This window comes from Toxorhynchites rutilus, chromosome 2, assembly GCF_029784135.1.
Source record: "Toxorhynchites rutilus septentrionalis strain SRP chromosome 2, ASM2978413v1, whole genome shotgun sequence".
Lineage (NCBI taxonomy): Eukaryota > Metazoa > Arthropoda > Insecta > Diptera > Culicidae > Toxorhynchites > Toxorhynchites rutilus.
In genome coordinates this window covers 95,619,030-95,691,118 of record NC_073745.1, presented here as the reverse complement: position 1 = coordinate 95,691,118, position 72,089 = coordinate 95,619,030, and the positions used below count along the sequence as shown (strand labels likewise).

Genomic DNA, 72,089 nt, shown 5'->3' with positions numbered 1-72,089 from the left:
GCATTTTAAAATTTGCACGTTTTTTACAAAAATCTAACTCAAAAACAATAATGCATATAAAATTCTCGTGAAAGGATGAAATGTAGGAAATTGTTGGAAAACAAAAACTATATTATCCATACATCGGAAGAAGGGCACTGCAACAGGAAAATAGATTTCCTAACAACAACTATTTCATGATTTCTTCGAAAAATTACTATGAATGTTCAAATTGTAACATTTTAGTGTGTAGATTATTGCGATTGACATATTTTGCAAACTTTTTCTATTTAGAAGCACATCAAGAAAATGTCAAACGCAGGAATTTACACACAAAAATTTTGACGAGTGAAACAATTTTTTTTTATTCAGGAGTCTTCATACAAAAATGCCATATATTCCAGAAACTATGAAAGTTTACGTTTTTGATCAAAGTTAACATTTTTATAAGACTTAAAACTTTGTAGAATACACTAAATCGCTATCTTTACTATAATCAAAATTAGAATAATTTTTTTTTTCAAAGAAAACATGAAAAAGTTTCCCGCATTTTATCTTTTGACGAGAATTTCGTAGGCATTATGTTTTTTGAGTTAGAACTTTTTGTAAAAAACGTGCAAATATTTATCCTACCTACGAAATTTTGGTCAAATAATGAAATGTATGATTTTTTTGAATTTTTATGTAAAAAAACATTAATAAAATTACACTAAAATAAATAATATTTGAAAATTTGGAATAAATTTTTCTCAAAAACGATTTCTTTTAATTCTCATGAAAATTACCAGAAGTAACTGTACCCTTCATTCTTATGTATGGGAGCAGGGTTGCCATAAAAAAATCTGTGTTTTTGGTCTCAAAAAATCTTTTTATCTGTGTTTATTCTAGAAAAATCTGTATCGAAATCTGTATAAACCCTTAGCCGTCGTTTGTCTGCTTTTAGCCACCACAGCAAAGAAGCATACTAATATTATAATTTATGCAAACATGTATCAGTTCACACTTTTTTAAACGAATTTCAACGCCTTGTGATCTTATATACGAACCAAAACGGTACTACTATGAGTAATAGTACTCAGTACTCAGTACGAACAAAAGTAGTTATCCATGCTTGAGGAAAGGATTAATAGAAAACTGCATGTATTACGGCGCTCTCTAGATGTGAAGAGCATTGTTCTGTATGTTCAAACAGAAAGATAACAGGCGAAAGGCTCCAAACAAATTATTTTTGTGATACATGTGAAAGATATCACACGAAGAAGAATTATAGCAAATATTTTTCAAACATAAACATTAAAACATTGTTTAGTGAATACCTATCACAAGTTTACAAAACATACTAGAATCTTGTTCATCTTCCATAATCTTACCAAGTTATACATCACTGCTTTAGCAGTAAAAAAATTGCGACCAGCTCGCAACACATGTCGAAATTTAATACGACTGCAAAGGGTTAAATTTATAAGTTCAATTTTGAAGCAAGATCTCAGCATTAGTATCATTGATTGGCATAGTTATTCTGAATTTGACGATGTTGATGGTATCCACGTAATTCGTAATTCGAAATCACTGTGCTTTAGTAGGAAAAAAAAGATACAGCGTTATTTATTTATTGTAAAACAAGCCGATAACGCAGACTTTTGCATTTTTTCGCTTTAGATTGAACATAAGAAAGCAGTACTACACGCTACATATGAATGTCAAAAAGACTCTCAATCGGATTGATTCGAATGCTATATTAATAAAATTGGTGAATTGGGAAAAAGAATTATTGAGATCAAGCCATAACTAGTATTGGATCGTTAATTTGAAAAATCTGTAAATCTGTATGAAATCCAAAAAAAAAACTGTAATCTGTATCTACAGATTCTTAGTTTCAAAAAATCTGAAAAATCTGTATAAATACATATTATTCTGTAGATATGGTAATCCTGTATGGGAGACATGTTGGTAGTTGTATAAAACATTCATATAATTTTTCATTTTCAAAATAATTCTGTTGATTATTTTATTTGGCAATGAGTTTGCCACTTTTCAATGGAAGCTTTAACAATTTATCTGACCAAAACTATGTAGTTCTTATAGTTTTTGAGTTTGATTTTAAGTTATTTTTATCCTTTTTCGAAAAATAAATTATTTGGAAACTTGAGGACCTACAAAATTTTAGTCATAGAACGAAATATAGGGAGTCTCCGTAGCCACATTGGTTGCGCGTTCGCTTAGTAAGCGATCGATCGTGAGTTCAAAACTCAGGACCCTCATTGACCATCTTTGTGTTGTTACAGAATAGCTACGTCCACGCAACAATCATCAGCGATGGAGATCGATCCACGGTCGAAATAAGATCGATTCATCCATACAACTGCTCTGCTCTGCAAGACACATCGGGCTGCTGTTCTATAAATAACTCAACAATGATCAATCAACTGTCTCCGCTGTCCGGTGGTCCAACTGGATAATGGAAGAACAGAAAGAATAACTCTTACGCCTAAATGGCTACTGTGTGAATGTACCATATGTAATGGTATAGAAGGAATACTGGCGAATGGCAACTGTGTAATGTGCTAATTATAGATATGATAACCATGTGACATGTACACGATTAAAATTCGGCTCTGTTACAGCTAAAATGCTAATGAGCCTTAAATAAATAAATGGGATAAAAAAAGTCACAGGAGGGTTGTGTACGAGACACGACCGCATAGTTGACGTAGGATTCCGTTAGGCTGTCTGTTGATTTTGGATATGTTTGAAGAATTTCATCGTTAAACTGTTTGATAATGTTTTGGTGGCCGTTTGGTTTGGTTGTTAGATATTGTTTGTTCGCTCCACCAGTGTTTACCGCGTGATGATGATAGAAAGATGGTAAACAGTCGTTGGATGGTGCGTATCAGATAAAAGATACCGAAGTGGTGATGAAAACCACCCTCTGTGACCCTAGACGAGATGTTTCCTATGTTATGTATGGATGCAATAAAGAAAAAAAAAACTCAAAAATTTCGATCGATTTAGCGCTTTGACCATAGGGATTTTTGCATTCATTTTAATATTTCAAATTCTACATCAAAACTGTCTTCGTTTACCTTTTAGAGCTCATCAATTCCAACATTTTGGGATGCAGAACTTGTCAATATCTTAATCCTACTTAAAGTTATTGATGTCTTTTACCCAAAAACTCATGATTTTAATTTTAATTCACTCAAACACAAAAAATAACATAGTGTTGAAAATTACACATCATGTATATGCTCTTTCTAATGCCGTCAATAAACTTTGTGTTTGCCCCAGAAAAAATGACAAACAATTGAAGAGAGCGTATTTTTTGGGAAGAAATATCAATAACTTTGAGTGAAGTTGAGACCTGCCCTAGCTTCGGCTGGACATATACTAAAATTGGAGTGAAGTTGAGATATTGACAAGTTCTGCACCCCTAAATGTTTGTATTAGTAAGCTTTAAAAGTCTTCCGAAGACAGTTTGTATGTAGAACTTGAAATCTAAAAGTTAGAACAAAAAACAGTTTTTTTCATGGTGACCCTAAAAAAATCGAAAAGCGCTATATCGTTTATTTTAAGAGATAGAAAAAAACTTTGTTCTACAAAGATGTTTGAAATAATTGGGACTACGACATTGTCGAACTATGTTTACCTCTATCTATAAAGATAAGAATGTTAGGTTTTTTATTTCATCGACAATTTTGGTCGAAGACATTTTTTTTGTCTAGAGAATAACTTTCGAGCTCTAAATGTTAATTTCCACTTAAATACATCTCCTGGATCATTGTGCAATGTAATATAAGATAATTACCAATACCGTACACAATTATCAATTTTTCTCATCAGTAAAAGCATGTTACTTTAATATAGAGAAAACATATTTGAAATGAGGAAGGTAATTTTCTTTTACAACTTTTACTTTCTGAGTGTTTATTCAACCCAATGCGAATTTTAATTGGACTAACTGAACCTAATACTATATGTAGAGCATATGGGACCCGTTTTCGAGCGGGAACACGATCTGGTTTTTATTTATGAAAATAGAAATAAATTATTTCATAGATCAAGTCATTTTTAACACAACTGCTACCATATACAATTTAACACTTACACTTGTGCTAAATTTTTCACAATACACGATCGGTCATGGATATTAAATTTCACGAAACAAGCAACATTAAAGTTCCAAATTTAAATTTTATTTGCTAGAATTGATCGTGTCACTCACCTTACTCGCAATATAAAAATGCCCCCGACTTACATATATTTGCAATGCCGATTTCCCCTGGGCACCTTGGTTTTGATGTCTCTGTTAGGGAACACATCTCGGTAGAAACAAAAGTTTCCCCTACTTTCATGTATTCGCAATGTTGATTTCCCCCAGGCAGCTTGGTTTTGATGTCTCTGCTAGGGACCCGCCGCATGTGCCGTCAATTTCGACCAATTAGAAGTGGGTATTTCCGTTAGGATAAGGGTTGAGATTTTTCAATTGTTCGATAGTTAGTTTCATGACATATATTATTTTCTTCAATATGAAAAATTGTTATGGAGTGCCGAAAACGATTGACGCGAAAAATTCATCAATCCATCATGAAATGACTGAGCTCGATTTTCGATTTTCAATTTGTACCCCAATATGTTCCCGGAAGACGTAATCCTACGTCAAAAAAAAGAAATATAGGAAATTATTTAATCTTTCATAAAAAAATACAAAAAAAAATTAAGAATTACGCTGAAAAAAAAATGTTTTCAAAATTGAAATTCATTTTCCCAAATATTTTTTTTAAAATTCTGAACGAAAATGATATGAACAAGTCTTCTCATCGGAAAAAGGGCACTGTTACTGGAAAAAAAGATTTTTTCGACAAGCGGTCATTTTATCTATTTATCCTCAACCAACAGTAAGGAGGGAAATATCATGAGAAAGGATGGCTTTACTTTATAGTTGGATTTTGTCATCATTATTTACTAACTCTACCCAAACAGCATCCAACTAAAGTAAAATGAACTATGTTTCTGAGTTCTTTATTATGCTTCGATATAACGTACAATTCGATACAACGTACAACTTTGAAAGTGAAATGTACGTTATATCGAAGTGAATCAGTGAGTTCCTGTATTGTGGCCGCCATTGGTGCTAATGATTCGTGAGTCCCATTCGCAAATGAATGTTCAAAACATTTATCGAACATTAAACCAGCAGAGAGTCGGTGGCAATTAAAGGTTGAACTCTAAAAAAATCGGACACGATAATTTCACTAGGTTTGAATTATAGTTTAGCAGAATTGTATTTTATGTATAGCGTATATAGAGGGTATTTTAATAAACTTCTTGATACCAGTTCGGCTGAAAAGTTTGTAAGGTAACACAGAAAACTATTTTTTTTGCTAAATTCAATTTTATTATTCAACATACAGGTCGGACTCGATTATCCGCAGACTTGATTATCCGGGATTCGATTATCCGGAATTTTAGACTCGATTATCCGGAGTATTTTATTTTTGATTTTCGGAAGTTTTGAATAAATTGTATAATAATTCTATATAGAATAGCTAATATGGGTATCGAAAGAAAGATGATTAGTAGAATGCAGTCATTTATGAAAAATGCAAATCCAAGATGGCGACCACTACAAAGTGGCGGATTACATTTTTTCTCTGAACCCCATCAATATGGGTATCAAACGAAAGGGCTTGACTAGTAGAACACAGTTAATTATGAAAAATGCAAATCCAAGATGGCGGCCACTACAAAATGGCGGATTGCATATTTTCTCAGAACTCAATCAATATGGGTATAAAATGAAAGGGCTTGACTAGTAGAACACAGTTATTTATGAAAAATGCAAATCCAAAATGGACGTTACCGCAAGATGGCGCCATATATATTTTTTCACAACCCCATTCATATGGGTATCAAATGAAAGGCCTTGACTAGTAGAATACAGTTATTTATGAAAAATGCAAATCTAAGATGCCGCCCACTACAACATGGCGGATTACCTATTTTCTCAGAACCCCATCAATATGGGTATCAAATGAAAAGGCTTGCCTAGTAGAACACAGTTATTTATGAAAAATGCCAAAAAATGTATCAAAAGAAAGTTCTCGACTAGTAGAACATAGCAGATAATGAAAAATCCAATTTCACGATGGCCGCAGTCCCCAAACAACTAATTACTTTTTGAAAGGTTTCATTCAGGTTGACCAGTTTCTATGTATGTTTGAATGTTTGTTGGGTTGTCCCACATTAATAGAAAATTAACCGTCTCTGTTGAATGATTGATCTGAAATTTGGAACATAAATGTATAAATGTACATAAATGTATATTCTACTGTCATTATAAAACTGCGTATTCCATGATCTTGAAAAATTCAATTTGGCCGCCGCAATGGCTGCATGGCTTGATTTGGAGAATACACTACACTATGAACAACATAAATTCGAAAAGGTTGCCGCCACAAAATGGTCGAATATATATTTTTTGCAATCCCCTCAATATTGTTATCAAATGATTGATTTGAATAATAGAATACAGTACAGGTCGGACTCGATTATATACAGACTCGATTATATGTGATTCGATTATATACAATTATGGACTCTTATTTCACGGCTTATTTCACGAAGAAATGTGACCTTTCAACGTTAAGGTGAAGTTTAAGTGGCTATTACATGTACAGTGGGGTAAAAATCGTGATTTTTGAAGATTTTGCTTGAATTTTCACCAGGAATTGTTTATATCGATATTGCCAATTAAGAAAGATAGAAGTTGTGCGTCAAAGCACAAATTGTGGAGCGGTTGAAGAAATTCATTTTAATTGATAGAAACAATCTATTTTAATATAAATTTTTAGGATAAAATTAATAATAACACATTAAAAATTATTAACTTTTAAGTGTTTCACTTCCAAAATGTTATCAAAATTCACTAATTTAGTTGTTCCACTACTATATCCTGTACTAAATTGTCTCATCTTTCAAATGAAAGCATCAGAATCGTCTTCCGTAGCGTACTTTTAATGTAGAGCCATTTTGAAGCAACAGAGTCCGAAACAAAAAAAAAGTTCTGTAACTCTGTCATTGTTGAAATTAGAACGCGTAGGAGGATTTTTTTTCATCAAATATGATCGTCTATCACCTCCTGAGAGAATCTGGATAAATTAATTTTTTTCATGTGAGAAAGGTTTTCTGACTTTAAGAGGATGAATCAAAAATCAAATTCCTCTTTTAATTTAAAAAAAAAACGCTAAATACATGAAAAAAAAACAAATAAAGAATAAAAATTGTTTTGACTCGATTATCCGGAGGATTCGATCATCCGGAGTGAAAAAAAAACAATACTCCAGATAATCGAGTCCAACCTGTAATTGCTTTCGAGGGTGATACAGCGATTATAGCGATCTTGCAACTTTTCGATATCATTTTAATAGTACTCTTTCGGTTTTTCTCAAAATAGACCTCAGTTTCGGTAATTTCGGTAATGTTCCACAGTTGCAATAGCTAAAGCACAGTCCGGATAACGTTTGTCAAGCCATACTTTGGTTTGCACTGTATTTTTGTCTATCAAAAAGCAATGCTTTATCAATAAACGAAATTCGGATTTTTCCATTTCACAATAACAAAAGTTGCTTCACTCTCAATGCTGTAACTCACGAACTCCAGAATTCACGAAAACGTCCGTTTTCAGTGCGCTATTGCAGATAGTTTGTAAAAAGTGAAACTTTCTCGGGATATTCGACCTTCCTTTATTTGTCGATTTTCCGGGGTACCCTGCGCTTCCTTCAGACAATTTCTGGAACTCTACATTTCTCTTCGCGTTACGTTCCTATATGAGTTGTGCTTTGTAACTATTTAAACCTCAATTGGATGAAATATATTTTGGAAACTATAAGATTTTTGTTTTCATGAACTCACACATCATGCATTGAGAACGAAGAAAATTCTAAAATTGTGTAAGCATTTCCTGTGCACTCTTCTTAACCATAATTTCTTCTTTATTGCGATCAGAGCAAAAAGTTAAACTTTTATTTTGTGGTTAAGCTAGATCCAACCGAAGCAAGGATAATCTTCACTGATCGCAAAATAAATAACCAAGACCGATGTCATTCCAGCGGATACGATTTTAAACCAATGGGGGAATAATTTATCTTACGGTGGGCTAAATAACAGAAAAAAATTCGTAATCCTCTACGCCAGTTATTATAACTTTATAGACGATTTCATTCCAGCTCCCAGCCTCCTCCGAGGTATATTCATCTTGTTCCCAACGGCGAGCTAAGTCTGGCCGATTTGTCTTTTAAAATTCGGACCATGCGCTGGAGGAATTTTAGACCGGCTCAGGAAACGGATCAAATCTACCGAAATAAATTGATTGATTGAGTTGATAGCATCCGAGGAAAAATTGTCTTCCGCCATCGAGCCGCACCCAAGATGCTGGATCGCAACCCCATTCAATGCACACTGGAGCCGCCTGGATGGTTGTGACAGGAGCGGCACCTGAGTCTCGAAAATCATTGATGGGGGCGTTAAGTCTTCCTGTATCAAGTTTCAGCACAGCTTAGGGAGTGGGAGTGTGTGTGTGTGTGTTGAGAGAAAGGGCCAGAGAGAAGCTTCGTCGGATTTTCTTTTGTTATTTGCTCCGTTCGTCCCTTCACAATTGCAACAATCCGCTGTCACAAGATAAAGCACGTTGTGTCCGAGGAAAGGAAAAAGCCAATCAATTTTAATGGATTCAATATTGCCGTAAGCTACGGAAAAGCTCGATGCTTATTGATCCCGAAAAATGCGATGTTATTTTTTGTGTCAAATTCGCGTTCCGTTGGCGATTAGTCACATTTAACATCAACTATATAAGGTGAAAAAACATTATCTAATAGTAACGAGAAGAACAACATGCAATCATCTCGAATTATAAACACATTATTTGCCAAGGCTTGTTTATCTTGTCTCCGCGTTTCTAGTTTATCTACCGATAAGCCCACTAAACGTCAAAAGTGATGGCCAATTAAGATTTACATCAGAAAGCTTTTGCTTGCCAGCTCGATAATAAATGGGTTCGATTGTGTCTGGCCATTCTACTCGGATTTTGCCATCCAGCTGTGGAAGTCAATTTTAATTTGCGCCAGGCTTTTAATAAACATTTCATATGCCGATATCTGCTGGGCTGGATTTTCTAATACCTTCGTTCCCATTGACTATTCGCACACAAAGCGCACTTTTGAGCAGCCATCAATTAAGGTTTGTATTGTGAGTGGTTTTAATAGAGTAGTTCGACTTGTGGAAGCCGAGTTATTTTAATTGCTCTATCATACTCGTACTATACAGCAACGTGTCAATTAGTCACGCCATAAATGCGTGCGATTGCCTTTTCAGGCTGGGTGTTTTATGTGAAAATTCTGACACTTGAAACACGTTAGAAACATGATACAAGAGAAAAAGGAAAGCATTTGAGTGTTTGTGGCAAGGGTCATAAATGCATTGCACCAAGTTGGGAGAACTTCACCAGAGTTTATTTTCTAAAGCAAAAACATATACCGTTTTGTCTCATATTCCGAACAGTCTCAAATTCTGAAAGTTTCCTTTTAAAATGTAAGTTTATTAAGCTTTTATGTTATGAATAACTGAATAATGAAAACACAGACATTCCTTGAGGTATAGGTTTCATTTTCACATCATTTACAGGTATCGATACAGCCTATAATTTATAATATCAAACATTTACATAAAAGCGACAGTCAAAACCAATGATAAAATGTTTGCGTAAGCAAATTCCGTAAAAAATAAGCATCGTTCATTTTTCGGTTTTGTAGTTGTTTCAACTATTTTGTTTGTTGTTTTCATGTTAAGTGCTAGAAATGTTAAGAATCTACAATAAATGGATGAAATAAAATGATATTTTATGCAGAAATCTTCATTGAAATTGGTGTTCGAAATATGTATCAAGTTTTTACGCATAATTCAAGTTGCAAACACTTCATTTTTAAATGCGAGTTTACTGAACTTTAATGTTATAAATAATTTAATATTCGAAACCCTGACATTCTTTGGGTTATAGACTTCATTCGAACATCATTTACAGGTTTCGATACCGATATAGCACCGTTGGTCCCGAAACCATGTAAACTATAAGAAACAAATACAATCAATAATAATAAAAGCTAAATCCAAATGTTTTTTTTTCAAATGTATTCAAAGACTCCTGTCAATGAAGCCCCACATAGTCTGATAAGTGAATTGATCTATTTACATGTGCTTTGCTCTTCTCTCACAAACACTATCACCCCATTTTTACACGCGGGTTTACCTATACTACTACAATGGCTAGCTTCCACCTTCACCTTAACTGTTTAAGAGAACGCGGTGAGAAGGGATAAAGAATAGATTGGTATGACGTGTTTTCTTATGTGATGCTTCGGATGATGAATACACGAGCAAATTACCCTTTTGTCGGTTGTACAAGGTATAAAAAACAGGAAGTGGGTTATATCTATGGTATAACCGCAAGGGTGACGTAGGAATATCGTTGATTTAGAGATCATTTGTTTGAAGTTGAATCTGAATTCATTCTGAATGAATGAATATTTGGGGGACTTCGAAAACGAGAGCGTTACGTTGGAGACACAAGGTTTTATGCATCCAATATTGGATACGGAAATATCCTACTGATGGGGAAGAATAATCTTCAGAAGCTATCCTGTTAATTGCGATTGATTGAAAAATCACAAAACCAAATGTATTTGGTCACAGTGTTACATGGATAGAAAACATTAAAATAAACTCTTTCACATGAATGTATTTTAAAATTCCCAGAGGAACTGGCAGATTATTTTCCGTGTATGCGTGAATGTGTGTGTGTAGCGGCTGCTTCGATGGTCACCTTCTCTTCTCCTAAAGGATCGGCTTCTGAGTGCTCCCTCACAGTTTCAAACAAACTGCTTGCGTTTCAGGGCAGATCTCGATCCTTCGCCTTCCAGCACCCTCAGCAACGATGTTGTCTTGTCGATGTCCTCACGAAAAATGAATGCATCTCACCACCAGAATATCGCTTAAGTATGCTTTTTGTGCGTGATTGAATCGAGAGAAGGCGTGGTTTACGATGGTAATTTGGAAGGCAAACTAGAGGGGAATGAAATCTCTGAGCTCGGAACTTTCGGCGACTGAGGAATATTCGATTGCGGGCGCATACAATATTGGATACGGAAATATCCTACTGATGGGGAAGAATAATCTTCAGAAGCTATTCTGTTAATTGCGATTGATTGAAAAATCACAAAACCAAATGTATTTGGTCACAGTGTTACATGGATAGAAAACATTAAAACAAACTCTTTCACATGTAATTTTAAATTCCCAGAGGAACTGGCAGATTATTTTCCGGATCTTTCTCGATGCTGAATGGCATCCAAACGGAAAGAATTCCACGCGTGTATGTTTGTGTGTGTATGTGTAGCGGCTGCTTCGAGATCTTCCCGGGGAACCCTTTGTGGCATCACTCTCCTCCTGATGGATTCCCTTCTGGCCTAAGGTGCACAAACAGGCTGTTGGTGACACCGTTCATTCGCGCTTTCATGATAAACGAAGAGCTTCACCCCAACAGCGACAACATGCTCCAATCGCTGTTCAATTAGAACTGAGTGGCTTTCCGAGCGGCGCTCGCTTATATACCGATTGGTGATTTCAATAGCCTGTTTTGAAAGCAATTTTAAGACTATTGAAACAAGTTTTTGGATCAGAAAGTAACAAGTATAGAACGCGTAGACATTTTATCTTTCGAATGAAGTGTTTATCATACCATTTCGTTCAGTTGTTTAGGAGCTATTAAAGCTCAAAATCTCGGTCTCCGGCGTAACGCTTTCGTTTTCGAAACTTTGATTTTAACCCCGGTATAGAAATGAAAGACGTAGTCCTACGTCAAAATGCGTCTGAATGATTTATAGAAGGAATAGAAAAGGTTGAGGTGGTTGTGGACAGTAATTAAAACAACAAGTTAAATTGGAGTAATTCCACGTAAAATCATCCATCCGTTGCCTCGACATTCTGATATGAGATATGAGAAAATGTGAAATACGTTTTTGACAAACGGCAATCCAATGAATATTTGATATACAATATGTTGAAATTTTTAGAATAATTGACGAAATACGTTTATGGCGTATGATAGCTGGATTGAAAAGAGAAAATTTTTATGTTACTAGCTGACCCGGCAAACTTCGTCTTGCACAAAATTTATTTTTCCTTATCGCATTCACGTTTTCTTACTAAGCGCACGTTCCTGGGTAAAATCGCAAAACTGTTCACTGATTGATCTTCTAGTCTACCCTTTAAAATTACCTTTTACTATTCCTAGTACTTCTACTAAAACTCGTCATTATAATATTATATTATTTTCAGACACAATTCTCGTTCAAGATTTTTCAACCACTTGCAAATAGCATGTTTCTTCGTCACATGGAATAAATGTTTGATACAGAAAATATGATAGAATAAAGACTGCCTTAAATCGGATAATTCCTTTCTCGAGTTTTGCTCTCAGCAACACATTCGGCGATTCATTTTGACGTAGGACTACGTCTAACCTTTCAATATAGGGGCCAATTTCAATATTTCGGAGTGAAAAAGTGTTCAGTTTTTGAACGCTAATACCTCCTTAATTAATAAATGGATTTTGGTTCCAAATACACACATTGATACGACATATCCTCAGCAATTGTTTATATGCTACACATTACGGTTTTTACGGTTTTTCAGCTCATATAAAATTCACGGGTACGGGCGAAACGTATGGAGAAGATGAAGGAGAGAGACAAAAAAGAGATTATAAATAAATACAGGCGGTCGCTACAACGTTAACTTTATGGCTATATAAAGTGAGCGATGGTTGGGCTTGGCCACATTCTATCATCGGACGCCAAGCAGTTAAGACGCTATCTTGAAATTGATTTTCAGCATAAGAGATATCGCTGCATTTGCCGGGGATGTATGCGGTGCGATACCGCAAGAGTGAGAGACAGGAGTTTCAATGGGATGTGAAGCAGGAGAGACTATCGAAGTGTGTTAAAAGCGGTGGAAGCTTCTCGCCGGGTGAATGAGTGGCTAATCGCGCTCGATTTGATAGAATGCTGGAGTTTTTGAACGGTTTTATTTAGCTGTAACATATTTGTATGTTTGTTTGTAACATGGCGCTGTACCACATTAATTGAAATTTGACGCTACAAAATGGCGGATTACATATTTCTCAAAGCCCCATCAATATGGGTATCAAATGAAAGGGATTGACTAGTAGAACACAGTTATTTATGAAAAATGCAAATACAAAATGGGCACCACCACAAAATGGCGGATTACACATTTTCTCTAAACCCCATCAATATGGGTATCAAATGATGGACTTGACTAGTAGAACACAGTTATTCATGAGGAGTGCAAAGCCCTATTATATCACGATACCAGACGGTAAATTCCTATTACGATATGCTTGCCATCAATTGTGTGTTCGTTGCCGGCTGAATAACAACCCCTACAACATTTGCACCGCACGACATTTGCACGACAAATTTTGATTTTTTTCGTTTTTGAATCTAAACGTTTAGGTGTTTGCTGAGTGCTGAAGTTTTATTTTAGCCTTTGATTTTTTTTCTGTAATTTTGTACATGAAAAGTTGGTCATTCTGGGATCTGTGCTCCATGATATTCCAATAATGGACACCCCTTGGTGTAGTCCAACGACTCTTCGGTTATGTCCCCGACATTACCCACCCGTCTTTTTTATTTATATAGATAGAAGAAGATATAACAGTGCATTTTATCACATTAAAATCCATTTCCACTTTTGAACGAAGTTCAATTTCGTTACCTTAATTTCGAACCTATTCCATCGTTTACTTCGTCCAACATCTTCACTTACCCGATAACTGCTCCATGATCCATCTTCACCATATGATTCGTCCCATATTTTGTAGTCATTGGATCTTTGTAAACTTCATCTACAATCTGTTTCTTTGTGTTCTTCCAGAACTGAACTCTTTGTATGCTTTCGTGGTCTTCGAAAACGAGAGCGTTACGCCGGAGCAACAAGATTTTGAGCGTTAATACCTCTTAACCAACTGATCGAAATGGTGTCATGACCACTTAATTCAAATGATTCAATGTCTACGCGTTATATGGTTGTTACTTATTGATCCAAAAACTTGTTTTAATAGCTCAAATATTGTTTTGGAAGCAAGCTAGTGAAATCATAACAATAAAAAGCAAAGTTACAAATCTTTCATTCGGAGAGTCGCGTATGATTTTATACTTCTGGTACGATTTGCGATTAAATGCTACTCTAATTTACTCCAAACTTTGAAAAATTGGCTAGAAAAAACGGCTGAAGGTATCAATCTGAAACATTGTGTTTAGGAAATACACTAGGGTAAATTTTTTTCTGCAAACATTAGAACTTACTGTGATATTCGCAGAATTACAGTGGATTTTTGGCACTTTTTGGAAATCGATGCAAACAATTCAAATATTTTTTTTCATCAAGGAAACAAATTATCTTTATACAAAATTTTTTGGAGTCTTCAAAACTGCCTTTTGATTTGCGGTGCGATGATTGTTTATTGAATTATTCATCATCAAAGACGCAGGGGTAATTTTTCAAATTAAAATATCTCTGTGTGGGAAGGTCCTACTGGAACGTTCTTGGAATCAAATAAAAGCTGGTTGGTAAGGTTAATTGAATTTACTGTTGATTTGGTTAGCAAAAAATTGTGTTAGTCCAGAATAATTTTGAAAAAAAACAAAAAAAAAAGATTTTTCATTCCCTCCCGATTTCACACACCAAGATAAAAATATGTAAAATTTTCTAATACCTGAAAGTTGTAGCTTCAAAATGATGCGCATCCTATCGATATGCGTTGATTTTACAGTATGTCTAAAATCACTTATAATTTCCGACTTCTCACTCTGTTCCTCTAATGTTTTTGTCGAGTGTATTGTAAAGTGAGTGTAAAAATCAATTACAATCAATAATTACAATAATCACACAATGGCTTCAATTCGATATGTCGATCATCTGAATCGGTACAGTAGTTCAAAAGTTATGAACTTTCGAAAAAAAACTATTTTTGGAAAAAAGGAGAAAAAGTTGATTTTTGGACCACCCTAAAATGGAAATGAGCATGAAAAAATAAAAATACGGGTCCAATGTTTTGCGATAAGGAACAAAATTACCAATTTTTTGCTATACTAACAAAAATCAATCAATTCAGTGTTTTCGTGACAGCGATCAGTGCATGTTAATACTGACAGTTAATTTGACAAGTGGTAGGTTGCCATAAGAATGAATATTACTTAAAATTCGACGATGTAGGTTGTTACGATATTTCCGGGCAAGAACGATCCATTTCGTGTGTTTTTGTTGTTTTCATATATATTCACCATATCGAAGTTTGTGCAGGAGAAGCAAATATTGCAACGTAGGCTTCTCCCAATAATAGAGGTTTTGACCGACGCGAAGTCTGACAGCGAAACCGCTTCTGCTGGTGTATAGTGTGTTGAGATTTTTGTAATTTTGATTTATTCAGAATTTTTGTTCTCAAACCCGCGATGAAAAGATGAAATACATTCACCGATTCGTTTTTGACACTGTTTGTGTATTATTGAATTACAAGTACGCATTGCTGTTTGGTGGAATGTATATATAATAAGCTATGGCTACATTGTGTGTCAGTCGCCTCGATTGAAAAACATTCGAAAAAAATTAAGGGCAGTGCGCATTGACAAAAACGACATATGACCGGCTTGTGTATTGTTCACGCGAGGGTAAGAATGAATGATTAATGAACTATCTTCAGCTGCTTTTCAGGCACAGCGCAAAATAAAGGGGAATATGTCACCATATTTGGCCACGCATTAGGGGCTGTCCACATACCACGTGGACAGAAAAAGCACGATTTTAGACTTCCCCTCCCCCTCCGTGGACAAGCGTGGACATTTTCATACCCCTCCCCCTGTAGACCACTTGGGCATTTTTCCTTATTTTATTAGAATAATTGAGGAAATAAGTGAATTGCGCTTTTGTTTGTTTGTTTTATTTCAAATTTTACTAACTGTATCTTGACCGCTTTGGTTTGGCACATTGAGGTTTTATGACAGAGAAATGAGTAGCAAAACAAAGCATATGTTTCGTATGAGTTTAATTTTGAAACACTTGAAACACTTTGTTTTTCTATCATCTGCGAAGATATCTCGCGTAACTTTTTTAAATGTCCTATGCAACAAATGTAAACAAATCGAGTTAATGAATGCACACTATTTGTTTGCAATCCTTAACAGTATTACAAAAACAATCGTTCAAATATCTATCCTTTTCACCTTTTAATCACCGATACAAAAAATGTCATTTAGAGTTTTTGTTTTTTAGGATGTTCTTATCGCTTTTAGCGCAATTCGATGAATAATGCACTGCTTCTAGCTTGAAGTACAGGTATTTGGATTGTTGTTCGGTAGTTATTTTCAAACTCTTATCATGCAACGTATTTCGATTAATGTACTGACCGCGTTAGTAAAAAAAAAGGAAAAACGACCAATGTACCATTTTTCGCTCTGAGGCGTCAATTTAAAATTAAAACCACGGATCAACAGTTATGATTGGTTTTAAAGAGTTCTTACTGACTGCGAAAATAGTGACAAAGATCGATTCTTTTACGCGGAACAATGTTCAAATTTTCAGCTTCGTTTTTCTTGAATTATCGTAAATAGGACCTTTTCAAAAGTTACGCGAGATAAAAAGGCTATCAGGTTTGTCAACACGGAAACGCGCAATATACAGTTGGACAATCCGCGTCCGAATATAAACCACGAGATTCCGAAAATTGATCTTGAACAACGCCAATCGAATTATAATAAATGGGTTTAAAATCATTATCAGAAGCAATTTCAGTTCACGATTTTTTAAACACTTGCAACAAAATGTGTTGCTATCTTTTATGTAATACATATTAAATACTAGAAAATTAATCTACATTCACAGCATTATTTCAGGATTGTGCTTATTCCATCTGGAAATATTAAAGATTCCTGAGGTGTTGGCAGTAGCAATAACAATCCTTGAAGTGGATTGTATATTGTGTCATAATATGAACTCATTCAGTTCCGAGTTTTTCAAGCGTACACAAACGAACAGAACAATTTCGTATGCATAGATTATTTTTTATTAATAAAAAAGAATTTCAAGAAAAAAATGATAAAGTAGGAAGCATGCACTGATATCTATAGATCTGCACTTGACAATGGATTGAGGAATGAGGGGTCGAAATGTTTAAGCGATTTCGGAACAGTGCAATTTCGACATAAATGATGACACGAAAAAATATAAGATAAAAAATATAACATTCCAAGCTACAAATTTCTAGTTTTAGGATATCTTACGTACATATTTTTAGTTTTTTGTGTGTTTCTGGTTTGCTTTCAAAGTGTCTATAGATTTTTCAAATATATTACCAATAATAATCCAATCAACTTGATTATTTTGCTTCCATTTGATTAATAGAAAGTTTCAGTAGAACCTTTTACTACAAAGCTATTGTGTATCGAATGGATAAATATTCTTTAATTTTGAATAAGGAATATTTCATGATATAATGAACGCGCAGCAAATCGATGATCAAAACTGCTCACTGCAAACTTGAAAATTTTTTATGCACGGTCCAGTTGTTGCTTTGATGAATGCATTATTTTATAATAGAGTTACAGCGTTTTAAAAATCACTCCAAATTTTCGATGTCGCACTTTGCTCGTCTATTTTTATGTCGAGTGCAGTTCTTTGCCCACTCTAGAATACGATTGGTCACAGGAAATGTCGATTTATTCACACATTCGATTCGCTTTTAGTCATCAGCGCAATACGAAACCTTTTCCGCAATAATTCGATTTCAAAAATCACTCAAAGTTTTAATAGGGTACTGATTGCGTACTAAAAATATGATCAATATATTCTTTTTTATTTTTCAAATGCTTTTCCGCTCTTCCAAACTACGTTGCAATAGGTGCTCTTCGTTTACCTGTTCGGTGGTTTGTATCCCGGGTAATGAAATGCAACAAATGTATGCAACTCGGTCACACGACCGCCTATTGTTGCAATAAACAACATTGCGCAGATTGTGGAGAGAGTCATGATGGGACTTCTTGCGCAAAAGAGCGCAAGTGTCTTCATTGCGACGGGGCCCCCCATGATCTTTCTCAATGCCCGGTGTACATACAACGAGGGGAAAAACTCAAGCGTTCCTTAAAGGAACGTTCCAAGCGGACTTATGCAGAAATGCTTTAGAGCTCCGCCTCAACGACTCAGGACAATCCCTACTCCATTCTGCAGAACGACGAGCCTGTTGCAGACGCTCCCAATGCAGGAAGTTCCGGTACATCGCAGGGTGCCATTAGGAAAAGAAAAATTACTTCTTTTCCATCACTCCCCAGAAAGAAGACCGAAACTTCCCAAGTTGGAATGAAACCTCGTATCGAACGTGCTGAGAATAGACCGAAGCAAGTACCTCCTGGCGGTTCTTCTACGCACCAGGGGTCCTCAGCACTTCCCGGAGCAGAGCCCAACACGTCTGTTCCTTTTTCGCGGTCGAGGCAACAGCCACAATCTGGCTTGCTTGCGCTTTCTGACCTGTTGGACAATATTTTAAATGCTTTAAATACAAATTACCCTCTTAAAAGCATAGTATTATGTTTGCTTCCGATTGTGAGAACATTTTTGGAAGAAAAATGTGGTTTTTTAGCAGCGTTCATTTCCCTCGATGCCTGATTCAGTGCAAGAGGTCAAGGATTTGACCACTGTAATACAGTGGAATTGCAGAAGCATCATCCCTAAACTAGATCAATTTAAATTTTTATTTCATAGTTCTAACTGTGATGTATTTTACCTCTGTGAAACATGGCTTTCTTCAGCCGACGAACTGAATTTCCACGATTTCAACATTATTCGCCTCGATCGAAATGACTCGTTTGGTGGCGTACTATTGGGGATTAAAAAATGTCACTCCTTCTATAGAGTCACTCTCCCATCGATGACAGGCATTGAAGTTGTTGCTTGCCAGACACAAATGAATGGCAAAGACCTCTGCATTGCCTCGATATATATTCCTCCAAGAACTATGGTTGGCCGCCATCAGTTTTTTGATATCATCGAGGCACTGCCGGAGCCGCGGCTAATCTTAGGTGACCTCAACTCCCATGGAACAGCATGGGGTTCACTCTACGATGACAACCGTGCCACTTTGATTTATGATCTGTGTGACAACTTCAAATTGACAGTTTTGAATACTGGGGAAGCAACTAGAATAGCCAACTCTCCTGCACGGGAAAGCATGCTAGACATATCTCTATGCTCTTCTTCGTTATCCCTGGATTGCATGTGGAAGGTAATCCAAGATCCCCACGGTAGTGATCACCTACCAATAATTTTATCGATAGCTAATGAATCAAGCTCTCGTAGTCAGTCAATATTTCGTATGACCTCACGAAGAATATTGACTGAAAAACATTTGCGGAAATAATATCTGAAGCAATTGTTTCAATGCATGAACTTCCTCCACTCGAAGAGTATAATTTTATATCGAGTTTGAATTACGAAATCGCACTTCAAGCTCAAAAGAAACGTGTTCCTGCTACCACTTTCCGACGTCGTCCTCCATCACTTTGGTGGGACAAGGAGTGTTCAAAGGTCTACCTTGAAAAATCATCCACTTTCAAAAAATTCCGGAAAACTGGACTAGTGGAATGGTTTCGAAAGCACCAAGCTCTAGAAGCCAAACTAAAATGTCTGATTAAAGCAAAAAAGCGTGGATATTGGCGAAAGTTCGTCAATGGTTTGTCAAGGGAGACTGCTATGAGCACTCTTTGGAATACGGCTAGGAGAATGCGTGGCTGGAACCATACAAATGAAAGTGAGGAATACTCTGACCGTTGGATTTTCAAATTTGCAAGAAAGGTTTGTCCCTATTCTGTTCCTGCACAAAGCGTCGTACGCGATATTCCGCTCCAATGCGATTATGAGAATTTTTCGATGGTAGAATTCTCAATTGCCCTCCTCTCATGTAACAATTCAGCTCCGGGGTCGGACAAGATTAAATTCAACTTGTTGAAGAATCTTCCCGACTTGGCAAAACAGTGTTTGCTGAACTTGTTCAACAAGTTTCTGGAGCTGAATATTGTCCCGCATGACTGGAGACAAGTGAGAGTGATAGCCATACGGAAACCCAACAAGCCGGCTTGCGATCACAACTCGTATAGGCCGATTGCAATGTTATCCTGTATTCGTAAATTGTTAGAGAAAATGATTCTACTTCGTTTGGACAAGTGGGTCGAAACGAACAATTTGCTGTCAAATACGCAGTTTGGCTTCCGCAGTTTGGCTTCTGAAATCCAAATCGTATTTGCTCGCAAAGAACAAATGGCTTCCGTTTTTCTCGATATCAAAGGGGCATTTGATTCAGTTTCCATGGAAATTCTCTCAGAGAAGCTTCATAATCGTGGACTTTCACCAATTCTCAACAATTTCCTGTACAATTTACTGTCAGAAAAGCACATGATTTTCTCTCATGGCAGCTCGAAATCTTCTCGTTACAGTTTTATGGGCCTACCACAAGGCTCCTGCCTAAGCCCCCTCTTGCACAGTTTTTACGTCAACGATATGGATGATTGTCTAACTAGAGACTGCACGCTGAGACAACTTGCAGACGATGGAGTTATTTCCATCACGGGTACTAATCCCGTCGCTCTGCAAAAGTCGTTGCAAGATACCCTGAACAATCTGTTCACGTGGGCCCTCAAGCTGGGTATCGAATTCTCTACGGAGAAAACTGAAATGGTCGTTTTTTCTAGGAAGCACGAACCCGCCCAATTCCAGCTTCACCTATCCGGCAAAACGATCCAACACTCTATGTTTTTCAAATACCTGGGTGTATATTTTGATTCTAAGTGTACCTGGGGGAGACACATTGCGTATTTGAAACAGAAATGCCAGCAAAGAATCAATTTTCTCCTAACAATTACCGGAACATGGTGGGGTGCCCATCCAGGAGACCTCATTCAGTTGTACAAAACAACGATATTATCAGTGTTAGAATATGGCAGTTTTTGCTTCCGATCAGCTGCCAGGATTCATATTGACGTAGGACTACTTCTTTCATTTCTATACCGGGGTGTAAAATCAAAATTTCGAAAACGAAAGCGTTACGCCGGAGACCGAGATTTTGAGCGTTAATAGCTCCTAAACAATTGAACGAAATGGTATGATAAACACTTCATTCGAAAGATAAAATATCTACGCGTTCTATACTTGTTACTTTCTGATCCAAAAACTTGTTTCAATAGTCTTAAAATTGCTTTCAAAACAGGCTATTGAAATCACCAATCGGTATATAAGCGAGCGCCGCTCGGAAATCCACTCAGTTCTAATTGAACAGTGATTGGAGCATGTTGTCGCTGTTGTGGTGAAGCTCTTCGTTTATCATGAAAGCGCGAATGAACGGTGTCACCAAGAGCCGGTTTGTACACCGTAGGCCAGAAGGGAATCCATCAGGAGGAGAGTGATGCCACAAACGGTTCCCCGAGAAGATCTCGAAGCAGCCGCTACACACACACACACATACACACGCGGAATTCTTTCCGTTTGGATGCCATTCAGCATCGAGAAAGATCCGGAAAATAATCTGCCAGTTCCTCTAGGAATTTAAAAATACATTCATGTGAAAGAGTTTATTTGAATGTTTTCTATCCATGTAACACTGTAACCAAATATGTTTCAATCAAGTGCTATTAACAGATGGTTATCGAGTTAGCATTAACCACTGGTGGGCTTCCAGTATCGAGGAAAATGTGGAAATATCTAATCGTTACTGAAAATAATCTGCCAGTTCCTCTGGGAATTTAAAATTACATTCATATGAAAGAGTTTATTTGAATGTTTTCTATCCATGTAACACTATGACCAAATACATTTTGTTTTGTGATTTTTAAATCAATCGCAATTAACAGGATAGCTTCTGAAGATTATTCTTCCCCATCAGTAGGATATTTCCATATCCAATATTGTATGCGCCCGCAATCGATTATTGCTCAGTCGCCGAAAGTTCCGAGCTCAGAGAGTTCATTCCCCTCTAGTTTGCCTTCCAAATTGCCATCGTAAACCACGCCTTCTTTCGATTCAATCACGCACAAAAAGCATGCTTAAGCGATATTCTGGTGGTGAGACGCATTCATTTTTCGTGAGGACATCGACAAGACAACATCGTTGCTGAGGGTGCTGGACGGCGAAGGATCGAGATCTGCGCGGAAACGCAAGCAGTTTGTTTGAAACTGTGAGGGAGCACAGAGAAGCCGATCCTTCAGGAGAAGAGAAGGTGACCATCGAAGCAGCCGCTACACACACACATACACGCACGGAATTCTTTCCGTTTGGATGCCATTCAGCATCGAGAAAGATCCGGAAAATAATTTATTTATTTATTTATTTCACTTCGTCTTAGATTTAAAAAAAAACATCTCACAGACTGACAAATCTTAAATACTACCTAATATTCCTAATTCTACGTTTAAAAACACATTTAGATACATTAAAATCGAAGTGACATTGAACTTCATTAAACGCACGGAAGCAGCTGGACAAAGGACAGTTTTGCCCGTACGACGTAGTATGCGGCCGTATCGCCAATAGCTGTCTTTCGCGGAGCTGTCTGGTGGGAGCGTAAAACCGTATCTCGCTGATTAACTCCGCACAGTCGATGTTTCCGGACAGTAAATCGAAGACAAACAGACGTTGAATTTTCTTCCGCCTCGCCGAAAGCGTTTCTATGTCAATAAGCATGCAGCGACTTTCGTAATCAGGAAGATGAGCGGGATCATTCCATGGCATTTGTCTTAAGGCGTAGCGAATAAAACAGCGTTGCACTTTTTCGATCCTGATGATGTGCGTTGTATGATAAGGAGCCCACACGCATGCTGCGTATTCAAGGACACTTCGAACCATTGAGCTGTACAGAGCCTTCAGCGTGTACGGGTCACGGAAGGACTGCGTGTTCCGCCGGATTAACCCTAGAACAGCGTATCCTTTTGCGATGACGTTGTTGATGTGTTCGGTAAACTTTAGTTTGATGTCGAGAATTACCCCGAGATCTCGAATGGAGGTAACGCGATCGATAACAGCAGAACCGATTATGTAGTCATGGGACAGAAACGATTGGCGCCTTGTAAATGTGATTGTCTTGCACTTCAGTTCCTCTGGGAATTTAAAATTACATTCATGTGAAAGAGTTTATTTTGATGTTTTCTATTCATGTAACACTGTGACCAAATATTTTTCAATCAAGTGCTATTAACAGGTGGTTATCGAATTAGCATTAACCACTGGTGGGCTCCCAGTATCGAGGAAAATGTGCAAATATCTAATCGTTACTGAAAATAATCTGTCAGTTCCTCTGGGAATTTAAAAATACATTCATGTGAAAGAGTTTATTTTAATGTTTTCTATTCATGTAACACTGTGACCAAATATGTTTCAATCAAGTGCTATTAACAGATGGTTATCGAGTTAGTATAAACCACTGGTGGGCTTCCAGTATCGAGGAAAATGTGGAAATATCTAATCGTTACTGAAAATAATCTGCCAGTTCCTCTGGGAATTTAAAAATACATTCATGTGAAAGAGTTTATTTGAATGTTTTCTATCCATGTAATACTTATGACAGACATACAGCTGTACTTGCGTTGTACTTCGAAAATTGTATGTCTGTCACCATGTACAGCGCTAGAACCATGCAAGCAACTCGGTACAATCGCTGTACCTGTACCGCTGTACATGGCTACAGTTGTACTGTGCGCAGCGCCATAGACGGTTAGTGGTGGGTAGCATGAACAAGCAGAATCAAATCACTTGATAAACGTTCTTTTCATTGACTTTCTTTTAAGTTAATAACTCAGATTGGAAACTTTTTTGTTGTGTTGGATAGTTTAGACACTAAATAAAAACCTTTTTCATTGAAATATGTGGTGAAAATTGGAAAAATATCTGATTGTCAGTTTGACATACGGTACAACGTACAACCAAAGTATATCTGTCATGGTACGATGGTACCTGTACAACGCTGTACACGTACAACGCAATTACAGCTGTATGTCTGTCCCTGGTATAGCACTATGACCAAATACATTTAGTTTTGTGATTTTTCAATTAATCGCAATTAACAGGATAGCTTTTGAAGATTATTCTTCCCCATCAGTAGGATATTTTCGTATCCAATATTGGATGCATAAAACCTTGTACCTCCAACGTAACGCTCTCGTTTTCGAAGTCCCCTAAATATTCATTTATTCATTCATTCAGAATGGATTCAGATTCAACTTCAAACAAAGGATCACTGAATCAACGATAGTCCTACGTCACCATTGCGGTTATACCATAGATATAACCCACTTTCTGTTTTCTCAAGCTGGAGAGAATACAATATCGTTGCTTGCGTATAGCCATGGGGTGTTTGCATTCGACACATACGATGAGTCTCGAGCTATTGGCAGGAGTACCCCCGCTTACTCTTCGGTTCACAGAATTATCCTACAGATTTCTCATCCGTTGCAAGATCATGAATCCATTGGTGATTGATAAATTCGAAAATCTACTCCAACTGACTCCTCAGTCAAGTTTTATGTCTTGATACCATGAGTACCTTACCCACGACGTGCACCCTTCACCAGGCATCTCCAACCAAGTTTGCTTCCCTTACTTCTGCAATTCCTCTGTCATTTTTGATCTGTCCATGCGACAAAAACTCCATGGAATCCCAGATCACCTACGCTCCGATTCTATTCCGCCGATATTTTCGGCAGAATATGGGAAAGTTGGATCTGATAAAATGTTCTTTACTGACGGTTCATTCATAAACGGGTCCACTGGCTTCGGCATCTTCAATGAAAATTCCAGTGCCTCTTTCAAACTCAAAGATTCTTGTTCCGTGTATGTCGCTGAACTGGGTGCGATATATTACGCATTAGGGATCATTGAAACATTGCCCATCGACCACTATTTTATTTTTTCAGACAGTCTCAGCTCAATAGAGGCAATCCGCTCAATGAAAGTTGATAAACGCTCATCTTATTTCCTAACAAGAATAAGACAACTATTGAGTGTTTTGGTCGAAAAATTATTCAAGATTACCTTAGCATGGGTTCCCTCTCATTGCTCGATTCCGGGGAATGAGAAAGCGGACTCGCTAGTAAGTTGGCAGCGCATGTGGAGTGGTGATGAGTTCGGTCGTTGGTTACACACGATTATCCCTAAGGTCTCGACGAGGGCATGGTTCAAGGGATTGAATGTAGGTCGTGATTTCATTCGCGTGATATCTCGGCTTATGTCCAATCACTACAACCTAAACGCGCATCTCTATCGCATTGGGCTCGCAGCAAACAATCTTTGTGATTGTGGCGATGGCTACCACGACATCGAGCATGTTGTCTGGTCGTGTATCCGGTTCCATGCTGCTGGCTCTCAGCTCTCTAGAGCACTGAGAGCACAAACCAGACAATCGGATATCCCCGTCCGGGATATCTTAGGTAGCCGGGATCCTGATCTTCTGCTTCATCTATACCTGTTCCTCAGAAACGCCGATGTCAACGTTTAATGATGTTTCCTTTGTTGTGTCCCCGTTTCATATCCCTCCTATCCGATCGATAAAGTTTTACTTAGTCGCGGCAATACATACACACACTCTTTACAGATGCACGGGCCGAAGGTTGTGCAGTCCACTGATCATTCAACAAGAGCCAAAGGTTGTACCGCTCATGACAACTCTACACGAGCTGATGATTGCGCCGGCTAGTGACCATTCTATCCTGGATTCCTCGAGTCGAGAAAGACGCACCACGCTAGATATGGGGTACAGACTAGGGGGGCGTTGCTGATTAATGGTCAGCTGCATCCCAATAGGAAGTATCTCGTGTCGGGCACACGTACAGAGCATCAAAGACTGCAACATACCAATTATGAGATCACTTGTAATACTAACCTCGAGCCAACCGCGAGTAATCGGTTACATATTACTAACATAGTTGTAAGACAAAAATTGTCAAAATATTGGACTCCCGGCCCCGTCAGGCTAACGCCACATGTGCCTTAATAAAATATATATTTTGGGAAAAAAAAATAGGAAATAGTTTTATCATTCACAGTGAGATTCATGTGAGATATTTTTAGAATGTAAATTTCACTGAAGAAGTTCAATGATATGCGAAAAAATATATAAAAAAGGGGGTTTAATCCGTTTATTGATAAATATGGGTTTTGAAATTCATTCTTGGATATGTAACAGATTTCATTTAATTTTGAATGTATAGGCGATTGAATTTAAACAAAATTTATTCTTTCTGTCCACGTGCAATCAGTATACACCCCCTCCCCCCTCTCCGTGGACAAGCGTGGACATTTTCTTACCCTATACCACCCCCCTGAAGTTGTCCACGTGGTATGTGGACAGCCCCTTATAGGATCCGAACTCGTAAGCGTGCATTGGAGCCGGAACGAGTGTAGATAATATGATTCCACATATTGGTTGCTTCGCGAATTTCCATCACAATAGCCGATAGTGGATTGTTTAATTTTTAGAATATGTAGGAGTAAGTGTAACACTATCGGGTAACAGTTTTGCTGGAAATAGCTTCAAAACAGAAATAATTTATTTAAATCATCAAATATTAAAATCAATTGCCACAAATGTTTGTTCGTGCATCATTCGCGATCGTCCGATTTGTGTTGGACTTATTCAGTTAAAATTCTCGTTGGCACCTTTAGACTGGACTCTAGCCCTGTCTAAAGGTGCCATTCCATTCCAGCATCCAATACGACACGACTAAAAAAATCCTTCTGCCATCACCGCTCGATTGTGCCACTGTCGGATTGAACAAACAGTACCTAACAATCAAACTAAACGGCTTTTTTTTCAGGGCCACCGAATTATTTTCAAAGAGCTATTGTATTGTAATTTTTCGAACACATCCAAAATCAATATGCAACGAATAGTTTAACGTACTCCTACGTTAACCATGCGGTCGGGTCTCGGACAAAAGCCTCAATTATGAAAAACGAATTGATCATTCACCACTAGCCTTGAGGAAGGCCATTTGGAAAGCCTCGTTGTCGCTGCCGTTTGGTCGCTTGCTGTAGCACTGATATCATGATGATATGACGATATTATGATGTGATGTCGATATCGAATCGTCAATGACTTATTGGTGACTTTTTTCCGATCGATTATTCAAATTTCGTGAACTCAAGCGTTGTTTCCGAGATAAAAGTGGCCTCAAAATGCAGCGCATTTCAAGCCGGCTGGGAAGAGAGTTTCCAGTGGTGAGAGCTGTGTTCTTCTGTACAAATTTTTCCGCGACCGTTGCTGTAGCCGTTCTATGAAACATGCGGCATATCATAATTTGTGGATCATTTCTTCGGGAAATGGTGTTTGTGGGAGCGTTGGATTTGTGATTTTGCTAAGATATACAGGATATTCAATAAGAAATTTCCTCCGACCTGCACTGTGGTCACGGGTATTCTACAGTTTGCCTCTCAGAATATATTTAAAACCTGTTATTTGGCATAGAAATCACCACTAAGGAGTGTATCGGAAAGTGATCCCAAATTTTAAAAAATCGAGAAATAAATGCGAATAGATTATTTCAATTTTGGTCAAAAAATTTTTATTTTTGTTTCTAGTGTTGAGAGACAGTAGAGGTTATAATTTGCACAAATCGCTGATTTCTGTAGAATGATCGTACTTTCGATTTGACACCTCTCATCAAATTCTGCACAGTAGCTCTCGAGCACTTTCTGAAAGCTACTGACCAATTCTTCCTAATGATAATGATATGGTCCGCGATATTGTACCACCCTTCTTGAATATGCCCTCGACAATTGCCCAATAACGTTCGGTTGGTCGTAGTTGAAGATAACTCGGTTGATTGATGTCTATTTCGTAAATGTGATAGATTTGAAGTGATGAGCCGTTGCCAAATATCGCACCAGAATAGAGAAGGCAGGTCATGATTTCTATACAGTGGAAGCAATCTCTTCATCAAACATTCGTCCATATAAATTTAGAAGAAAATTGGTCCCTTTTGTGAGAAGAACGCAAGCCCCACATGCAAATGACTTGCCAGACTAGAATTTTTCCACTGCAACAGTCGTATCCGTAGTCGATACACTCTCCCCAACTGATTTAGTGTAAAACTAGGACCCAGGCAGCGTTCCAAATGTTACTATTTCTTAAAAAATGGGAAACGTAAGAAAAAACGTTTTAAACCGCATTTTGGTTTCAAACGGCCGCCATTTTGTTAAAAAAAATGTTTTTGACTTGTTCGAGGTTCATGCGATAGCGGCATCTTTACTGATTCAGAATCTGTTCGATTTTTTTTTTAGATAACCAGAAGGGCAGGAATCGTGTACGCCATGGCACAAATTTTTTTTTAACCCTCCTCACTTCATCAGCTCTTAACTATTATGAATATTTTTTCTTCGTTCAATTTTTGTTTTATTTTTGAAAGATAGATGAACAAATAATGATATGATGGATAGAAAAAATATTTTTTGTTTTATTTTTATGGACCTCAAAAAATCGTTAGAAATTCGTGTCTCTACACTAGAATACCCCTTAAATTTCCATTATTTTTATTCCCGCCGGAAATAATTTCGAGCCCTACGTGTTAACAATGAAATCGTGTCTTGGACATCATCCTTCTGATGTTTTACGATATTAGATTCAAACGCTCACAAAAGCCATTGTTAGCCTCAGTGATCGCAAAAAACTTCCTGGGTTGTTTTTTTATCATTCACTCCACTAGTGCTCCAGATATCTGCATTTAGTTCTTCAATGATGGTTTTAATCCTTGTTCTCACCGTCTCTCTGTTTAGTTTAATTTTCCATTGTTGTAATTGGAGGAGATCAAAGCAATGCTCTATAGTCATTCAGTGACAATGGAAATATACACTATTGAAGCTATTGTCTGTTAGTTCTGCTGAACTTTTCGCTCGAATTTTCATCCTTTCATCGGGTCAAAACTAACATCTCTCGGAAGAACGCCTCAGTAGAAAAAAATATCTACAATGCAAGTGAATTAGGATCTAGAATTGAATATTTTTTGTCAGCAGCTGTCATTTACATCTGCAAGTGGAGATATCAGATAATCATTTTGCTATTACAATCTCTGCGTGGGTGTGTGGAACATATTTCCCCATTCTAAATAACCCAAACCGAGGTTAATGGGAAAGGTGACTTCAAACAGAACAAAACAGTCTGCACGCACTTAATTCCAATCCTTGGAGTGTGAAACAATTCAAGAGAAGCCGTATTTCTCGTCTAGTCGTTCACAAAATGAGAAAATATCAAACGCCAGCTCGCCTTCATTATAAATGTTTTATTCAAAGTGCGATTAAAATGCTGAGCCTACTAACCCTTTTATCCTCATTTCTTTACCAGCCCGGCGGTATTTCAAGCTGAGGCTCAGTCTGGGGTGACCAGACCATTGCCCAAATAAAACACATCCAAGAGAGCAAGGGGTCGGAATTCTGCAGAAATAGTCATTTGCATATCATGCTCTCTGATGGTGTGACTCCGGAGCTTTGTCCAGTGACATTATTTTTCCAAGTCCCACTGTCGTTGTTATTTGCCAACTCGGGATATCTCTGATACCCTCTCGGTATTGTAGTATTGTAGCAGCTTTCCAGCGACATAGTCTCATGGTGAAATGCTAGCCGAAACACATCGCTCTATTACTCGCCACTCTTCCTTCTCTCTTCGCAAAGGCAAAGATGATACAGAAAGTGCTAAATTTAATTCACTTAATTATTCATCAAAGTCTCCCAGTGGACTCATTTGCATGTTGCTGTTTTATCATTAGAGAACGAGCGGCAGTCGTTCGTGTCTAGAGATTGAATTTTTGTTTTGTCGTCTTTTGGAAAAGTGTTTTGCGTTTAATAGATTAATTTCTGGTGGAACGTTTCGAAACACCGATTACAAGATGCCTTCTGGAGTTTTCTTATTGAAATTGAAGATTTCAATCGTCGTTCAAGTTTAAGTTCGGTACCTATTTATTCGATGTTTTTAATAGTGAATAATTTTTGTTAAATCTCCTCAATCAAATGACACACCTTAATTGTTATCCATTGATTTATAGAAAATGCTCAGTATAATAATTTTTTTACAAGATTTTTACAAGAACACAAAAATTAGTAGGGGAAAAGGGGGGAATTGGGACCACCTAAGCAAGTCGCCTAATATTTCCAAACCAATACGATCTAAACAAGAAATTTCACCTTGAACTGTGAGCTACACTTGTTTTCTCTCAATCAATAATGTTTAATCGTTATAAGCAGGGCTGCCAACTATAATTTTCAAAAATCAGGAATAATGAGAAAAAAATCAGGATAAATCAGGATAGAACATTTTGGGATGTCCGGGAAGTTTGTGCCGATTTTTAGGAGAACAAAGGCATCATGTTTATAGGCAGCCTTAAAATTCTATCCAACGAGATCATGTTCGCTTTCTCGTCGGAAACTGTTCAAGGTTTTTTTTATGCTGTCCATAGAATCGAAGTTCTCGCCCTTGAATGATTTTTGTAGAGACCTGAATCTTACTTAAGCAAACTTCCATTTGTCCTTTTCTAGGCATTTCCACAACTATGCATTATTAGTATTGTGATTCGTGATACAATGACTACGACAATAAATGTCTTACTTTTTTTTACGGTTTTTGAATAATTTATAATTGTATGCTTTACAAAAAAAAATATACTAAATATATATAACTCTGTAATCCATAAGACTCTGAAGAGAGAGAGAGAGAGAGAGAGAGAGAGAGAGAGAGAAAAGATCTCACAAAATTATCCTCAATGTTCATTCATCCAATTGGCGTTCACGGTTTCATTTTCTGTCATTGTGAAGCGAAAAACATAATGGATTTTCAGGTGGACTACGTGTTTTAAGTATTCAGATAAATATTAATACGTAATAATAAATAATAAACGAAAGAAAGAGCAATCACTATACAAGGAAGAACCGGAGGAGAGCTTTTTATGTAGACTATTCTGACAGTTCTCATTTCCAACCAGGATCCTTTTTATTGTGATGAATCTGGCAAAATCGAGTGTTTGTCAGGATGTCAGGATACGAGCCTAAAAGTCTGGGAAATCCTGAAAAATCAGGAAGGTTGGCATCTCTGATTATAAGAAGCTTCAAACTACCAAATATATCATAAAATAGAAGAGATGATTTTTGGGGATTGAAACTTGATGCGGGGTGATTTGGACCACTGTGTGTTTCATCGAAGAAAACATACTTATGTTTATGTAAAGTATTTCGGGATAATGTTACAATCAGTAACAGTGTTCTGGGATCGATACCAGGTGTCTTGGCCAGATTCCAGACCAGAAAAATTGGATTGACACCATCTCGAATTGTGCATGAATTATTTCACTGTTGTTCGAGCGTTTTCAAACTCTTCCGATGCTTGGTCAAAGAAAATCCCTTCTTGATGGCCTGCGTTGCTCTTTCGAGTTCCTTCTTCTTCCAACGTTGTCTGCTCATCCTCTTTTTGTAATTCTGCGGCATCTGGAATCAATTAGACCAAAGAAAAGCCTCAAACCTGTAGGATCAATTCACCCCACAGAAACGTGTCCATGTCACACCACACAACATGCAAAAATTGAAATGCAATTAATTTCATTTATTGTCATCAAACTTACAGTTTCGCTGCATCAAATTGTTCCTCTTCTGTAGACGAACAGAACTTTACTGCACAATTCACGAAAAGTTTGTTCAATAAGCGGGAAAAACCTTAAAAACACGATCGGAAAACTCACATTTTTTGGCAATCAATGTGTTTGCCGTGTTCATGATACCGTTTCCTTCCACCTGTCGAATGTTTTTTGCTTCCACCTGATCAATGTTTTTTTTACGTTAGGTACATACGGTTCAACAATAAAAGGAGATGACATTATAAAAAAATCCAAGTCGTACTTTTTGAGATAAAAGGTTGGTCCAAATCACCAAATCACTAAACGAAAAAAATAAACCAAAATTAGAAAAGAGGGAAGACTCCAATAAAACCAGCGCAAAAGAGTGGCATTCGTAATATGATCGTTTTAACGAGAAAATTAGCGAATCAGTTTATCGATATTTTTTTTATAATCCCCACTGCAAGAATCGACAAAACACGGGTTGACAAAACACGGGTAGATTAGGATACAGTGAATTGAATATATTCGGTGGACAACAATTGCGTTATGATTTTTATTTCACGTTAATTGCCAGTGATAATTGAATAGGTTTTACATTTACGATCGAAGAAATGTTCCGGTGAATGTATCACTACCATCAAATCCTAACGAATAATCGAATTATAATTTTAATTATAATTCAATGTTCAATTTCGAAATCTGTTCGAACGAATGCAACACAAAGAAAATGTTCTATCGGAACAATACTTCAAACGTTTCAGGACAATTTCAATTCATAATTAATTAGTAGTTATTTCACCATCGGAAAGCTTTTATACACTATGGTATTCCAACTTTCTGAAAAAATTGAGTAAAATACGAATATAATTTTCGTGTTTTCATTTGGAAAATGATTTCACAAAACTAACGAAGATAGACGCAAACGATGATCGTGCACAATGAACCATTCACTTGCAGAAATAGTGAAAAAAGTTCTCTCCAGAAATATTAAACTGTCAGTTTCCTAGGAATGATTGTGCGCGCGTTCAATCAGAGCACTCACCGCCCACGACAGATATTCAATTCGTTTTCCCTCAATCTTTCCAGCAATCTCTCATAATTTTGCATGATGTAGTTCACCTCATGCCGCTCTCCTTCACGAGGCGTTAGCTTTGTGTAAACTTTTCAATATTCCTTCATTATACAGTCTCCCGCGGTTTCCCGGCGTCCCCCCTCCCTTCGCCAAGAAGTCCGCAGATCCCAATCTTCAATGTCACAGGTGCCATCTCCATAAAAATTGATCGTCCCGTCGAACCCTTGCCGATCGGCGACTCAACTTTTTGCTCATAAGCAGCCCCACAGTCTGGGAGGGGAAATGCAAACGTTTGTAAATATGGTTTCGGAGTTAAACTCAATTGTGAAAAATTAAAATGCAGACCAGCAATAGTTTTTGGCTTCCTGTGGCATTGCAATTTAAATGCAGAAGAAAAAGAGGGATGGTTGCCGAAGGAGGACCAATCTGTTCGCTCGGAGGAATAGGAATAATTGATTTTTGTTTGAGTTTGCATAATGCCGTCCTTTTGCTTTCCGAACGAGATTGATTTTCCGATTCAAGGCTACAGAGTGTCCAGAAACAGCTGTCATGTCCTAGGAGTGTTTGTTTTTCCGCTGATTTGATAATATTGATTTAATGATAAATTCTAATAGTTTTGTTCGTTTTCACAGGGATCTGGCAATCCTTCACTTGAAAACACTAAGTATTTCGAACAATTTCGAATGTCACTAACATTTGACAATCAATTTGCACATTACTCAATAATGTTCTGGTCTGATATGTAGATGGCAGTATTTTTAACAGACTCTTATCATTTTGATATCTGTATCCAAACAATCTGCGTGACATTTTATAACAATCTGACGTAATCTTCTGCTCTTTAATTAATTTCGAATAGCATTATGCGTTTTGATTATATATATTTATGGAAAATATATTGTTGGATACCAACATCCACTTAAAGTGAATCTGAAACACGGAAGACAACTATCATTCGCTGATATGCGAAAGTGTTCCCGTCTATATTTTGAATTATTTTGTCAATCTTATTGGGTTTTTCTATTTGCTGTGTAATTGATAGTCATTAGTTTCAAGTATCACCAAACAGTATTCCACAGCCTTGGTGCGTCAGCTGTAAGAAATTGCGTCACAATAACTATTGCGGGCAGGCTTATCAACTACAATTTTCCACAATAAAGGAGAACGAAAAAAAAATCAGGAAGAATTCAGGACTCATATTTCATATTGGATGGTCCGGAAAAATCGTGAGCATTTTTGGAGAAATATTGCATTGCACTATTTTTTCCAAAATATTTCAACATCCATCCTTGCGTTGTCGTCGGAAGCTGCTCAAGTTATTTTTCATACTGTCCAAAGAGTTGAAGCTATTGTTCTTTAAAAAAAAATTGCAGGGACCTGAACTTGTGATAATCTGAAGGTGCCATATTCGACTGGCTTAGCGGATGAGATAGCACTCCTCCAGGCAGACATTTCTTTTTCTTTGATTTTTTTCATGCATTTTCACAACTATACATTATTGTCGTCATTTGTTGAGTAACTTCGAAAATAAGAATCGAATAGTAATGAGCATCACTCCGATGGCGATTGTATTGCAATTAATGAGATTTTCAACGCAACGTCTTTCCTTGAAGGTTCGAGTATAATGAATGAATTCAGTTACGGGATCAATTGTGATAGAATATGGAGTCTTTTTCCAAATATTTGCAATTCAAATTATGTATATTTGTGCGCCTTTGAATCATATACAGGAAAACCTGTTTTTGTGCGGTTGTTGTTTGTACGATTTCTCATTTGTGTAACTGTTTAGCACAAATAAAAAATTGTGCGATTAGTTTGTGTGATTCAAGACCCGATGTCATAATAAAATCGCACAAAAAGAGTCGCACAAACGAGGAATCACGCGAAAAGGGACCGCACAAAAAACATGTTTGTTTGTTTACTTATATAATATACATTTATAATCTGCTAAATATATGCGGTCCTTGAAGTAAGATTCAGGAGTGAGAGAAAAAAAATCCCGCAGAATAATCCTCAATGTTCATTTAATTAAGGCAGTATTCTAGTCTAGAAATTTGAAAAAAATCAAAATTTTTTCCTTCATATTTCTGTAGTTTAGGCATTCAAGAATATACCCTAGAATGGACTTATCGAAAATCCTATTAATTACCGAGTTAGAGCTATTTTAGTGATGCGGTATTTAACCTGCTACGGTCCTAACTATGAAGTTCAAACGCGTTTTTTTTAAACTAGTTTTTTCAAACTGGCGTTCTCGATATCTCAAGTTTTACGGAACCGATTCGTGTCGAATTTATATGAATACAATCTGCGTGCATCTTTCTATCTCTAAAATATGATATATTTTTAAATTTTACTATTTTAAAAAATGGGAGACGCAAGAAAAAAACATTTTGAACCGAATACAATACCCCCTTAATTCAATGATCAGAACTACGTGTTTTAAGCATTCGAAGAACATCATGTAATAATTTTCATTATGATTTGATTCTGACTTCGGGTATTAATTTGATAGAGTGCAGTTTTGTCTCAATTACCGAACACTTAAGCTTTGTTGGTCATTAAACAGTGTCTCATTACTCAACATAGTACTGCTTCGAGAAATTCATTTGATGTTTCGATATAGAGCTGTTTTTACACTTGACTACAACAAAATTGGTTTACAAATACATATTCATGAAGCAAAATTGAAAATATGTTCAATTACATTTGCCTCAAATTCTGCAAAAACTCTAGTTTCAATGAAGATTTCTACATAAAATATCATTTGTTCATCCTTTTATAAGGTAAGAATATACAATCTCTTCTAGCACGTAACATGAAAACAGCAAACAAAATAGTTAAAACAACTACGAAAACTGAAAAAAATCACCATGCTTGTTTTTACGGAATTTCCTAACGCAAACAATTTATCACTGGTTTTGACATTTTTGTAACATTTTTGCAAACGCCTAGTGTAATAAATTATAGGTTGTATCGATACCTGTAAATGATGTTAAAATGAAGCCTGGGCCCAGAAATGTTAGGGTTTTCATTATTCAATTATTTATAACACTGGAGATTAGTAAACTTACATTTATAAATAAAGTGATCGGAATTTGAGACAAAACGGTATCTCTCTTTCGTGCCAATTTGGAGCTTGAACCAATGTCGACATTGTATCTTCGAACACGCTAAATACTTCGGTATGGATAGACATCAAACGAAAGAAAAGGTATGTATTGTAAAAGTGCGAACCGGAAAGCTTTGGTAGGGATTCCAGTGTATGTACTATGGATAACTTTTACTCTGATAAAGTAAAACATGCAAAAATCAGGAAAATCAGGATTATTACAGATAAATCAGGCGGAACTGAGGAATATCAGGTAATGTTCCAAAATGTGCAAAATCCTGGAAAATCAGGAAGGTTGGTATCTCTGGTTGTGGGTAAGTTTTGATCTTCTAATTAGTCTTTTTCAAGGCTAAAGGAAAAATGAAAGTGCTTGTATTAAATCGTGCTCTAAAACAAAATGAGCGAATTAAAAACATTTAAGGATGGTGCCGATATTCTGTCGAAAACACCAAGCAACATCAAAAAACGAAAAAAAAATCCGATTTTGCAAATTTTCCAAAAAATCAAAGCTTTGAGGTACCCCTAAATCATATCCGATTGAGCTGAAACTTTGTACAGGTCATTTTTATAATAATATAAGATCATAAATCATGCATTGTGAAAAATTTGGCACAAGTGTAAGTGTAAAATTGTATATGGTAGCAGTTGTGTTAAAAATGACCTGATATATGGAACGATTTATTTCAATTTTCATAAATAAAAACCAAGGTGTGTACCCGATCAAGAACGGGTCGTTTGGTTTAAGCTGTCTGTTTTGTTGTGTTCATTTTCGCCCAAGGAAAGTTTATACAGCGAGAAAAATTGAAAAATATGGAGAAATATTAGGAAAAAGTGATTGCTCTACATATAGTATTAGGTGTTTCCAGACCAATTAAAATTCGCATTGGTTTGAATTAACACTCAGAAAGTAAAAATTATAAAAGAAAATTACCTTTTCCATTTCAAATATGTTTTCTCTATATTAAAGAAACATGTTTTTATTTGATTTGAAAAATTGATAATTGTGTTCGGTATTGGTAATTATCTTATATTACATTGGTGAGTTTTTTCTCTTTATTTCATCCATACATAATACATGAGGCATCTCATCTAGGATCACAGAGGGCGGTTTTCATCATATCTCGCTCCACTTCGGTATCTTTTATCTGATACGCACCATTTAACGGCTGTTTACCATCCTTCTGTCATCATTACTCGGTAAACACTGGTGAAGTGAACAAACAACACCCAACAACCAAACAAAACGGCCATTTTCAGAGCCAACAAATCATTATCAAAGAGTATAACGATGTAATTCTTCAAGTACATCCGAAATCAACAGATAGCCTAACGGAATCCTACGTCAACTATGCGCTCGTGTCTCGGACACAACCCTCCTGTGACTTTTTTGTCCACCCTCACTTGTAACCATTCTAATCTATATATATAAAAATGGAGTGATGTCTGTCTGTCTGTCTGATTCTTATAGAGTCGGAAACTACTGAACCGATCGACATGAAAATTGGTATGTAGGGGTTTTTGGGGCCGGGGAAGGTTTTCGTGATATTTTGAGACCCCTCCCTCCTCTCTAAGGGGGGGCTGCCATACAAATGAAACACAAATTTCTGCATTACTCGGAAATTAACCAAGCAAACGAAACCAAAGTTGGCATGTGAAAGTTTTAGGGTGCAATAAATGTTTCTATGATGGTTAGACAGTCCTTCCCCCACTCAAAGGGGGGCTGCCATACAAATGAAACACAAATTTCTGCATTACTCGAGAATTAATCAAGCAAATGAAACCAAATTTGGCATGTGGAGGTTTTAGGATGCAATAAATGTTTCTATGGTGTTAAGATACTCCTTCCCCCTCTCTTAGAGGGGGCTGCCGTACGAATGAAACACAAATTTTTGCATTACCCGAGAATTAATCAAGCAAATTAAACCAAATTAGGCATATCGAAACTTTAGGGTGCAATGAATGTTTCTATGGTGGTTAGATACCCCTCCCCCCTCTCTTAGGGGTGGCTGCCATACAAATAAAACACAAATTTCTGCATTACTCGAGAATAAAATGATGACAATAATAATAAACAAATCCTAAATCCAGTTGAAAACATTTGGTGAACCATTGTGCCAAGGTTATACGTCAACAAAAAGCAATATAACAAGGTTATGAAGCTGAAAGTGGCAAATTCGGAAGAGTGGACCGACATGAAAATTTGTATGTAGGGGTTTATGGTGGTTAGATACTCCTCCACCTTCTCTTAGGGTGGCGGGGGGGCTGTGGCGGGATTGTATGCTATCATACAAATGAAACACAAATTTCTTCATTACTCGAGAATTAACCGAGCAAATGAAACCAAATTTGGCATGTGGAGGTTTTAGAGTGCAATAAATGTTTTCACGGTGGTAAGACACTCGACTCTCCTCTCTAAGGGGCTGCCATACAAATGAAACACAAATTTCTGCATTACTCGAAAATTAATCAAACAAATGGAATCAAACTTAGTATATAGAGGTTTTAGGGATCGATAAAGGTTTCTATGGTAGTTCAACACTCCTCCCCCCTCTCTAAAGGGGAGATCTTATACAAATGAAACACAAATTCCTGCATAACTCGAGAACTAATCAAGCAAATTGAGCCTTATTTGGCATGTGGAGGTTTTAGGGCGCACGAAACGTTTCTATGGTGGTTCGACACATACTCCCTCTCTAAGGGCATGGGAGCTGCCATACCAATGGAACACAAATTTCTGCATAACTCGAGAACTAATCAAGCAAATTGAGCCAAATTTGGGATGTGAGGGTTTTTGGGTACGACAAATGTACATAGACATTCGTTTAGCCTCACTTGAAAAAAAAATTAAAACACTTACAAAACAACTAGGAGTGTTCTTTTTGACGTAGAACTACGCCTTTCAGGAAGGGTGCCATATCAGAAAACAGGTCACGTTTTTATGAAATAAAGTTAACGTTAATAACTGTTTTCACTGTGAACGAATTCTCATGACTTGCATACCAATCGAATCGGAAATTCTCTAAGATTTGTTTGATATGCTATACATTACAATTCGCTAATCTCTAAACGGTTTAAATTCAAGAAAACTGGAAGAACTTCCTTTTCCCATACTTCTGCCGATTTTTGTGCTAACCCTACCCGTATTTCGAATGTCTAGCACTCGAACATTTCTTAACAGATCAGAAAGGTGTTTGCATCAATTGATAGGGAATATTTCTACTCGTCTATCACAATTGATAAAAAGTTATTTTTCATTAGATGAACAACTGAATGACTGTGAAATGTCAAGCGTTATCTAAACGCCCTAACTGCCATGTTTTTATTATCCCGATTTACGGTTTCCCCAACACAGACTGGAAAATCGATGTACCTGTGGAAATCCGCTTGGTAAATATACATGCAAGTCGGGGGTATTTTTGTTCCTATTGAGTTGTGTTTCCCTAACACGGACTTCAAAATTAATGTGCCTGGGGGAATCCGCTTTGCAAATACATGCAAGTCGGGGGTATTTTTCGGCATTGAGTACTTTTGTACTCGCTTGTCGTTATGCAGACCGGAAAATGTTTCCCCAAAACGTACTTTTAAACTGAGAAGCCTGGGAAAATCGTCATTCCAGATACTAGAGGTGAATGAACTTTCGCGGCTCGAGAACAACGTAAACATGAGATGTGCAATAATTTCAGAGGGAAATTTTTTGTTCCTCTATTCTAGTGACTTTCAACACATTCCGGCTGGTTCGTCACTTTTACTTCCATTTTTGGAAGAATGTCGGGAGTGAGAATTGAACTCATGATCTTTGCGTGAGAGGTATGGATGTTACCACTACGCCACATTGCCTCCACATCCAGAGGGAAATGGAACATACAATGATCGTTTGACAATTCTTTCGTTCACATATTTTGGTAATCCTAGGCATCATATCAAACTTGAAAGGATGTTCACCAAATTTATTTGTAACGAAGAACAATATCTATTACAAAAATTTCGATGCATTCTAAAATAATATTCGAAGTGGTAAACAAGTGAATTGCATGATGTAATTGCGTAGTTCTACGTCGAAAATATGCGGTCGTGTCCTAGATACAACCTCTTACAATTTTTTTTGCGATACTTATTTGCTGTAGTGATAGTATATTTAAGTCAATTTTATTGAAAGGACGTGCGTCACAATCACACACACACACAAGGTGGCATCGGTGGTTAGAAACATTCAAACGTCGTTTTTTCCCGAGACATACGTTTAGCCGCAGGGCATAAAAATCAGGATTTCGCATAATCACCAAACCTTTATCTGTGTTTTTTGAAAAAATACGTGGGAATGTTCAATTCGCAAGATAAATATTAGATGTGCAACGTAAGAAGTTGGGCAGATTAGTGATTTACGTAGAATTTAAGGGAATGGCGAAATGTATTCTATTGACGGAAGAGGGACGGAAAATAATAAAGATATTCAGTGAACAAAAGTTTTCTAATCGCTCGATCATAACAAAATTGGTCTATCTGAGAAAGTGGTACGGAATTTCGTTAAATAGTGCCAGAAATATGGGATATAACGACCAACTAATGGGAACACCAAAGTTACTTTGCGTCATAAAGGTCGAATAAGACACGAAGCAACCAGGAAACGATGTCCTGCTCATACATTAAGGCAGAATCAGTTGTTCCAGTAACGAAGAGGCATATTGCGCGCATCTTGAATGAGTCACCAAACATCATATGGAAGAAATTTCAAGGTGAGCCGAAACTGACCGCCACCCATAAGCAGAACCATCTCATTTTCGCCCGGCAATACATGGAATGGAAACTAGAATGGAGAAATGTTGTATTTTCCGGCGAAAAAAGTTCAATTTGGATGGTCCGGACTGTTACAGTTGCTATTGGTACAATTTAAGTCAACGGAATGTCGTGAGTTCGAAGCGAAACTTTGGGGGGCGGAAGTTTGACAGTGTGGGGAGCCGTTTCCTATCACAGCAAGCTTCTCATTTGTTTCATTTTCACCCGAATGAACTTCGAAAAGTATCTTCAATTATTGGAGGACTTTTTGATTGGCCATATTGAGAATAACGCTACCGAGGATGTGGTTTTTTCAGCAGGATTCAGGTTTTTTCAGCATAGATCCACGTTTCCAAGCAATCGAAGGCATGGTTCGCCGAGAAGGACATTCCACTTCTTGAACGACATACTGGCAGACGATTGCAATCCCATATAGAACATATGGAAAATCTTGGCAGAGATGGTTTATGCAAACGGATGACAATTTGACAACATTTCCAGTCTCAAGTCAGTAATTCAGGAATGTTGGGCTATAATCAATATGGCAACACTTTAAAAGCTGTCTGACTCGATGCCAAATCGAGTTTTCAAAGTGATCTGAAATGGAGGTGGACATACTAAATATTAGCTACCGATTGGACTCGAAATTTGCGCACAAATTTTCTTTTGTTGAAATTTTCCACATATTTGAATTACTTAGAAAACAAAAAGTGAATTTATACGTTTTTTTTAGAATGAATTCGATGAAAATAAACAATAATCATCTTTTATGAGCAAAACTGTACAAAGAATTGACTTATTTTTAAAAATATTGAGGAAAAATAGGGCGGGTAATATAAATAAATTTTGGGCGGGACGAATTTCGCCGGGTCAGCTAGTAAATTAATAAATAAGGGGCTAAAAATGAATGGGGTGTAAGTGATCATCGATTTCTCTTCATCGACTATCTCTTATTTTCAATCGCTCCATTCACTTAGTCTGACACCGTATGACATCTACTAAGAGAGATACAATGTGATTTTGAATATCGAACTATGTTTCTGTTTGTGAAATTTCATGGGCACATCAATGCTTTAGAATGTTCGAAAAATATTGAGACGCAATATCTTGTGTTACTCGAATGTCCTGCAGCTGTTGATTGCATTGATTCAATTGATCAGAAACCTGGTCAATTTTATCGAACAATGTTATATTTTCACCAAACTCGAATCAAACTATACTAGCAAAAAGTGATAATTCCCTCTACTTAGCAAGCCCTAAACACATATTTATTGTGAGCGAAATCTTCCACATTGTTTATATTGTGCTGACTGACCATCGGTACCGTCGGAGTTGCTGCCCAAGCCTGGAAGAGGCAAAATTCTCGGATGGACGAACAACTTTTCCTATATTCGGGCTGATGTACCCCGTCTGGGAAAGCAAAGCAGCATAATTGAAAAGTTTTTCTTTTCATTTGTCCTTCTTGTGTGAGAACATTCCCACTCTTCCAGGCGCGCCCCGACTCACACCCTGGCATTCATTTTTCAGAGTGAAATTGCTCAACACTTTCACAGTTCCAAATGTTGGAAACGTTCCAGAAATGAACTCGGTGATGATGTACTGCGGCCCAGGGTAGAACTTCTTCGGATGCCAAATAGTGGCCGTGGCGTGGATATGATTCGGCCCTGAAAACGCACCCGAAAGAAGATTGAAAATTTTGCCTCGATCTATCCCTTTGCCTGTCGGGTCGCCGTTACACGAAGGTGGTGACTTTGTGATTACTTGACTGTCGAGCTGGGATGCTGGGATCTTGAGTTGCAATAATTGAACATCTGATGCCAGGTTTTTTTGTAGTTCCGAAACAATAGGATGAAGAAAGGGACATATTGTCATTCGCAAGAGGATAAGTTAAAACAAAACAAATATTCGTACGAAATTCAACCTCGTGAGCGCATACTTTCACCGAGAAACTGCTTTGAAGCTGAAATGCGCACCCATATTGCGTTATTATGTGAGCTCAAAATCTTCACCGATGAAGTTGTCCGTAACTCATTAGTAGACATGCTGCGTAGTTAGTCGACCTGTTTCAGCATCCACGAAAAAGATATTTGTCACAAACAGCATTTTAATAACCGTCAACTTTCCTCATTAATACACCGCCTCGTTCGTGGGTACTAATGATGTGCCTCCAAACCGTAGGATCATTATAACTCTTCGTGAGTTAGGCTGAAGGCTCATCATACTATTGTACGTGAAACATGTTTTCCAGGAACCCATATTTTGGGTTAGTACAGATTCGGAGAAAAAACTGTTCGGTAACATTCATATGGCACTTTTTTTTTCAAACGTGTATGTGCCGATTGACTGATTTTTTCACGTAATCCGGTTCCAGTTGCAGTAAATCTGCTATCAATTAGCAACTTTTCCCACAAACAATATACCGAGTATTTATTATTGTGTTTCGCCGACTGGACTCATTGCTTCCAATAACCATTCGCTATAAGTACCTCGTACAGAAAATTCATACTTGTTTCAATAAGCACGTACCTCCATCCCTGATTCGAACCCAATGTGATCAGAGTTTGTATTGCACTTGGTCTTGCTTCTCCGGTATCGACACAACCGGGCAGAACCAACGCTCTCGGTGGATACTGTTGATGATTAAGATGCTGTGTGGATGATGATGCTGATGGTGCTGTTACATTGCAAACTGGGAACAAATATAGTTTGCAATGAGAGCAATTTTGTTGCCACAATATTGTACCGACCACTTCAGTTCCCAACACAGTTTCTATGCGTGCAGCGTTCTGCTGCAGTAGCACCCAACATCCAGCAGGGTTGGGAATGAGAAAACGTCGAAGTTTTCATAGCGCACAACCAGTGCAGACAAGCGTCACGTTATGAGCACTTCCAACCAAATCCTTTGGTAATCTTTATCATATTAACAGCAATAATTACTTACCCGATGAATAATCGACTAATGAAAACTTTCCGATGATGAGCTTTACTATGAGTAGCTGTTGATGAAAACCATCCTAAACGGGGCTCTTGCAAAAGTGAAACTCTGTAGTTTGTTGGTTTTTTAATTAATTGGTTTTAAGAAGAGTATTGCGTTAGATGATTTAGCAAACGTTAGCATTATGTGGGCTCTATCATCATTTCATTGGATTCCAATGAATATTTTAGCAGATCTTTGATGAATTTGGAATTGTTGATTATCACAAATTTCGATCGGCCATACTTATTGAATTTTTTGACGTAGAACTACGTCTTTCATTAAGGGTGCCAAATCAGAAAACAGGTCACGTTTTTATGAAATAAAGTTAACGTTAATAACTATTTTTGTCGCGAACGGATTTTGGCGATTTACATACTAAACGAATCGGAAATTCCGTAAGATTTGTTTGATATGCTATAAATTAGATTCCCCTGGTTTGTAGATGGTTAAAATTCATGAAAACTTTAAGCGTTTTAATTTTCCCATACATTTGTTATGTACATTTGTGTGCTTTCCCGAACAGAGCTTTCAATAACGAGCAACTCATCGACGACAAACGGAGGGGAAATCGTAGGATTTAAAGTCTCTGTGAACAAAGGAAAAGATAGGAGAATGAAGGGGAATACTTGCCTAGAATATAAACAGTGGATCTCGCTGAGTCAAACTTTCATTCGGCATCGGACTGTTGAGCAATCCAGTTCACTTTGCTTTCGCTGCGCTTCGATCTAACATTGGACCCCACCAGTGGTAATCCAACTTGGATATCGTCGTTTGGTTTTTCTGTTCGTTTTTCGCGTTATTCGTATCGTGTGTTTTTCTTTCCGCGTCATAAATTGGACGCTTCGCGTAGTGTGTGATGAGCAAGAAGAAGAGGAAGACAGGTTCAAGCCCTGCAAAAAACGAACGCATTGTCAGGGGCAATAAAATTTCGAGACAAGCATCATCTAATGCTGCACGCGATGTTGGTGCAGTGAAAAGCGCTCGCATTGAACCGACCTTTCGCGAGTGTGACACCGCATCGAACAACAGCGGCGCGTCGGTTGAAAATGTAAACGTCGTTACTCAGGCAGCAACTAAAATCAAGCTCCCCCCGCTGGTGGTGAAGGCGGTCGCTCTTGACAAACTCATCAGCCAATTCGCATCGATGGGTGTTACAGCAGAGAACAAGCTGTGTGGCATAAATCAGACTTTTTCCAAGCTGTTAACATTGTTTGTTTTCCGTCGTCATAAGGGCTTCGTTGGTGCCTTTGAGAGTGCATCAATGCATTAAACTGACGTTATGGCGAAGCAGGCGGTAAGGTTGAGCGCCAAAAAATTATTTGGGGAATACCGAGCATCTTGAATGTCTTGTTTCTTTTGAGAATATCGCAAAATGATGAGAAGTGTTTATATTCCTAGTAGTTTCAAGCCACCAATGTATGGCGACTTATATAAAACAACAGTGTAGTTCTACGTCAACAAAGCGGTCGTATACTGGACATAACCTCCTATAACTTTTTTGTTGAAACTCCTAGTTTTAAAAAAGTTTTGCTACAGAACAGAGACAAGGTCTGTCAAAAAGGGCAACCAAATTGCTATTGCCACTTAGAGACCCTAAATTGTACACACAAATAAAACCGTTCCTCCAAGGGTATATGAGTATGCAGCAATCGAATGTGTCATCGCATCGTGCATCTCTGAAGCGAGGTGCTCCCCAGTGCTGCTGCGAAATGCAATTCTAATTTTCCATTTACATACAATGCATTTTTCCTATTTGCTTAGGGCTGTTGATGTAATAGAAATGTCGTGTGCCGGTGGAGGTAAATACCTAAAAGGGGTTTAGAATATTTCCAACTATTCCACTCATGCATTTCATGTGTAGGAACGGTTTGTTGTTTGTGCTGCTTGGTGCATACATATGCCGAGGTATGCTCTAGTTTTGCACTTGCAGCATAAAGTACCAAGTACGAAGATAGCAGCGCGCGAATCACCCGTTCGTACATTGTAAATGCATCGTACAACATATGCATGTCATGATCCGATATGTTGTTGCTGCTGCACCGAACGAAAATCGAATTGTGCTCTTCGCCCCTGCCAGGGTTGGGGAGAATGAATTTGATCCTGGAATAAGATCAGCTGCCTGGAATTGATGATGTGTAATGAAGAAAATTGAATGTCTCACTTTTGCGCTAACGATGTATTCGATCGTTGAATGGGGCGGGAGTGGAAGAGCTCTGGCTATTCCAAACTATTGGTTTCTTGCTAGCTTTCGTTTCCATGTGCTATGACGACTTCAAACGTGTGGCGATGGGATCGTACAATTGCATCGATAAGGCGACTAATTGCTTGTTATGTGATAGGTTGTGATTATATGGGGACGAACAGGGAATTAAGCATGAGCAGAAATAACTATAAAAAGAAATAAAAAGTGATTAAAATGACAAGTAGGTGAAGTCGGCGAATACATAATTCAACTTGTTCGTAATGTGCATCTTAAATGTTCAATATTTTTATCAAAATCCCCACAATATCTTGACAACCAAGTACTGATAATAACATCAATACAACCTATTAATACCAAACCGATATAGTGGTTTTCAAAAATTCTTAACCTTACTTAGCCGATTCAGATGAACGACACATCAAATTAAACCCAATTAGCTAGTCTTTTCGGAAAAAAATAAAACTTGCAAGAAATTAGATTTTGTCTTCGTAATAAATGATTGTATTTGTTTTTCATTGTTAACATGGCTTTGGACTAGAGGCCGCTATATTTTTTTAAATATTTTTTTTGGGTTTTTTACGTAACATGTTCAAAAATCAAATATGTGATTTTTTTCGTTTGTAAGTTACGATTTTTCGATTTCCCATAATTTGCATTTCAAGAAAAAATTTAAAAAAAGTAGTTCAAAAGCCAAAGCCATGTAAACAATAAAAAAAACAAATACAATCAATAATTCCGAAAACAAAACCCAATTTTTTTGCAAGCACCAAGAATAGGTGCAGTGCAATGCAGTGAATACTGCGACAAGGGGTGGTATGTTTGTACATGATGTTCTTGAATTATAAACATCGTGTTTGTTTACACATGTTTATGTTCGTGTTTGGGATAGACATTCAATACTAGCGAAAATCATGTTCGTGGAATGAAATTTTCACATCGCGTGGACATGTGTAAGTGTTTTTCGGAAGACTAATGCGACAATAATCTTAAAAATGATCTGACTTTTGCTGTTCATTTTTCTGATAGTTTCTTCTGGACCATTCCAACCTTAAAATTTTTGTCGCTTTTCAAATGATCTTCAAGTTTAATAGCACTGGACATTGAAACAACGTAAGATTCCTTGCAGATATTAGTAAGATTTTTGTCTCGTTCCTACTTAATAATGAATGCATCTCTTCAATGCCGCCGCTAACGAAAGCCAATGGGTGGTCGAAGGATGTATGATTTTAAGCGGCTTGAGTTCCAACATTTCTAGAATTACCTCGAATTCATTAGTCTTTTGACGTAGGATTACGTCTATCGAGAACATATTGGGGTACAAATTGAAAATCGAAGATCGAGCACATCGTGAAAATTGTCCAATTTCAAATGCTTATTGCTCAGTCATTTCATGATGGATTGATGAAATTTTTGCGTCAATCGATTTCGGCACTCCATAACAATCTTTTATATTGAATAAATAATGTTTGTCATGAAACTAACTATCGAACAATTGAAAAATCTCAACCCCTATCTTAACGAAAATTGATAACTTCTAATTGGTCGACATTGACGACACATGCGGCGGTTCCCTAACAGGGACATCAAAACCAAGCTGCCTGGGGGAAATGGGCATTCCAAATACATGAAAGTAGCGGGAACTTTTGTTCCTACCGAAATGTGTTCCTTAACAAGGACATCAAAACCAAGCTGCCTGGGGGAAATCGACATTGCAAATACATGGAAGTAGGGGGAGCTTTTGTTCCTAGCGAAATGTGTTCCCTAAAAGAGACATCAAAATCAAGGTGCCCGAGGGAAATCGCCATTGCAAATATATGCAAATATATATCTTATATTACATTGGGGAGTTTTTTTTGCTTCATTTCATCCATACATAACACAGGAGGCATTTCGTCTAGGGTCACAGAGGGCGGTTTTCATCATATATCATTCCACTTCGGCATCTTCTATCTGATACGCACCACCCAACGACTGTTTGCCATACTTCTGTCATCATCACTCGGTAAACACTGGTGGAGTGAACAAAAAATACCCAATAACCAAACAAAATTGCCCTTTTCAGGGCCACCAAATAGTTATCAAAGAGTTCAACGATGTAATTCAGATAACCTAACGGAATCCTACGTCAACTATGTGGTCGTGTCTCGGACAGAACCCTCCTTTGATAGGTATATATGTCATTAAATAAATGCTCAATATAGACAGTAGGGTGCCAATAAAAATGATCATCTCTAATTTCAAAAAGTTACCGCATAAAAAATGTTCACCACCTCGAAAAAACACCCTATGCCAAATATCTGCTCAATCGGACTTAAGGGAGAGTGGCGCAAAGCGTTCAAAGTATGAGTTTTTTGAAAATCGAAAAATCACCCAAGGGGCAGGGATGGTAAAAAATCACATTCAACGATCAATGAATAAGTATATCCCTCTAGTCGGATGTTTTTAAATCACCCCCAGCAGGCGAGGCTCTTTTATTCTTCATATGTACACAGAGAGAATACTTGGAACGGTGAGCTACTAAGATCTCAAAAAAGAAATATGAGAGCGGAATCCCAACTGCTTGCACTCTCGAAGCATTACTTCTACTACTCAGGTTTTATCGTGAGTGCAAGCCACAAACGATTAATCCCATTCCATAGAGCGGATGATGAGTTCTTGATCGGAAAGTGTAACAAGAGACGATCAACTGAAATCTTACGACACTCATCGAGGGATTTTTAATTCTCTATTGCACTGTCCGCAGTGAGTGGCTGACTCAGTCTCGTGTCGATTTTATTTTGCTGTCGTCTCCCGCCCGATAAACAGCAGACGGGTAATGGATGCAATTGATTAATTTTATTACCAGCAGATTTGGGCGAATCTCATCCCGCCCAAAATCGTTTTTAGATTCCAATAATTCTGAACATTCACATTTCTCTCCAAATAATTTTTCCAACAGTAATTCAATTAGTGACTTCACGAAACACCTTTCGAATTCGATTGAATTTCAGACCCTTTTTTATTTTGTAGATAAAACGGATCACATATTTGATTAATTCAATTCTGTGTGGTTACGTTCTTCGTTGCGAATAAATGTAATGAAATAGTATGGACGTATGATATTCATGTATCGTGGACTTCCGACATATGTGGCAGTAGATTTGTCGAACGACTAATGTTTTTTTATATCCCTTCAAACTTGTTGCATCTCTCAAGTGTACATACTGCTTTGACCGCAGATTTGAATGGTAGAATCTGGTTAATTTCAGGTATTCAGTCTTCATATTGTCGAATGAATACTGTTGGAACAATAGGTATCGCAGCAAATGATTATCAACATCTTACCTTATCATCAAACGGTATGCGAATAATTTCAGTGAACTGACGGCATTGGAATATATGCTTTGTGAGGACCACACAATTATTATCAGAGCGAATAAACGTCCGACTGGAAGTCATGAACATCAATTCAATGTGCCCAAGATAAATTTATCCTTTGAAGGTCATTAACCTTTCTAAAGATGATCAGATGGAATATATTCCAATGTCGTCTGGAATAACCTGTCCAACACCTTATGATCGTAATATTGTTTTTGCTATTATTCTGATGTTTCATAACACGGCACTCTATTGATTATTCGCCGAAAATGAATAAAAAATATCCTTGAAGTTAGCCTACGGTTTTAGTAGCAGTGTAATATGGTGAGCCAGTCTCAGGATAAGAAAACATTTAAAAATAAAGCTTTTTTTTTTGAATGAATCAATAGTAAAACAAAACGTCAAAAAATATTCAGCTTTGTGATAGCAGATAATCATTATCCATTTGAGTTGTATGAGTATTCCATTCCCCCACAAACTGTGGATAGTCTATCTGCATACAAATTATGTAGAGTGCCACAATCCAAAAAAATTATGAGCAAATATTTACGTGCTTAAACAAAAAAACACATGTTGACATATTTGCGCTAATTTATGTTTTTTTATTAATTCAAGGTAATCAAGGTCTTTTCTAGACACCAGTTTACTCGGCCCCGAAAAAAGTGGTCTGTATTTGGGCAGGCGGAAAAATATATCTCGCAAGACCACGTGTTCGATGTCGTAAAAGCCTTGGCCAATAACGCATTTACATTAACTCATAAAATTAGTGATTTGAGAGGGATTATTGTTTGTAGTCTCTTGATTAATTTAAACACCATCTGAGAAATCCTCCGTGAAACATGAAACATTAAAGTCGTCCTATCTGCTGTAGCGCATTTTTTTTATTTTACCCAGTTTCATCGAAGTAAACGCGCTCGGAAAGGAAAATTGAACGCCCGGATGAGAGAGCGAGAATCGTACGTCATAGAGACACTCATTCCCATGGAGCAAATTCTTGTTAGGAGTTGAAAGCAAAACGAGGAAGGAGAGTAACTCAATTATTCGAACTAGTTTCAGTCTAGCAATGCTTTGGTCAACTCAGAGTTACCAAGAGAAAATCATTTGGTTATGATGGGTGAGGATTAATAGTTAGTCGCAGTTTGCACAGATTACGATCTGTGCAGTTTGCGATTAATCGTAAATCACATCATGCTCCCTTGTTTTCCATCCTTGCCAAGGGGGGAGTAAGGGAAATCGGGGCTTCTGAAAAAAAAATTTGATGCCAAATGTCTTAAAATTGCATAAAACGTCGAGATCTAGTGTCATCTCGAAAAAAAAATTTCTCCAAAATCGACACTCTGAGACTTTTGGGTTTTTTTCGGAATACGAAACGAAAAGTATGGTTTTGGGTGCCAATAAAAATAGTTATCTCGGTTTTTCATTCGGAACTTGCTACGAAATGTTGATTTGAACGATAATATACCCTATGCAAAATATTAGCTCTTTCGGACTTTATTTACTGGTATCACAAACGTTGAAATTTTAGTTTTTTTTTGAAGAACGAAAAGTCACCGAAAATCCATGTTTAAAAAAATTTTTTTGATGCCAAATGTCTTAAAATTGCATTACTCGTCGAGATTTACAGTTATCTCGAAATTTTTTTATGTCAATAAAAATTTTTTTTGGCGCTTGGCCGATTTTCTGTCTGAATAATCGATTTAAAAAAAAATTTTGGCATCAATTTTTTTATAAACCAAGATTTTCGAAGATTTTGCGGTTTTCAATAAACTCAAATTTTAACGTCTGCGACACCTTGCATAGGGTATGTTGTCGTGCAAACCAAAATCTTGTAACAAGTTCCGAATGAAAAATCAAAGTTATCGACGATGGAACGCGAAAGGCGAAAAAAAAATCGCACAATCACATTGAGAACCCGACGTGGTCGGGAGGAAAGATTGCAAAATTCCTCAAATTTCCAAAATCGACGGTAAATACCGTACTCAAACGTTACCGGGAGACATCGAACACCGATGAAAACCTACCAGGGATGCATGGAGGGCTGGGTCAAGCGTTGACACATGTGTGTTGCTTCAGATGAATCGTATTTTGAAAAAGATAAAATAAATTTGCCTGAAATTTAACTCTATTTTGTTTTATTTAAAAAATCCCGGTACTTTCTGATCATAGGGTACGTAAAACTGGATTTTTAGATAAATAGTCGGTAGCAAATTTTACCTTGTCACGCATAGGGTAGGCTCAAATTTGTTTACGCAGATAAATTTGCCCGTAAGTTGATGATTTGGCTAGGGATCTGTAGTTGTGGAACGAAGACAATGGTTGTCATCACTGGGGCAACAATTACAAGGAGGAGTGTCTTCAGAACAGCATTTTGCCATTCATTCTATCACACAATAGTCCAGTGAAGTTCTGGCCTGATGTGACAAGCTGCCATGACAGCCGGGATGGCTTCAAGTGGTAGGGGTAGTGGGGGCAAATTGGTCATGGGGGGCAAAGTGGTCACCTGCTTGTTTGGTGGTATAACTTTTGAATAAAGAGGTCGTATTGATAGTCACCTTATGTTTGAAGAATTTAATAACTTTTGAGTCACCCTGTACTTCAGTAGAGCCGTTGCATGCCAAAATACAAACAAAAACAGAAACTACTCACTCGATAGCCATTCGGCCGTAGTTATGTGCGCATGGTATCTAAGAATTTCTCGTGAAATTTAGTTTATTCAATCTGATATATTGGAAAAATCATCAGTTTGAACGACTGTTCACATATTCTAGGAGAGGTGAACAGATATTTTGCTTAATCTCAGCGATTAATTAGCATAGAAATTATTTTGATGTTTGTTTGCTTACAATGTTCTGGCGGAACATTATTTGTTTATTACTACGTTTTTGTATGCAAGAGAAAATTTAAATTGAGACTTTAGGTGAATAGACCAAGCTTGTTTCATACATGTACCTACTATATCAAATATGATTTGAACAAATTTGGACGAAAAAAAACGCATAAATCTATCCCATTTAGCTTGATATGTGCGGGTGACCACTTTGCCCCCATTAGGTGACCACTTTATCTCCAAGCAAAAAAAAAGTTCGATTTTTCACCTTTTTATACAATGATGAAAAGTGTACTATTTTGTATTTTTATAGTAAAAGCCGTTTGCTATCTTGAAGAACAATGAGTTGAACTGTAATATTCTTCGAGAAACGGGAATTGAAGCGGTATGTGGGCGCTGGAAATGGACATATTCCTTAGGGTGACCACTTTGCCCCCACTTCCCCTATATGGAGTACAAAATCGGTTTCATTGAAAAAACTATCAATCCACCAAATTGTTCGGATTTTCGAGAGATATTGGACAATATCAAAGGCAAATTGAAGGCAGAACTATCAAAAAAACAATTCAAATGCACCACTTATCCATGAAGATAGCAAAAACAGTTACAAGCAGTACTGTTCAGAAAATGATGGGTGGTATCACACGAAATGTTCGAAAAGTCATCCGAACAGATGATGAATAATTTTCATGTTTTTTAACTCAAAGTTGATAAACCTACAAAATAACATCCTTTCCTTTTTTGTACGTTATTTCTATGCTGAGAAATGTCCTAATTTATGCGACCAAAGTGTAACTGAAACAGGCTTTAACTGTAAAACATCGCACGGCTATTCGCGGTCTATTTCGGCGCCCCTCCGCCCCTCTGTATTGGCACCATGCATCTGTTTTACATTGCATGAAGAGCCCAGGTATGCGTAGTGAATAATCAAAAGGATATTGATGTAATGTGGTGTTGAGTGTTTCAATTATTCGAAATTCAGAGAGAGGTTATTGGTTTTATTAATGTACGGACAGAAGCAACTACTCATGACGGGTGTTTTTTCTCAATTGAAAGATGAAATATAATAATTGGGAAATATAACTGTAGGAAAAAATGCTATTCAAAATTCCTGGAGCGCCCCCGACAAATGCCGGGTTTGCCGCCCGCACACTACGCCACTGCTCGTACCCACAAACACTCACATCCTAAATTTGGCTTCATTTGCTTGATTAGTTCTCGAGTTATGCAGAAGTTTGTGTTTCATTCGTACGGTAGCCCCCCTGCCCTTAGAAAGGGATTAGGTGTGTCGAACCATCTTACAAATATTTATTGTTCCCTATAACCTTCATATGCAAATTTCGGTTCCTTTTGATTGATTAGTTTTAGAGTTATGCACACCAACCCCTTCTCTCCTCCCTCCAAAACCGCCACATGCCAAATTTGTTTCCGTTTGCTTAATTGATTCTCAAGTAATGCAGCAATTTGTGTTTCATTTGTATGGCAGCCCCTCCTTAGAGAGGTGGAAGGAGTGTTGAACCACCTTAGAAACATTTCTTGCCTCCTAAAATCTCCGCATGCCAAATTTGATTTCGTTTGCTTGACTTGAGTTATGCACAAATTCATGCTTCATTTGTAACCCCTACATATCAATTTTCATGTCGATCGGTTCAGTAATTTCCGAGTTCATAAGAATCAGAAAAACAGACAGGAAGACAGACAGACAAACAAACCGATAGTAGCTCTCAGATTTTCGTTAGGAGTGGTAATTTTATTCTTTATCGTAAAACATTGGACTTGTATTTTTTAATTTTTTTTATTAGGGTATCCATTCCCGTTTTAGGGTGGTCCAAAAAATCATTTTTTTCCAATTTTTCCCAAAAATGACTTTTTTAAAGAAAATCATAACTTTTGAACCACTTAACCGACTTAGGTGATCGACATATCAAATTGAAGTCAATGAACAAGCCTTTTATTAATAAATATTGAACTTGCGAAAAATATGGAATTTTTGAGACCGCAATGACTTAATGACTAATTTAAATCAAAGTGGTCTCATCATAAAATTGAGATGATAACACCGAAAATGTGTATGCCCTCAGAATAATATTATCACGCTTTGTGTGGGATAACTTTAGATTGCAATCTTTTCTTTTTGTTTAGCGTGTCTTTTCCATCCGCTCCTCCATTGTCACAACACTGCCATTACCATCACCCAATGTATTTTGTCAAAGCAACTAAGAAACTTTTCATATCCTCGTAGCGAAAGTTTTAATGTGAACGTCTACGTATTAGCTGTGAGTTTGCGGGTGCACGGAGGTTCTTTCAAGTGGAATTTGTGGTTACAAATTTCATACTCTTCACCGCTTCACCACTCTACATAGTTGACGTTCCGATGTTTCGTGCAACGAAACGTGCAGAGAAATCATTTTAATTTTTCCGCTCTGTTCCAGATTCACCACCGATAATCGCCTTATTCAAATCCGAGTGATGCGGTTTATTCTCATGCAAATTTATGAGCATTAAACTACGTGAAAAGCAGAACAATCGAAATTGCAGCGGCTGTGCGAAAAGTCTGTCATTGTGATAATGTTTCTCGGATGTGAGTTAAAGGGAAGCATGAATCCTTCACGGTAGGCTTTGTAGTCGGCGCTTCAGATCCGGTTCCACTCTCTACATTCATTAACGGGCAGCATTCGGATGCAGCAAAGGAGAAAAAACACGCTCAGATGTATTATCAACCCAGAAATGAGAAGAGAGAGCGCATAAAACTTAGGCCGGTCGGATGAAAGAACCCTCCTGCTGTTGCTTGTACTAGAGCAAGATCATACAAATGTAACGAAAATATGCAAATTAGTGCTCTACGATTCGGTGAAACGGGAACTGCTGCTGCGCTACAATGTCGCTAAAGTGGAAACGTGTAGCAAAGGAAACGAAATCATGTAGCGGAAGGAAGCAGCTAGGAAGTGTACATAATTATAACTTTTTCGTTGTTCTAAGTCGGTGCCTGTACTCGAGAAATCATAACGTCGTAGGAATTTAATTTGAAACGGAATGAAAACGCATCCTTAACACTTTTTCATCTCGAGATGGGAACGTTGGAATTGCTCTATTTTAATTTGCAGCTGAATTTATGACAATGCAGAGCAGAATTGTTAACTACGCGATGTTATTTTGGCGTTCGGAACAGTTGAAAGTATTGCATTTATATTAGGTGCCGTAATGAAATACCGGACTCGTTAGTGGAATTTAAAACAGCAGAGTGAAACGTAGCCCCGAAGGATCTCGTTAGAGCGTATTCCTTTCAGATTGGGGATGAAACTTTACGATATTCGATGTTTTTGCAATGATACACATAAAAAAAGGCATGGGGCTGTTCTCAGAAATGATGCGGCTAGACATTTGACCATAGTTTGGTGGATATTTTCGTGCCCCCACTCTTTTTGAAGATGTCCAAGTGGTATGGGGACAGCCCTTAATCAGTTCTCAGTTTTCGATAGGAGTTACTATGCTGTGCGAAGGGTAAGCTAAAAGTACGTTAACTACAATGTCGTAAAACCCAATGCGGATGACGTATCAATAACCAAATTGAGTAGTGATTCCGATTCGTGTAGATCTAATTCCGGGCCAACAGAGTATTCTAACCCAAACATGCAACAAAAGCGATTCTGGTTGTGCATCAGCATTAACACGTTCGACGCCCAACGCGACATTTTTGAGTTTCTTGCAGAGCCCAACTTGCGATTAAATTATTAAATGAAGATCAAACTTAGTTTATAGATAACTTTTACATGATTTAAAAATGTTTGTTTTTCAATTGAAGACGAATTGATGACAATAACACATGCCAAAGTCATAGTATAGGGGTTTTGCAAAAAACTGCAGTACAAACCATCCGTACTATAAGTTAATAAAAAGTATAGTATAAACAGTATGATATTATGGTTAAGATTTAATAATTTTTCTTCATATCCTATAGTTAAATTTAGGTTCCTATTCTATCAAATTCCTTCTAAAAATCTTACTCAATTTGAGCGAGGAAAGTGTCACCCATATCTGGGTGACGGGGCGTCGAAAGTGTTAACCTGTTACTATTTTTGGGTTGAAGTTTTCCACGCCCAAGGGTAGCAGCTTTCGTCTCACTTGGGGAGGACTATTAAGCCTCGTTCATCCGTTGACATATGAACCCATCGATATTGGTTCAATCAGTGGCAACCGAGAGTGACGAATAGAATATAAAACCCGAATCGCAAATGAATAAAATATTTTTCGATTTATCAGTTCCTGTGTCACACGGTTCACTGCTGTGATCGTTTTTCGAAATGGAAGCAGTTGATTGTGTACGCCAGCATATCCCAACAGATGAATGTTGCGATTAGTTCCAATTCAGCGAGGAACGTAATCAATCGGAATTAATACTTAGCACACCGACGCGACTAACATTAGTATTTTTGAATATCACGTTGAAATTAAAATCACAGCGCGAATAATCATTCGAAAAGATTGCCAGGTACTATGTGCATAAGTGTTTATCTTTGCATATTTTAGCAGGAAAAAATAATGTTTTCCAATATTCATTTCCTCCGGGATTAATATTCGTTCATTACTATGCACCCTCTCGCACTCTTCCGATACCCAATCGACGCAGAGAATACACGGAGGAGGGACAGTTTTAAAGAACGCCATGTCGAAAGAAATGCAGGGCCCGAAATCCTGGAAGATGAAAAGTTGTAAGGTGTTGTGCCTAGGACACGACCGCATTTTCGACGTAGAACTACGCAATAGATTTACATATTAGATATATAATATATTAATATATCATCACACGATTGAACAGCGCTGCCAACCCGCACCAGAATTTCTCTTTCCCACTCAGATATCGATCACAAACTATAAACACTTTTGCTCTTATATTCCGCTTGAGGTGGAATCGAACCCCACAACATTCAACAGAAAGGTTTTCCTAAGGAGATTTGAAATCATACTTTCATGAAATATGCGTTGTATCTAAATAAATGCAGTGTATATTTATATTCAAAATTTCTGGATACCCTTCCATATCCGCACTAGCTTCCTTTTTATCTCCTCTTCCTCTTATATTGAGTTGTGTGTGTTTATGTGTTTGAAATCAGCATTAGACATGAATGATATCGCTCACTCGCAACTGTGGTTTCAATTCATCTTTTTTTTTGTTTCTCGCCTTTAGGTTCGTGATATTCGTGATATCCTACCACTTGCAGCTCAGTTAGCAAACTCCATCCGCCACAGTACTTCCAAACGACGTTTATCGTTTTATAGCTTTGCTCTCTTCAGACACACTAATGATAACTTACGTAGTATTGTGTAAATGCTATTTTCGAATTCAATTGCATTCAACATATTTGCTTTGTAAGTAAAATGTTTAAACAGTTGCATGTAAGATCAATTCATGCATTGTTATAGATTATGTTCTACATTACAAGTAAATTTTATGAACGTCCTACAAGTTTGACATGATGCCTTGGACTACCAAAATATGCCAATTTCCCTCTGAAATGATTGCACATCTCATGTTTACGTAGTTCTCGAACTGCGAAAGTTCATTCAACTTTTAGTATCTGAAATGACGATTTCCCAGGCTTCTCAGTTTTAAAGTACGTTTTAGGGAAACATATTCCGGTCTGCACAATGACAAGCGAGTACAAAAGTACTTTACACCAAAAAATACCCCCGACTTGCATGTATTTGCAAAGCGAATAGCCCCCGGCACATTATTTGTGAAGTCCGTGTGAGGGAAACACAGCTCGGTGGGAACAAAAATACCCCCGACTTGCATATATATTTGCGAAGCGGATTTCCACAGGTACATCGATTTTGAAGTCTGTGTTAAGGAAACCGTAAATCGGGCCAATAAAAACTTGGCAGTTAGAGCGTTTAGATAACGCTTAACATTTTACAATTATTCAATTATCATCTCATGAAAAATAACATTTTATCAATTGTGATAGACGCATAGAAATATTTCCTATCAATTGATGCAAACATTTTCCGATCTATTAAGAAATGTTCGAGTCAGAAGCATTCAAATACGGGTAGGTTTAGCACACAAATCGGCAGAACAAATGTATGGGAAAAATAAAATTTTTCAAATTTTCTTGAATTTAAACCGTTTAGAAATTAGCAAATTGTAATGTATAACATATCAAACAAATCTTAGAGAATTTTCGATTCGATTGGTATGCAAATCATGAGAATTCGTTCTCAGTGAAAATAGTTATTAACGTTAACGTTATTTCAAAAAAACGTGACCTATTTTCTGATTTGGCCCCCGTCCTGGAAGACGTAGTTCTAAGTAAAAAAAAAGTCACAGGAGGGTTGTGTCTGAGACACGACCGCATAGTTGACGTAGGATTACGTTAGGCTATCTGCCACATGCTGATTTTGGATACGTTTGAGAAACTATATTGTTAAACTCTTTGATAATGATTTGGTGGCTCTGAAAAGAGCCGTTTTGTTTGATTGTTAGGTATTGTTTGTTCACTCCACCAGTGATTAGTCCTTGGATGATGCGTATCACGATAGAAGTGGAATGTAATATGTTGGAATCCGTCCTCTGTTGACCTGGACGAGCTCCTGCGTTCTGTATGTATGAGATGATGAAAATATATACGGAGAATGAATGAATAAATAGTAATTTCTTTGTGTAAGTTGTAAAACATACCACAATTTTATGTTTCCAGTACTGTTAGAATAGGTCTGTGGTATGAGAAGTATGAGCAATATCTCTTACATTCCGCTCGCACATTCCTGGTGAACGTCAGATCGATGCAAGAACCTCCGTTGGTAGTTGCGAGGGAGGGATCAGACGCTAAAGTCAAATGCAGGTATTTCAACATGAAATCGATAAATTCGACATTCTCCTGCTTCGAAACATCAATGTTGAAATCCCCGGTGACAACGAGGGGCATGGTTGATTTTGAATACATCATCAGGTGACGCGTCATGATGTATTTTTTCTGTTTAACGGTGGTACCTGAGAAGAGCAATATAGTTATTTTTATTTTTCGGTTATGATGTCTCGAATATTATACCTGGTGAAATGTACACACAAAAAAGCAGCGCACTGGTGTTATTAATGGTGATTTCAGCAGCACAAACGTCGCCATGTTCATCGGCTACTTGAAGTAGGGCATCATAACTTTCGTTAAGCTTATCGATGGTATGCGGAATAGCGTTAACAAACCCAACATTATTTTTGTAAATCGCAACGCCACCAGCTCTTGCACTAGCTCGCTTCGATTTATTGATGCACGTGAACCCTGATATTTCAACTGATGCATCATCGTTCAGCCACGTTTCACTCAACGCCAGCAAGTCCACCCGGGTTATGACATGATCGGAGGAGACGTCTGATGAGTGCGCATGGAGACTTTGCACATTTATACTCATCATCTTGCACGCAGAGCTGCGGGTCTCTATCATTTCGATAATCTCTTGTCCGATGGTACGCAACCGGTGATTGGACAAACGTTGAAGCTCCGTCCGTAGTTCCTGGATCCTTGGTGACGTGGTTCCCTTCGCGTGGTGAAATTTGAACAATCCTTTGGCATTGGTTAGGTAGAGTCCCTCAAGTGCTGTTACCCTGGATAGCCCAACATACACTAACTGTTGTTCTTGTCCCTTTTCGTACTCGTACACAATCTCCGAAAATGTGCCACCTTGAGACTTGTGTACGGTAAGGGCACTTGCACTCACCACAGGAAATTGGATTCGTTTGCATTTGACGTTAGAGCTTAGAGTGACATTTGCTGTCCGCTTGCTGATCGGAGTCCATTCAGGTTGAAGTATGCCAGGTTTAGCGTAAACAGCTGGTCTCGATTTTATTCGAAGGGTCTTCCCAATGGAGTCATTCTCGAATTCCATCCAAAGCTTGACAATGGACTGTTGTGGGTCATCTTCATTGTGCCCCAAATACTTCAGCTCACCAATTGCGCCGTTCACGATGCCATCTTCAACGTCGACATTGGTGGTGATCATAAACGGTGCTCCAACTGCAAGACGTAGTAGATATGGCAGACCGCCAGTCTCCACGACACTCATCTTGTTTACCTTGGAGCGTGCACTAGCTAGTTGAGTAGCGTTCCTGTATCCGGAATAAATATCGTCAGCCACACAGTCTACTGTGTCTCGGTCTACCAACGCTTCTGAGTTGTACCGTTCAACATCAGCGTTTCGATGGAAGAGACGCACTGCACCAGGAACGTTTTGCTTACACCATTCAGCTGTTCGGAACCTGCTTTCGATAAGCTCAGTTTCCTCTAGAGTGAGTGGTTCCCCATTCCCAATCTTTGTTAGTATAGAGGAGAACTGTGCATTTGCTTGTCGCATCACTCTGATCAACGGGAAGAAGGAAAGTGATTGCCACAACACTGCACCGTGCATCGAATTGGCACGAGGTTTATACACTGGTCGGGCGTTAACTGGAGGTAACTGCCTAAGATCACCGCAGAACACGATCTGTATACCGCCGAACGGTTCGTCAAAATTTCCCGTTATTTCCTGGAGGCGAACGTGGATAGTGTTCAGCACATCAGCACCAATCATGCTTACTTCGTCGATGATGACAACGTGAATTTTGGAAAAAGCGCTACGGTACAGCTGCAATGTTTCGGGACACAGCTTCGTGCAGTTTCTCCTGGACATCGTGATACGGAAATCTGAATGGACCGTAGTTCCACCAATGGCGACGGCCGCTTTACCAGTTGACGCACATGCAACATATGCGTTGTTCTGGCTGTTTTGTGTTTGGCTGAAGCGATTGACAGTCTCCATCAGGATGCGGAGTGTGAATGTTTTTCCACATCCAGCAGGTCCAGTGAAGAAGATCTGCATGGGCTTCTCATCTCCATCAAAATTGTATAGAGAGTGGATTAGTTGTAAAATCAAATCCCTTTGCTCTGGATTAGTAGCACGCACCAATGCACAATAGTCCTGCTTTGACATGAGGTGGGAGCGCTGCTTTACAACTGCCGCTAAGGGTCCAGTGGGCAAGTTGTGAATGTCGTCGTTGTTTGGCTCCATTACGATCGTACGGGCGAACTCATCGCGCTTACTGCTAGCAACCTCCTGCTGCTCTTCATTTGCAGTAGACAGGCGAAGGTATTCCTCCACGACCTGATCCAGGTTGATCTCGCAGTCATAATGTTTACGCTTGGCGAGAATAGTCGTCTCGTTGTCTTCATACAGAGCAAGGAATTTGTTGTGATCCAGAATATCACAGACTTCATTCCTGAATGGCAGAAAAAGTAACACCATTTCTCGTTTATATTCAACTAGTTCCGCCATACTGTATGAGCACCATCGCAGCACACGGGGTATTCTTCGCATCTTATATGAGTTCTTTCTGCCCCTTTCCTCTGTATAATGGGCAGCAAAGTCCACCAAGCATACCTCGTCCATCCCTTCACGCGATTGATATCGTTGAATAATATTGAGAGTCCAAACATCAGTGGAATCATTCTCTAGCCCTTCTTCATCCATTTGTTTTATCCGTTTCCTGGATTTGATGCGCTGATGCGGCCACATTGTCGGAATAAATTCCACCTATTGTGAAATTATGACAAATATTGATTGTTAAAATTAGTAACTATGAGAAATTTACATGAAGATAACACATTACCTTACGGCTAGCTTCCGACATTGGTTGGCGAAGCAAATACCATGCAGCTTCCTGGGCAGACATTTCCACCGTGTTGAGCATTTTAATGCTGACCTTTTTAAGCAAACCGTTGTAGTCCTGTTCAGGATGCTCTTCCTGGAGTTTTATCAGTTCGCGATGCAAACTGCTTATACCCCTATTCGTTTTGTTCACGTACTCAACGACATAGGCAGCACAAACTGCAGTTCCATGTTGGAACGCAGTATCTTAGCGATCCACGGGTTGAAAGGATTGCTGGAAGGAAGCTGTGTCATTGAACGTTTCATAATGACGGTCGGTCGGCGGATGGACGAACGTATAACATCGAGATAATAGTCGAAAGTGCAGTTAGAGTCAGCAAGGAACGCTTCTAGAGTGTCGAAAACCTTCGTTTCTAGGGTATCCCGCATTTTGGCAGCACGTCGACTCAATTGATCTCGTCTGCCATCACCTGCCGTGATTGGGATCAGAACTCTAGTTTGATCCATCGGCCAGTATGGTATGTTGAACCGGCACCGCTTATCATTGCGTTTAAAGCAAGTGAAGGTATGTTTATGAACCTGATAATGTCCAAGTAAGTTAGTAATCATGCCTCAAACTTCATACCATTTAGATGTACCTGATTGCTGTAGGTTTCAGGTAAATTCTCAGAACTAACGGAGCAGAGGAAATCTATTAACTCAACAGTTCCAGGCATATTCTCCGACATCTGTTCACGGGGATCGTTGGCCAACCAAAGAAGAATGTGCGCATGTGGACTTCCACGGTGTTGAAATTCTATGCGTTTGAAGTAATCAACAACAAAGTATTCACCGAAAGGACTGTACCTTGTGGATGAGAGTAACATCATAACCACATTGACCAGCTTGTTGAAGTATGCACAACATGTTACCGGATCTTCGCTTACAAGCGAGGCTCGTTGCAATGCAGTAAGTTGTTGCATCACATCTGAAACACCTGCCTCATTGCTCCCGTTGGACAATATGTGCAATATGGTAAGCAGGTGCGACCATCGAACTTCGCTTGCGCTCATTGTCAAAAACATAGTTGGCTTTCCCAATTGACGAATCATAGCGAAGACGTCTCGTTTTCTTTGCTGCCAGTATTGAACGGAATTGGGAATAGATTTCAGAAACGATAGGTTATGCTCGATGCATTGCTCCAAAAACGCTTTGTCTTGTAACTGAGCACGCGTAATATTGGCTGTACCCATGCATTTGAAGGTGTTCCTCAACCCTTCAGATACTCTTAAACGCATGATCTTCACCGCCATGTAAAGAATATGTTCCGGCTTCGCCCCTCGTCGATCACGGCGTCTAATTTCGCTGGTAGCCATCATGAATGGAGTTACGCGAACCTCAGAACTGAACGTTCTCGGATGACCCAGTTAAATATCTGGGAAAGCCAACTCTTCAGCATACTCGTCATAGATGATAGAGAGCGGAGTTTGATTTTGCCCCGGTGCGATCTCGAGGCACTTGTCTTCATCCCACAAGAGCGTGTGTTGTTGGCCGATCAGAAGCTCTGTGTCGTTCGAAGGGTCAATGACCTCTAAATCAATCTGATGTGATCCGGGTTGCTGCACTTGTCCGATAGTCACCAGATTCTCTTCGTTGATGACAATGTTGTTCTGTCGATACAACGGTGTGGTGACAAGATAGTTAAGCCAAGCCTTAACCGTTCGTTTCTTGACGTATCTGGACAAATAACTAGATTTATGGATCATGTGCTTCTTGATAGACACATTGAACGCATAATCATCATCCAATTGGCGGGGAAGCTCGTTCACCATCTGGGCCACATCCACAGGAACGTTTATAATTTGCCCAACGATCGCCAAACTACCTGCATCATACAAATAAGTTGAGTATATGGAATTAAAAAATTAAAAAAAATTAAAAATGCATTCTACAAACCTACTGCATGGCGTAAGCGACGAAGTTGCATAAAATTTATTCTCGGTGAAACTAGTCTTGCAGTCAATGGATCTAGTGGTGGTAGATTTGGTGGAAAGCAAGGATATGTGAAACCGTTCCATTGTGACAAAACCGGAATCGAGCCACGTTTCAGGCTGCTGCGACATGTAACACATGCTGAGAAATCTTCGACTGTGACAAAATAGTTCGTCGCCAATAAAACGGCGGCCTCGGGATTGGTGATTGGTTTAAGATCATTCCTGAACCAAATTCTGGCACAAACGTGACAAACATAACCGAACTCATTTTCCATGAAGCGTTTCTCGAATTCCCGGTCAGCAAGATCGAAGTTGGGATCTTCTTGAATGGAACGTGGCAATGGAATCTCATCGTTGTCACGCTCATAGAATGCGTCTTCTTCCAAAGTAATATGAACATCATTAGCTTCTTGCGTGGGATACGGTGCGGGAACTCCATTATCACGAGATACATCAAGCATTACAATAGCATCATCGACATTTGATTCTTCATGCGCAGAGGGCAAAGAGTTTTGGCCTGGTATAGCACGAGCGATGTTGAATTCTTTTCGAAGAAACGCGATAAGAGAATTAATTTAAGGCACAATTTAACACTAACAACACAAAAAAAAGTCGTTAATCGCAGCATTCGCACTACTTTAACCGAATGTGTATAAACAAATGTTTTGTTAAAGGAATCGAAGCTAATATTTAGAACAATCGTTATAAAAGTTGACAAAAGATGATTTTCAATTTTTATTTAATAAAAGTTTGCTGAAAGACCTGATATATATCAAGTGTTACTCTAACACCATCGATATACAGAGTTTTTCAATTGACAATTGCAAAACTCGCATTATGTTGACCGAATTTGTGTAAGCGCATCTTTCTTGTTAAATAAATGAAAGCTATAATATCCAGAGCAATCATTCCTGAAGTTGGCAAAAAATGTACGGTAACCAATCGTGAAAGAAAGAAGTAGAAAGTGGCGTAATATATCAACAACACTCTTTCACACTATGAAACCAGCATGTCCAAAGATAATTTCAAATTGTTAAAATTTGAATCAAAATAATTACATGATGGAATTTTAATTCTTGAAATACCTGGTACTGTCCCATACTTAAACACTTTCCTTTGAATTTCATAATATTTTCACTAAAAACTCATTGTTATAATAATCATCACTATCGAAAAATTATTTTTTCTCAAAATTTGCAAAAAAAAAATGGTTATAAAGGTCACATATTTCGATTGGAAATGCTAATTTTTATTCATGTTTTTTATTTCTAAAGTGTGCTTATCCGACCCATTACCATTTTCGTTTCAAAACCAACAGAACACGAAGTAAAATGCCTCAATGTGAGTAACACTTAATACGATAGGTATAACATATGGGTAATCACTTTTCGAATATTGTTTCAATTTTTCTCGTCGCATGAATTGGGAGGAGACTAACACAACAAAAATATACATTGGTTTTTATATATGAAGGTGGAAATAAATTGTTTCACATTTGAAATCGTTTTCAACACAACCGCTACCATATTCAATTTTACACTTACACTTTTGCCAAACATTCGATCATTGTAATGAAATTTCACAAAGTTTCAAATTTATATTTTATCTACTAGAGTTAATCGTATCACTCACCTTAATCGCATTATAAAAATCATTTTTCGAATATTGTTTCACTTTTCTATTTTTTCGCCGCATCAACCTTTCTTGGGCGAATCCCAACACAAAAAATAAACAGATCAATTCAAACGATCCGTTTTCGAGCACGAACAATCATTAGTTTTGATATAGGAATGTAGAAATAAATTGTTTCATATTTTACGTAATTTTTAATACAATTGCTACCATACAACGATAAACTAACACTTTTGCTAAACTATTTACAATGCATCGCTCATTGTTATAAGATTTCGTGAAACAACCAACAGGTAAAGTTTCCAATTTATATTTTATTCTCTAAAATCAATCGTATCACTCACCTAAGTTGCAATACAAAGAATCATTTGATTCATATAAAACTTCCTACCTTGTCTTGATGGCCCTTCTCCAGCATTCCATGCAGGAGAATCAACGGTGTTAGGAACAGCCAGTCCGATCCTATCTCGGTAGCATTTAACTCTTTCGGCATCAGTGATAGGAAGTTGTTTCAGCTCCGCTGCACGCCTACGGGACCGGCGCTTATATTGGGTGGACATATATTGCGACATATTCACACGCGTAAAACTTTATCGAACAACGAAAATAGCAATTCACTTCTGTTGGGTTTTAAAGAGAAATAATTTGTCCGTGATTGATGTACCCTTTGAATAATACGTCTGTGTTAGGGAATCACCTAGTTGTCTGAACGAATATAGCATATGATCCATCCAAAGGAAATAAGAAAGAGAAGCGAAGTTTTCTGTTACAAGCCAAACCCCTGTGTGATTCTTCAGCAATTTCTTCAGTATTTAACGCAACGCTGCGCTGCGACTCGATCATTTATTTTCTAACCGGGGAATAGTCGACGTTGCCGAAACACTAAGAGACGCTACAGAGGGCGTTCTTGGCGTTTCAAGGCGTATACGACATTCATAGCGATGACTGTTTTATGCTACGCTACGCTTTTATGTACATGAAAAATCACTTTTGCATGTGGGGAAAAAAATGTATATGAATATATGGAAATTGAGGTTCCCGGAATAAATCGCCACAGAAAACGACTGCAACAGAAACCACCGCTTATAAAATGTGTAGTAGGCTATAAATATTGTGGCGCGGTATTGTATTTCAAAACAAGAATTAACCGGGCAAACGTATCGCCCCAGGCAAACGTAACGCCCCGGGCAGACGTATACCGTCCGACGCTCGCTAGAGCTCGGTCGGACATTGCTAAAGGATCGTATCCTATGTTTCAAACTAACCGGGCAATCAGTGGATCCCAGGTTTGCGTGCGAGACACCGCCGCTTCCGACGGCGGGTCGGCGGTGGACTCGGATTGCGTCATCTTGGCGGCATGGGCCGCCTCGATTCCTTATCCTCGCCAAATGGGGACTTCGTCCCCATTACATTGTCCTCAGAATAAATTTCGAAAAACGAGAACAAGAGAATAAATTTATAATAGAAATGTGAGGCACATGATGTTTTTCCCGCGCCAAATATTTCTAGCCTACTACACTTTTTCTAAGCGGTTGTTTCTGTTGCAGTTGTTTACTGTGGCGATTTATTCCGGTCACCGGAAATTGAGTATAAAAAAAATCTTATATGAAAATTGCGCATGAAAAAAAATGTGTTTGAATTATGTGTTTTGGTAGAAACATCAGGCAATGTATATAAAAATTTATATAATTGTTTTGAATAATCAAAAATCAAAATAAAAATAAACAGTATTTTTGATCGGTTTTATATAGTTTTTGTGGTAAGTGGAAAACAGTAAAATAAACTCTTTTGTTTCAAAACAAATTGATAGTCCTGAGAAGGACTGGAATGGTTTAATGGGTTGTACGGAATCTGCTGCGTTTCAGTCGGATGTAGCAGTTCAGTTTTGGGAGCGGTAGCTTTTACGGATTCGCTGATGTTTTCCTTGACTTTGGCGCCATCGGCTTCTGTGCGTCGATTTGCGAGGGTTTGATTGGCATCACCACGACGAGCTAAACGACGGATAGCGAGTGTGATACCATGCACTCCGCTCCTCTGCCTCCTTTGCCGCATCCAATTGTTGATGTGAAGAGGAGCGCACCAGCAATGCACACTAGATTTAATTTGATGCTCTCCGCTGCTTCCTCTTCTTTGCTCCCTTTGCCGCATCGCATCCATCGTTGGTTGCCGATGGCTTCCTCTCCTTTGCCGCACCGTATGGTGTTGGTTGATTTGTAGAGCACTGCACACTAGAATCCCAGATGTTTGCCGATCTGAGCGTTGAACGAGAATGAGAAATCCAAAAATGCTACCGTCCTTTTATATCAGTTGGTATGTGAGAAATAGGCGCCCCCCACTCGCTCGCCATGCAAATATTTGACTTATCGGGGAACGAAAGAAGCGAAGCAGGCGAAAAAGAAATGTAGTTAATTACATGATATCAATTATTTTATTCAAGGTGAAAAATTGTTATAGAGTGCCGCAATGTTTTGATGTAAAAATCTCATCAATCCGTCATGAAATGACTGAGCAATAAGCGTTTGAAATTGGACATTTTTCACGATGCGATCGATATTCGTTTTTCAATTTGTACCCCAATATGTTCCCGAAAGACGTAATCCTACGTCAAAACCATTTCAGATTGTTCTACTAAGCAGTTGTTTCTAAAATTTCACAGCATTATAGAATAATATCCGAAAGTATAAACAAGCTACTTATATAAAATAACAGCGTAGTTCTACGTCAACAATGCGGTCGTATCTTGGACACAACCTCCTATAATTTTTTATTTTTAAAAATCTGTAATTTTTTTCTTTCGATACATCAAATGGAAGCCTTGAAAAAGCCGTTTCCTGTATGAGCTTGTATCCTTTAAACGGGTTAGATGAGATAACGTGGTAGAATCCGGAACCACATTCTGTTCAAAAATGTACACAAAAATGCCATATATCATTTTTGAACACAAGTCTAAATAGTTAAGATCTACATAAATCAAATCAAAGTCAAATAAATCTATGACTACAGAAATGTATTGTGGTTAAAATATCATTGTCTCCTTCGTTGCCACGTTGTCCAGAACATTGTTAAATGGGTAATTGAGCACGCGTTGATTGGGAAACAGTCAATACATCAACTGATAAATGCCTATTATCGATAAATGAAGAATAATTCATTATACGCATCAAACCACATTGTGAGTTAACGCCCGAAGTTAGACAAAAAGATTGCTCGTTGCGTCGGGGATGAAAGCGAGTGGTTAGTGCAATCGAAAGAAAACATACCCCTTTTTAATCGTCAAATTGTTAACTTATTGACGTAGAGGGTCACGTTTTTATGAAATAAAGTTAACGTTAATAACTATTTTTGCCGCTAACGGATTTTGGCGATTTACATACCAAACGAATCGGAAATTCAGTAAGATTTATTTGATATGATATACATTACAATCCCATAGTCTGAATATGGTTCAAATTGATGAAAATTGGAAGCATTCCCATTTCCTCATACATTTGTTCTGTCCATTTGAGTGCTTTCCCGAACAGAACTGTCTATAACGAGCAACTTATCGACGAGCAACGAAGGGGAAATCGTAAGATTTAAAGTCCCCGTGAGCAAAGGAAAAGAAGAAGAATGAAGGGGAATATTTGCCTAGAGTATAAGCAGTGGATCTTCCTGAGGCAAATAAAATCTAAATCGAAATACTAAGTACTTTTGAAATTGTTTATTTATTACAGTTCGCCACTTCACGGTCAGGTATGCGTGTTCATGTGTGTATATACATGTATGTAACTACATACATATATATACACGCATCTATTAATACATATTCTCACATATATATTCCATTTATTACATTACTTAACTGATTTCCTAACTTTACAGCCACACTCACCAAGGAGGATAAATTCATTAAATAAACCTCTCCATTTTTCAGCTCTACTATATACCATTAAATTCAAAACCACTATATTTTATTATCTATTCAAACTGTATTTCATTTCATTTCACCCCACCCCACACCCACTCCTCCCCTCTTTCCTCCCCTTACCACTCCCATCCCCTTCCACTCCACTAATCCCACCCAAATCCTTTCCACTCCTTTCCTTCCTATCCTCCTGAGAAGGGCCTTTTTGTTTTTTTGTTTTGGAACACGCCTTTCGCTGGGTCACTTGTGCTTCGTTACTGCTTTGGTCCTCGGATCAGTAAATATCTACCTTTCTTTACAGCATATATTAAATATCTTATGAAGCATAGGATCCCTTCCTACCTTCTTCTTTAACCGAGAGTCGAGCGGACAGATCTGATGAGTGATTTTTTTGATTTCACTTTCGCCAGTCCCCTCTGGGCTGGTTTTATTGTGGCTCTTCACTGGGCTAGAGGCGAATGAACTGCAAAGTTTAAAGCCTCTTAAAAACAAAGAAAGAAAGAAAGAATGAGGCAAATTTCATTCTTCTAGAGGATACCGACTGGACAACACCGTTTTTGGGCGAGCTAGACGGTGAGGGATCGAATGGTTTTCTCAAGGCATGGGGAAATGCATTGATGTTTTGAGCTACACAATTGTGTGGGGAATCATCAAGCTAGGCTATCGTCAGCTCAACAAAAAAACTAAATGTTCTGGAATTTTGTCAGTGATTTGGTTTCGCATGACGGTGGGAAAACTCTCTCCAAAAAGGATGACAGCAAAGCTAATCTAGATTGGCAATATTAACAGAAAGGGCTCCTGTTGAGAAGAGCGCAAAACAGAGATAAGTGTGTATATATTTAGTTGCTTCAAGCCATCGATATATGGATATTTGTGTGCGTACGTGCGTGCTTCATAGCCCGTACGTAAAAATAGTGCATCTTCGCTACGCTGAAACCCCATTTGTAATAATAAATATAAACAAGGAGGAGAGATAGCGGAAGGGAATTATTTACCCTAGGGTATTAGTAATGAATCTCCGCTGAGGCAAATATTAGGCTGTCAAAAAAGTCCTGCGGTATTTTTTTTGAATTTTCATTTGTTCATAAAATTAGTTACAATCATCTGTTTTAAGTCAATATGCGCCGTTTTGTTCGATGACTTGTTCCCAACGAGATGCCAACTTCATAATACCCCTGTTATAGAAGCTCGCTTCCTTATTGGCAAACACTCGGATAGCCTATTTTCACAGGCCTCTTTTGTGGCTAACTTCTGACTACCTAGCTCGTTCGCCATGGACAAAAACAGGTGATAGTCACTTGGTGCAAGGTCCGGATATAAAAAGAACCTCCCATCCGAGCTCCCGGAGCTTCTGGCGCGTCACCAAAGAAGTGTGTGGCCCGGCGTTGTCCTGATGGAAGACAATGCGGCCTCTGTTTATCAAAGATGGCCTCTTCTTCATGAGTGCTACCTTCAAGCGGTCCAGTTGTTGGCAGTACAGGTCCGAATTGAGCGTTTGGCCATAGGGAAGCAGCTCATAATAGATTATTCCTTGACAATCCCACCAAACACACAGCAGAACCTTCCTGGCCGTTAATGAGGGCTTGGCCACCGTCTGAGCCGCTTCAGCGGGCTTCGACCACGACCGTTTGCGCTTCACGTTGTCGTAAGTGATCCACTTTTCATCGCCAGTCACCATCCGCTTCAGAAACGGGTCGATTTTGTTGCGATTCAGCAGCGATTCACATGCGTCGATACGGTCAAAGATGTTTTTTTGCGTCAACGTGTGTGGCACCCATACATCGAGCTTCTTTGTGAATCCAAGCTTCTTCAAACGGTTAATAACGGTTTGATGACTTATCCCCAGCTCTTGGCCGATGCTACGGCTGCTACTATGCCGGTCTTTCTCGGCTAATTCAGCGATTTTGTCGCAATTTTCGACGACAGGCCTTCCGGAGCGTGGCGCATCTTCGACGATCTCTACACCAGAACGAAAACGTTGAAACCATCGTTGTGCGGTGGAAATGGAAACTGTATTGGGTCCATAAACTGCACAAATTTTATTGGCAGCTTGAGATGCATTTTTGCCTTTGTCATAGTAGTACTGTAAAATATGTCGGATTTTCTCTTTATTTTGCTCCTTATTTGCGACACTATAACTCACGAACGACTTAACCAAACAAAACACTGTCAAGGACTATATTATAACGCGCAAAAATACGCGCAACAAGCTATAGTATGACTCGATACAATGAATATAACTAGAACAACGCGCTTACAACGACACCTCGCGGAAATACCGCAGGACTTTTTTGACAGCCTAATATTCTGCCTTTTTCCAAGCAGTTAACATTGTTTGTTTTCTGTCATCATTAAGATTTCGTTAGTGCCTTTGACATTGCATCAATGCATTGAACTGACGCTATGGTGAGGCAGGTGTTAAGGTTGTGCACCAAAAATTTATTTGGGGAATGAGTTATAATAAGTAATTAACTTATTTGGGTTCGCGTGCAGATAGAGTTTATTTCGCTTATGTAGTCACCAAGAAAGTAAATGTCGTTCTGGAATGTTGTATGTGGTTTGTTTTCGCTTGCCAGTAGCAAAACTTTCTCCACTAAGGATGACAGCTGCGCTTATCTCGAGCATGTATTGTTCTGCGAGCATCGTCAAATGATTCTACAATAAAAAAATATTTCATGGCGACCCAACTGGTAGAATGGTTATTTTAAAATTTTTCGTAGCATTATAAAATAATATCCGCAGTTATAAACAACCGACTTAAATTTAACTACAGCGTAATTCTACGACAACAATGCGGTCGTGTCTTGAACACAACCTCCTATATTTTTTTACTATTTTCACTGTTCATGTTTTATGTAAAAATCAATTGGATCAATTGGAATTTCTTGTCTAATGG

The 72,089-nt window shown here is 38.0% G+C and overlaps 1 protein-coding gene across 1 annotated transcript; it reads right to left on the bottom strand.

Annotated features, from left to right (window-relative positions):
- Nucleotides 1–42,133: 42,133 nt before the first annotated feature.
- LOC129765957 (uncharacterized) lies at nucleotides 42,134–63,039 on the bottom strand. The gene is made up of 7 exons (XM_055766413.1): nucleotides 62,323–63,039; nucleotides 61,905–62,263; nucleotides 61,686–61,860; nucleotides 59,098–61,609; nucleotides 58,797–59,039; nucleotides 43,191–43,373; nucleotides 42,134–42,348 (listed from the first exon to the last, which is right to left on the bottom strand). Exons 1-7 carry the CDS (start codon nucleotides 63,037–63,039, stop codon nucleotides 42,134–42,136), a joined length of 4,404 nt encoding a protein of 1,467 aa, XP_055622388.1.
- Between the last annotated feature and the right edge of the window lie 9,050 nt (nucleotides 63,040–72,089).

Coding starts and splice junctions, on each gene's coding strand:
- LOC129765957 (XM_055766413.1), bottom strand. CDS start 63,039: ATGGCTACCAGCGAAATTAGACGCCGTGATCGACGAGGGGCGAAGCCG. Junction 61,861..61,904: donor CGTTCCAACATGGAACTGCA/GTTTGTGCTGCC, acceptor CAAAACGAATAG/GGGTATAAGCAGTTTGCATC. Junction 42,349..43,190: donor GTACGTGCTTATTGAAACAA/GTATGAATTTTC, acceptor GTGCGTTTTCAG/GGCCGAATCATATCCACGCC.